Genomic DNA, 72,089 nt, shown 5'->3' on the forward strand with positions numbered 1-72,089 from the left:
TTATTGAATTCAATTCTACCATCTGCTGAGCTGATATTCGAACCCAGGACCCCAGGTCTCTGAATTAACAGTTAAGCAATCATAACACTGGACCATTGTTTTCCAAATAATCTAATCTGTAAATGTGACTTGAAGTTTCAAGTACATTAATGTAGGATAGTATATTAGTTTAATACTATTTAATGTTTTATAAACATTGAGATTTTTTGTTATAGTAAACATCCTAAAATATAAGGGGTAGCTCAGTGGTTAGCACTACTACCTCACAGCACCAAGGTCCCAGGTTCAATTCCAGCCTCAGGTGACTGTCTGTGTGGAGTTTGCACATTCTCCCTGTGTCTGTGTGGGTTTCCTCTGGGTGCTCCAGTTTCCACCCACAATCCAGAGATGTGTAGGTCAGGTAGATTGGCTATGCTAATTAGCCCATAGTGTTAGGTGCATAAGTTAGAGGGAACTGGGTCTAGGTGGGTTACTCTTCAGAGAGTTGGTGTGGACTTGTTGGGCTGAAGGGCCTGTTTCCACACTGTAGGTAATCTAATCTAGAAAACAATTGTGGTTGAATAAATTATTAGTATTCGCTGAATGGGAAACATCCAGGATGGATAAAGGGGAGCTGGTAGATTTCTTGCAATTGGATTGCCAAGAGGCACATGATTAGGTGCCACAAAAAAGGTTACTAAGTAAGTTAAGAACTTGTGATTTTGGGAGTGACACATTACCATGCATAGAGGATCAGCTGACTAATATGAAAGGAAGTCGCGATAAATGGGTAATTTTCAAGTTGGCAAACTATAACTAGAGGGGTGCTACAGAGATCTATGTTGAGCTCTCAATAATTTATAATTTCCCAGGAGAAACCAACTTTTCTGTTGTTCAGAAACAATCTGTGAGCAGGAGACAAAGGGAAAGTAAAGGGATTCGGAGAGGTGGAGTGAGTGGGGAAAAACTTATCAGGTGAAGTATAATGTGGGAAAACAAGGTTGTCCGCATTGAAAGGAAGAATAGAAAAGGAGAATATTACTCCCATGGAAAAAAAACAGCCAAATGCTGAAGAATAGAGGGGTCTGGATATGATTTTGCACTAATCACAAAGACAGCATATACACACAGAGAGAAGGCAGCTCACTCAGCTAATTCCTGGGACAAACGCCTGATGACGAGGGACAGTTGTGCTGATAATCATTGGACTTTCAAAGAATGAGAAGTGATCGTCTTGAAATACATAAGATTCTGAGAGGATCTGATGTGTGGACTTTGAGATATCATATCCTACAAGGCTGTGTAGTTGAAATCTAGAACTAGATCCAGTTTACAAATAAGCTGGCTCCTATTAATGATGGAGATAATTATTGCTATTAATTCATGGAATGAAAAGAATCTGCAGTTAAAATATATGTTGCTTTGGGCACTCAAGCTCATTGACCAAGTGGCACGAATATTTCTTACTGAATTTGAGCTGCTATCCCTCCTCAGTGCCATTATCCACCTCACCTTCTGCGCTTTGCATGGATGGTGTCTTGTGCCTGGCACAAACTTAACTGCCTTTCACATGTATAACATGAAGTCAAAGCAACATTCAACCATGAACATTGATTAGAATGACTCTGTTGGTTTATCATTAAAGATAGGTTTCTAAATGAATGGACATTTCAGCAGCATTAATGTTGAGAGAAATCTGCTTGTTCTGCTCCTCTTCTAACTTGTGCTCAATCTGGATTTGGTTCAGATTTTTGGAATAAATGATATCCTGACTGTAGACCATTTTCTCCATCTGGAATAGAGTCTTCAGCATCTGCTTGGCTTCCTGTTCCTGGATCTCACGAGTTTCATCAATCTTACTCTGCAGGCGAGATAAGCCAACATGTTGCTCAGTATGGAATTGGTCGGATGGTGTGCAATGGTCTTTTTCTTTCCTGGACACTGTTAACCATCCATAATCTTAAATGCAATATTTGTTTCCATTTGGAGACAGCCTAACCCGCCAAAAGTCAGTTGTTGCACAAACACAGGGGGATGGAGATGTGGAGCCTTTACTTGGAAGCATCCAAGGAACAGCAGAATCGACATTTCGGGCGTAAGCTCTTCATCAGGAATGCCTGAAATTCTCCTGCTCCTCGGATGCTGCCTCAGTGTCTGTGCTCTTTCAGCATCACACTCTTTGACTCTAATCTCCAGCATCTGCAGTCCTCACGTTCTCCTCATTGGTTATAGCCTTTTCCTGGGTTTTGAAATAAGTCCCATGGAGCCCAGTTTTGCCCATGTCTAAGCAGATGCCTACCCAATTGGTTTGACAGCCCATTAACTATCCCTGATGGTCACCTGAAACAAACACAACATTGTTAAAATATATTAATAAGAAACCTGTATTTACATCAGGACCCTCATGATGGGCAGAACCTGCAAACTCACTTGGACAGTCATTTTAGAATTTCATGATGGAAACAGTCATTGCTAGTGCATTTAAATGGAACTGACACCTTTATTAAAGAAAGTCTCTGGCTAACTGTCTCAGGCTTCTATGTTTGGGTTAATATTTTAGACTTTTCCAATAAATAACTGATGGGAAATAATCATCATCATTAAGTTGTCAAACAAAATGACCTTGAACTACAGGTTCGTAGCTCCTTGAAAGTGGAGTCACAAGTACACAGCTTAGTGAAGGAGGCGTTTAGTATGCTTTCCTTGATTGGTATATAGAAGTTGGGAGGTCATGTTGTGGCTGTACATGACAATAGTTTGGTCTCTTTTGGAATACTGCATTCAATTCTATTCTCCCTGCTATAGGAAAGATGCTGTAAAACTTAAAAAGATTCAGAAAAACTTTACAAGGATATTGCAAGGGTTGGAGGGTTAGAACTGCTGGGAGAGGCTGAATAGGCTGGGGCTATTTTTCCTGGAGTTTCAGAGGCTGTAGGGTGGCCTTATAGAAGTTTATTCAGTCATAAGTAGTACAGATCGGATGAATAGACAAAGTCTTTTCCCCAGACTATTGAAATCTAAAACTAAAGGGCATAGGTTTAAGGTGAGAGGTGAAAGATTTAAAAGGGACCGAAGAGGGAACATTTTCAAGCAGAGGGTGGTATGTATATGGAATATTTATGCCAGAGGAAGTCGTGGAGACTAGTACAATTACAATATTTAAAAGGCACCTGGATGGGTTTATGAATAGGAAGGGATCGGGGGGATATGGGCTAAGTGCTAGAAAATGGGACTGGTATGGTTAGGGGCATAGACACTATTCTCTTCGACCAGGATCAAGACTCCCAAAGGTTATGTTGCCTGCCAGCTGCTCAGGTTCTGGATATCTCACCTAGGTTGCAGAGGAACTTGGAGTGGGAGGGTAAAGATCCAGTGGTTGTGGTCCATGTAGGTACTGACGACATAAATAAAACTAGGGCAGAGGTTTTACTCAGGGAGTATGAACAGCTAGGAGCTAAATTAAAAATCAAAAGGCAGCATGGTGGGTCAGTGGTCATCACTGTTGCCTCACAGCGCCAGGGACCCAGGTCCGATTCCACCCTCAGGCGACTGTCTGTGTAGAGTTTACACATTCTCCCTGTGTCTGTGTGGGTTTCCTCTGGTGGTCCGGTTTCCTTCCACAATCCACAGAAATGCAGGTTAGGTGAATTGGCCAGGCTAAATTGCCCACAATGTTCAGTGATGTGTAGGTGAGGTGCATTAGTCTGGGATGAATGTAGGGGAATGGGCCTGGGTGAGTTACTCTACGGAGGGTCGGTGTGGACTTGTTGAATGTGAATCTAATCTAACTCAGTAACGGATTAAAATCTCCAACACAGGCACAAATAGGACAGTGTATGGAAAGGGATAACAAGCAAATTTCCAGTAGACTGGACAAACGAATGACAATGAGAAAAGCGACGGTTAATACAGGATTGAAGGTGTTACATATGAATGCATGCAGTATAAGGAATAAAGTAAATGAGCTTGTGGAGCAGATCGACATTGACAGGTATGATGTGGTGGGCATCATGGAGATGTGGCTGCATGAGGATCAGGATTGGGAGCTGAATGTTCAAGCATATATGTCCTATTGGAAAGATGGGCAGAAGTGGTGGGGTTGCCTTGGTAAGAAATGAAATTAAATCCATAATAAGAAACAAAGTAGGGTCAGATGGTGAAGAATCTTTGTGGGTCGAATTGAGAAAACACAAAGGTGAAAAAATCACCATAGTTGGAGTGAGGAGGTTTACCAGATTGCTGCCTGGACTGGAGGGCTTATCTTATGAGGAGAGGCTGACTGAGCTCGAACTTTTCTCTCTCGAGTGAAGGAAGAAGAGAGGTGACCTGATCGAGGTGTACAAGGCAATGAGAGGTATGGATAGAGTCATTAGTCAGAAACTTTTCCCCAGGGCAGGATTGACTAATACAAGGGGTTATAGTTTTAAGGTGTTAGGGGAAAGATATAGAGGCGACATCAAAGGTAGGTTCTTTACACAGAGAGTTGTGAACACATGGAATGCGTTGCCAGCGGTGGTGGTGGAAGCAGAGTCACTGGGGACATTTAAGTGACTGCTGGACATGCACATGGACAGCAGTGAATTGAGGGGTGGGCAGGTTAGATTATTTTATTTTAGATTAGGATTGATCCTCAGCACAACATCATGGGCCAAAGGGTCTGTTCTGTGCTGTACTTTTCTATTTTCTATGTTCTATGGCTTTTTGGAACAGCTTGTGGGTGGAGCCCACTAGGGAACAGGCAATATTGGGTTTAGTGTTGTACGATGAGGCAGACTTGATTAGGGAGCTGAAGGTAAAGAAACCCTGAGGAGACAGTGATCATGACATAGTTGAATTTACTCTGCAATTTGAGCCAGAGAATATAGTATCAGAGATAATGGTATTGCAGCTGAATAAAGTCAACCATAGAGGAATGAGGAAAGAGCTGGGTAGAATTGACAGGGAGAGGAGCGTAGCAGGAAAGACAATGGAATAGCAATAGCGGGAGTTTCTGGAAGTAATTAAGTTGGACACAATAGAGATTCATCTCAAGGAAAAAGTAACATGGTACAGGGAAGATGAAGGTAAAAACAATGACTGCAGATGCTGAAAACCAAATACTGGATTAGTGGTGCTGGAAGAGCACAGGGAGGATGAGGCAACCATGGCTGACTAGGGAAGTCGGGGATATCACAAAAATATTAGAGAAAGCTTATAAGGTAGCGAAGAACTGTGGGAAACCAGAGGATTGGGAAACTTACAAAGACCAACAGAGGGCAACAAAAAAAAACAAATAAGGAGGCAGAAGATTAAATATGAGTGTAAGCTAGCCAGTAATATAAAGGAAGACTGTAAGGTTTTCGTTAGATACGTAAAGGGCAAAGTGAGGCAAAAACGGCCATTAGAAAATGACGCTGAAGAAATAGCAATGGGGAACAAGGAAATGGCTGAGGAACTGATTAATTATTTTGTGTCAGTCTCCACAGTGGAACAGTCTAGATTAGAGATGCGCTGGAAAAGCACAGCAGGTCAGGCAGCATCTGAGGAGCAGGGAAATCGACGTTTAGGTCAAAAGCCCTTCATCAGGAATGAAGGCAGGGAGCCTCTGGGATGGAGAGATAAATGAGAGGGAGTTGAGGTTGGAGAGAAGGCAGCAAAGAGTACACTAGGTGGATGGGGGTGGGGATGAAGGTGATAGGTCAGAGAAGAGGGTGGAGTGAATAGGTGGGAAGGAAGATTGGCAGGTAGGACAGGTCTTGAGGATGGTGCTGAGCTGGAAGTTTGGAACTGGGGTAAGGTGGGGGAAGGAGAAATGAGGAAACTGATGAAATTCACATTAATGCCCTGGAGTTGAAGGGTTCCGAGGCGGAAGATGAGGCATTCTTCCTCCAGGCATCGGGTGGTGAGGGATCGGCTGTGGAGGAGGCCCAGGACTTGCATGTCCTCGGCAGAGTGGGAGGGGGAGTTGAAATGTTGGGCCACAGGGCGGTGTGGTTGATTGGTGTGGGTGTCCCGGAGATGTTCCCTAAAGTGCTCTGCGAGAAAGCGTCCTGTCCCCCTAATGTAGAGAAGACCGCATTGGGAGCAACGGATACAATAAATGACATTGGTGGATATGTAGGTGAAACTTTGATGGATGTGGAAGGCTCCTTTGGGGCCTTGGATGGAGGTGAGGGAGGAGGTGTGGGTGCAGGTTTTGCAATTCCTGCAGTGGCATGGGAAGGTGCCAGGAAGGGAGGGTGGGTTGTTGGAGGGCGTGGACCTGACCAGATAGTCACGGAGGGAAAGGTCTTTGCGGAAAGCGGAAAGGGGTGGAGAGGGAAATATATCCCTGGTGGTGGGGTCCGTTTGGAGGTGGCAGAAATGTCGGTGGATGATGCAGTTTGTGCAAAGGTTGGTAGGGTAGAAGGTGAGGACCAGGGGGGTTCTGTCCTTGTTATGGTTGGCGGGGTGGGGTTTGAGGGCGGAGGTGTGGGATGTGGATGAGATGCATTGGAGGGCATCTTTAACCTCGTGGGAAGGAAAATTGTGGTCTTTAAAGAAGGGAGCTATCTGGTGTGTTCTGTGGTGAAACTGGTCTTCCTGGGAGCAGATACAGTGGAGGTGGAGGAATTGGGAATACAGGATGGCATTTTTGCAGGAGGTAGGGTGGGAAGAGGTGTAATCCAGGTAGCTGTGGGAGTCGGTGGGTTTGTAGAAAATGTCAGTGTCAAGTCGGTCGTCATTAATGGAGGTGGAGGTCCAGGAAGGGGAGGAAGGTGTCAGAGATGATCCAGGTGAATTTAAAGTCAGGGTGGAATGTGTTGGTGAAGGTGATTAACTGCTCAACCTCCTCACGGGAGCACGAGGTGGCGCTGATGCAGTCATCAATGTAGTGGAAGAAGAGGTGGGGAGTAGTGCCAGTGTAACTGTGGAAGATGGACTGTTCTGCATAGCTGACAAAGAGACAGGCATAGCTGGGGTCCATACAGGTGCTTATGGCTACCCCTTTCATGGGAAGATTCAAAGGAGAAATTGTTAAAGGTGAGGATCAGTTCAGCCAAACGAATGAGAGTGTCGGTGGAAGGGTATTGTCGGGGAGGTGGAAGACGTGAGTAATTTCCCAAAGATTCTAGAGAGCTGAGTATGGTGGCCATCGCCAAGGAGAAGATATTAGAAAAACTGAACAGCCTGAAGTTGAGTAAATCACCTGGACCAGATGGACGACATTCCAGAATTTAGATTACTTACAGTGTGGAAACAGGCCCTTTCGCCAAACAAGTCCACACCGACCCACCGAAGCGCAACCCACCCAGATCCATTCCCCTACATTTACCCCTTCACCTAACACTATGGGTAATTTAGCATGGCCAATTCACCTAACCTGCACATTTTTGGACTGTGGGAGGATTCCAGAGCACCCAGAGGAAACCCACGCAGACACTGACTCCACACAGTCAGTCGCCTGAGGCGGGAATTGAACCCAGGTCTCTGGCGCTGTGAGGCAGCAGTGCTAACCACTGTGCCGCCCATACTAGATTAGATTAGTTCTAAGGGAGATAGCTAAAGAGATAGTGGAGGCATTAATAATCTTTCAGGAATCACGAGAATAAACAATGGTCCCAAAGGATTGGAAAATCGCTAACATGACACTCCTGTTTAAAAAAGGAGCAAGGCAGAAGATGTAAAATTATAGACCAATAAGCTTAACCTCGATTATGGGTAAGATCCTGGAATCCATCATGGAGGATGAAATTTCTGAATACTTGGATGTGTATGGTAAAATAGGACATAATCAACATGGTTTCATCAAGGGGAGGTCAGGCCTGATAAATCTGCGAGAGTTCTTTGAGGAACTAACGAGCAGGTTAGACCAAGAAGAACCAGTGGACATTATCTACCTGAACGTCAAGAAGGTCTGTGACAAGGTGCCACACAGGAGGCTACTGAGTAAGAAAAGGGCCCATGGTGTCAGAGGCAAGGTGCTAGCATGGATAGAAGCTTAGCTGTCTGACAGAAAGCAGAGAGTGGGGATAAAAGGGTCCTTCTCAGGATGGCAGCTGGTGACAAGTGGTGTTCCATAAGACTCAGTGTTGAGACCACAACTTCTCACTTTATACATTAATGATCTAGATGAAGGAACTGAGTGCATTCTGGCTAAGATTGCAGTTGATACAAAGTTAGGTAGCGGGACATGTAATATTGACGAGGAGAGGAGGCTGCAGAAGGATTTGGACAGGTTAGGAGAGTGGGCAAAGAAGTGGCAGATGGAGTACAACATGGGAAACTGTGAGCTCATGCACTTTGATAAGAAGAATAGAGGCATGGACTATTTTCTAAATGGGGAGAAAATTCAGAAGTCTGAAGTGCAAAGAGACTTGAGAGTTCTAGTCCAGGATTTTCTCAACTTAAACTTGCAGGTTGAGTCAGCAGTTCGGAAGGCAAATGCAATGATGGCATTTATTTTGACAGGACTTGAATATAAAAGCAGGGATATACTTCTGAGGCTCTATAGGGCTCTGGTCAGACCACATTTGGAGTATTGTGGGCAGTTTTGGGCCCCATTTCTCAAGAAGGATGTACTGGCCCTGCAGCATGTTCAGAGGAGATTCACAAGAATAGTCTCAGGAATGAAAAGATTAGCATATGAGGAACGTTTGAGGACTGTGAGTTTATACTCAATGGAGTTTTTGTATTTGGAAAGGCAAGGACTGATTCGGGCTTTGTGCATGGGAAATCATGTCTCAGAAACTTGATTGAGTTTTTTGAAGAAGTAACAAAGAAGATTGAGGGCAGAGCAGTAGATGTGATGTATATGGACTTCAGTAAGGCGTTCGACAACATTCCCCATGGAAGACTGATTAGCAAGGTTAGATCTCATGGAATACAGGGAGAACTAGCCATTTGGATACAGAACTGGCTCAAAGGTACAAGTCAGAGGGTGGTGGTGGAGGGTTGTTTTTCTGACTGGAGGCCTGGGACCAGTGGAGTGGCACAAGGATCGGTGTTGGGCCCTCTACTTTTTGTCATTTACATAAATGATTTGGATGCGAGCATAAGAGGTACAGTTAGTAAGTTTGCAGATGACACCAAAAGTGGAGATATAGTGGACAGCGAAGAGAGTTACCTCAGATTAAAAAAGGATCTGGACCAGATGAGCCAATGGGCTGAGAAGTGGCAGATGGAGTTTAATTCAGATAAATGTGAGAAGCTGCATTTTGGGAAAACAAATCTTAGTAGGACTTATATACTTAATGGTAAGGTCCTAAGGAGTGTTGCTGAACAAAGAGACCTTGGAGTGCAGGTTCATAGCTCCATGAAAGCGGAGTCGCAGGTAGATAGGATAGTGAAGAAGGTGTTTGGTATGTTTTCCTTTATTGGTTAGAGTATTGAGTACAGGAGTTGGGAGGTCATGTTGCGGCTTTACTGGACATTGGTTAGGCCACTGTTGGAATATTGCGTGCAATTCTGGTCTCCTTCCCATTGGAAAGATGTTGTGAAACCTGAAAGGGTTTAGAAAAGAGTTACAAGGATGTTGCCAGGGCTGGAGGATCTGAGCTACAGGGAGAGGCTGGGGCTGTTTTCCCTGGAGCGTCGGAGGCTGAGGGGTGATCTTATAGAGGTTTACAAAATTATGAAGGACATGGATAGGATAAATAGACAAAGTGTTTTCCATGCGGTCGGGGAGTCCAGAACTAGAGAGCATAGGTTAAGGGTGAGAGGGGAAAGATATAAAAGAGACCTAAGGGGCAACATTTGCATGCAGAGGGTGGCACGTGTATGGAATGAGCTGCCACAGGATGTGGTGGAGGCTGGTCCAATTGCAACATTTAAGTGACATTTGGATGGGTATATGAATAGGAATGTTTGGAGGGATGTGGGCCGGGTGCTGGCAGGTGGGACTAGGTTGGGCTGGGATATCTTGTCGGCATAGACAGGTTGGACCGAAGGGTCTGTTTCCATGCTGTACATCTCTATGACTATGGCTCTACGAGTTTAGATGGATATGGGAGAATCTAACTGGAACTTACAAAATACTGAATGGCCTGGACAGAGGAGATGTTGGGAACATGTTTTCATTGGTAGGAGAGAAAAGGACCTGAAGGCACAGCCTTCGAATAAAGGAAAGATCTTTTAGGTCAGAGATAAGGAGAAACATCTTCAGACCGAGAGTGTTGAATCTATGGAATTCACTGCCAAGGAAGGCTGTGGAGGCCAGGTCATTGAGTATATTTAAGACGGAGATAGATAGGTTCTTGTGTATCAAGGGTTATGGGAGAAAGCGGGTGATTAGATTAGATTACTTACAGTGTGGAAACAGGCTCTTCGGCCCAACATGTCCACACCGACCCGTCAAAGCTCAACCCACCCAGACCTTATTCCCCTATATTTACCCCTTCACCTAACACTACGGGCAATTTAGCATGGCCAATTCACCTAACCTGCACATTTTTGGACTGTGGGAGGAAACCCACGCAGACACGGGGAGAATGTGCAAACTCCACACAGTCAGTCGCCTGAGGTGGGAAATGAACTCGGGTCTCTGGCGCTGTGAGGCAACAGTGCTAACCACTGTGCCACCATGCTGCCCAATAGAGTTGGGTGAATGGAGTTGAGAAACTTATCGGCCATGTTCGAATGGTGGGGCAGACCCAATGGGCTGAATGGACTAATTTCTGCTCCTATGTCTTAGGGTTTCCATTTGTACACGCTCCTTGGTGATGCAGTCCTGATGAGTGAGTAATCAGGTGAAGTTAGCTGTAGAAAAGTATGAGCACGCTCAAAATCAGATACAAATGTCCAATCATGAACTGAGTGATCGAGAGGCCAGGTTTTATGGACTGAATGGCCTACTCCATTTCCATTTATGCCACGTCCCAAAATTGAGCCAAATAAAGTACACACCAACATAACAATTGTGGGGAGACTCAGCAGATCTGACAGCATCTGTGGGAAACAAATGTGTTTCTGGTTCAGAAGACTTCAGAATTGTTTGCCTAAACCTACAATGTGATCATGGTTTACAATTTAAAGTAGTTATTAACCCAGCTGATGTTATTCACAGACAAGTCAGATCTCAGACAGGAAGCTGGTTTTGAGAGATCATATTATGATTTGTTTTGTTTTTAACGAAGTTTCCTTTTCTGAAACGCAAGCATGAAATGCTACGGATTGAGTTTTAACAACAAAACAGAGGCTTATTACAAAATAAGTGACGATAAGTAGAATAAACCATTAATCATTTATTCATAATACAAATTCAAAGATTTTTAAACACACCATAAAAGTATAATTCCATTAATCCCACAACATTCCATCATAAAGTGAAAAGAAGCAAAATAGCTTTAACATACCACCCAAAAAAACACACCTTGGAAAGTACCCAAATATAGGTTGCTCCTACATTACACTAGAGTCCCTTGTATCTTAGACCTCAGTAGATTTAAGTCACTTGTGACTTCAATTCCTAAATTGAAACTGCATATAACTTCTTTCAGGAGCAGTCATGCATATGTTAAAATGTAATCATGTTTAAATAACCTCACCAAGGCTTTGTCCAAACACTCTATTCTCGGATGAACACTATGTCTCCCTCCAGGTTAATCGAATTCACAAAATACCCTTCCCTTCTCAGAAGTGCTGTTCTATACAGCCATCCTATTCCAAAGACTGCACAGTACCGCTCCAAACTGAATAAAAACGTTCTCTAAACTGCAAGTGTATCCCTTAAGCTTAAACAAGGCCTCTACTGACATTCTAAACTGGAGCTTGTTTATCTTATTCAGTTGTACTCTGTACCAATGTACATAAAACCACCACTAATTCTAAAGACAGAAATCACACGACATCAGGTTATGAACCAATAGGTTTATTTGAAATAGGCAAAAGTGAGGACTACAGATGCTGGAAACCAGAGTTTAGATTAGAGTGGTGCTGGAAAAGCACAGCAGGTCAGGCAGCATCCGAGCAGCAGGAAAATCAACGTTTTGGGCAAAAGCCCTTCATCAGGTTTATTTGAAATCACAAGCTTTCAAAATGCTGCTCCTTCATCAGGCAAAGTGACCCCCCCGACACTCAAAAGCTTGTGATTTCAAATAAGCCCGTTGGACTATAACCTGGTATCGTGTGACTTCTGACCTTGTCCACCCCAGTCCCTCCACATTATGGCTCCAAATTCTAAAGCTAGACCTCAAAAGCTGTTTTTAGACAAATCACCATGGCTAGAGATGCAGTCTGTTCTTCCATAATGTGGTAGCTGCGTTCTCATGCAACCTCACATTATAGAAAATTGCACAATAGAAATAATGGAGCTAACAGGAAAAACAGGGTTGGGATGGACCATCAGAAATATCAGTAAAAATCAAACATAAATAGCAGTTAGCCTAATACAGCTGATAGCATAGTAAATGTTTAAATCATAGATTTTAATGAAATAATACAAGAAATTCCAGTACTTGCTATTATTGGAGGTGACGGTGAGATTGAATTGGAAATTCTTGGAGTCTCAATGATAGATTGATAACACAACCACAGTGTTATAAAGGAGACCTGAACAAATGTATGTTATAACCCTGTTATCAGTGATGGGGAGAGAGCTGCATTGCAGCCTAGACCTCCCTGAGGAGCAGGACAGCTAGTTTTGTGAACGTTTGGATGTCTTGATGACCCATTTTGAAGCTTCTAGTAAATCCCCTTACAAGATCATAAAGCGTGAGGAGCAGAAATTAGGCCATTCAGCCCATCAAGTCTGCTCTGCCATTCAATCATGGCTAATAAGTTTCTCAACCTAATTCTCCCCCTTTCTCTCCATAACCCTCGATCCCTTTGATACTCTAAAACCTATCTATCTCTGTCTTAAATATACTCAATGGCCTGGCCTCCACAGCTTTCTGTGGCAATAGGTTCCATAGATTTGTCACTCTCTGGCTGAAGAAGGTCTCCTTACCACTGTTCTAAAAAACCTTTCCTTTACTCTAAGGTTATGCCCTTGGATCCTCATCTCTCTAACCAATGGAAACATCTTCCCAACATCTACTCTGTCCAGGCCATTCAGTATTCTGCAAGTTTCAATTTAGATTCCTTCTAAACTCTGTCGAGTATGGACTCAGAGTCCTCAAACATTCCTCATATGTTAAGCTTTTCATTCCTGGGACCATATTTATGAACCTCCTCTGAACATGCTCCAGGGCCAGTACATCATTCCTGAGATATGGGACCGATAATTCCGCACATACTTCAAATGTGATCTGACCAGAAGCTGATAGAACCTAAGAAGTACATTCCTGCTTTTATATTCAAATCCTTTCAAAATAAATGCCATCATTGCATTTGCCTTCCTAATCACTGACTCAACTTGCAAGTTTACCTTGAGAGAATCCTGGACTAGAAATCCCAGGTCTCTTTACACATCAGATTTCTGAATTTTCTCCCCATTTAGAAAATATGACTGCAATATGTTTAACATAACATCAGTAAGAGAAGATGAAAGAATGGTTTGTGACAGCACTATGATGTCTCAATGAATTGTGTTGGGTGACTGAATTATGACCTTATCAGATAAAGATTTTTCTTGTGATCAAGAGATCCTGAGAGCATATTTGCCAAGAAGTGCAGAAGTTGTGAAGTTGCTCATCATCTTCTGAAGAGCATTGATGGGAGAACTGACCAGATGTTGCATCATGTTTAAAGGCAGGAACTGACCAGGTTTTGAATGATGTGATGATGAAACGAGTCCAGTCTTCATTGCAGCGTGCCACCAAGTGCTGGGATGGAGTCACGTAATAACCAATGGGAGTTCACATTTTAAAAAAGTTGATCCCCTATTCATCAATTGCAATACAGCCAAATCGGATTGCTGAAACGCGCGTTATAGGAGACCGGCCTGTATTCATATAAGTTAATTATTAGCAACTGTGTTTCTCACAAACACAGAATCCAAAGTTGTAACATATGATATTAAAACTTATGTAAAAAGCACATGACCTGAGCTAAATGTCTACTGAAACTAACAAACGTTTGCTACCAATTTAGTACATTATGTACACAATCTGTTAAGGTTTTGGATGTTCTGAACAATTTACTCATTCTTTATTACTGTGACTGCACAAAAAGCAATTGATCTCCATCATGAAAATTTCAACGTCGATAACTGTTTTGTGTTGGATGAAGCAGAAGGGTGTGTTCAAGATTTCAAATAATCCTTGCTCGAAAATAAGCATGCTTCTTGGGTCATTTTTATTCATGTCTCAGTAGGAGGTGCTCTCATTTGAGTCAGCAGGTTGTGAGCTCGAAATCTCACTCTGGAGTCTTGAGCAAATAGTCGCCTGAGGTCAGTACCGTGACAGCGCTGCAGCAGAGGTGCAGCTGGGATGGCAAAGGAAGTCTCCAAGGAACACAAAAAGCAAAGTGACGTTGACATAGTGTGACTCTTTCATAACAGACGTATGACTGGTGGTGGTTTAACCTGAGGGGCACTGTGCCTCAGATGAGGATAAAGGTTGAGAAAGAGAATCCTTCATGGTGATCTCAGCTGGTGTGGAAATTGGACCCACATTGTTGGCATCACCATGCACCATAAACTACCTGCCCAGCCGGCTGAGTTAACTGACCCCCAAGAACATAAAATATGTTACTGGACCATTTAAACAGGATTTGATGACCTCTACTGTCCTGCTCAATATGTATCTCTTAATATTGTAATAACACATGTCCCTATGATATTGTTACTGTTTGTGGGATCTTGCTGTGTGCAGTTGAATGCCATGTGTCCTACATTATAATAGCAACTACAACATTTCAACAAGGTATCTACGATTGTGAAATGCTTTAGGGTGTCCCAGAGTTGTAAACTGCACAATATAAATGCAAATCCTTCTCTACAACATGCAGAATCGTTCTTCTGCTGTACGGATCATACACATTGCCTGCTATCACTTTCAGCATGGGGAGACAGGGAGGCTCCCACATCATGATCTGCTTCTTAGCCAATGACTCAAAGGTTTTGTAATTGGTGAATCCGGGCAATTCTCTCCTACGGGATTCCTCAATGCACTCTGTCACTTGATTGCTTATTATTTGTTTGACTGTAAACAAAAATAAAACAATGATGTTATTGGGCCTCAGGCAATTATTCTTCAGTGCCGTTGAACTCTCTTTTATTTAAGACGAACATTGATCTATCTGCCATTTCATCTAATCTGACCTTTGCGCCAGAGAAAGCGAGTGTCCCATGTGTTATGAAGGTGTCAGGAGTATTGTACATTTAAGAGAGTTAAAAGCTAGCAGAACTACCTGGCAGTACCAAGTGTTCTGAATTAAGATATAATGTAAATGTTTGGTCCAGCAGTTAGTGTAGCTGGTTGCCTGGAGACAAAAAATAAAATTAAAATTAGACCAGTCAGTATAAATTATACCCCCAAAAAAACTAAACACCAATCAAGTTTGAATTGAGTACATTGACAATACGAAAAGCCAATGACACAATCCAATGCTTTGGGGGTATAAGATCGGGAAAAATTGAAGAGTTGAGGGAGAACTACCAAGCCTCCAACATCTGCAGACTGCCCAAAAAAAAGCTCTCTTAAAGGTACCTTTATCGATTAGTAGCCTGTGAAACAGAAATCCCGAAGAAAAGAAGGCAGAGGAAGACAGAAAGACAAGATTTGACAGCTGGCTGGTCTTGAAATTTGGTAAATCTTAATCAGGGGTTTTATCGGACTAGTATTATAGAAGGGAAAGTTAAAGATAGGTTAGAGGAAGAAGTTGGAAATAGTTGTTAATTATTCTCTGTTAAACTTTATGAAATAAAGTTGTTAATTTTTACTTTAAGTAGTTCTTGGCCTCTTGAGTTTTCATAGATTACCTCACAGGGTAAATCATTTCTATTTTGCTGGCGTTAAAGTAGCAGGGGTGTTTTACCCCATATTTTAGCAGCTGAAATAAAAACCACGGATATTGAAAAACAAACAGCAGCTGTTGGAAAAGCTCAACATGTCTGGTGGCATCAGTGAAGAGAAATCAAAGTTAGCTTTTTGGTTTGGTGAGTCTCCCTTAGAAATGATGGTAGTTAGGAAAATATTGGTTTATACGCAGAAGATAGGATGGGGGTAGGCTGGAGACAAAAAATAAAATTAAAATTAGACCAATCAGTATAAATTATACCCCCAAAAAAACTAAACACCAATCAAGTTTGAATTGAGTACATTGACAATACGAAAAGCCAATGACACAATCCAATGCTTTGGGGGTATAAGATCGGGAAAAATTGAAGAGTTGAGGGAGAACTACCAAGCCTCCAACATCTGCAGAATGGTGGGTGTGGGGGGAGGGTGATAGAGCCCAAAGAGAGCGAAGAACAGTTGGACAGACAAAGGAATGCATAATGATCTGGCTAGGACGGTGAATAGCTGTACATGGAAATGTTAGTGGCTGACAATGGATAGTGTATAATGGGTAGAATATGAGGTAACAAGGCCTGGTGTGTGGAATTTGGATGGTAGAACACAGGAGAGTTCAGGCCCTAAAATTATTGAACTCAACATTAAGTCTGGAGGGCTGCAGGGTCCCCAAGCAGAAAATGAGATGCCATTCTTCCAGCTTGTAGTGAGTTTTGCTGGAGCATTGTAGCAAGCCTGAGACACAGATGCTGGCCAGGGAACTTAGTGATGTTTTAAAGTGGAAGAGAACTGGAAACTCAGCAGTCATACTTTGTATTGATGGGAATTCACAGTGCACAAACTGACTGCTGTTTTTCTGACAAGCCAACATTGACAGTATCTTGGGTTGTGCACATTTTGGTAGTTCCTGAACCCCATCTTTCATGAAAAAGATTTATACACATCATCAAAGCACAATCACAATGCTAATGAAGTTTTCTCCATGACAGATTAATCACTTACACTTTTTCCGATGTTCATCAAGAAGGGTATGCCATTCCCCAAAACTCTTTCGCATCAGCATGTATATATTCACATTAGTGTCAGATTCCTTTGCATATTCTCCAATTGCTATGCTAGAAAGGTTGTCATTATAGGCTTTTATTTTCTGCAGTTCATTGAAAAGTTAGTGTTGCAGTTAGTCATGGATTCATACAACATAGAAATAGACCCTCCAGTCCAACTAGTCCACACCAACCATATTCCCAAACCAAACTAGTCCCTCCTGACTGCGGTTGGCCCAAATCCCTCCAAATCTTTCCTATTCTCGTACTTATCCACATGTCCTTTAGATGTTGTAACTATACCTGCATCCATCACTTCCTCTGTGTGTTCATTCCACATACAAACCACTGTCTGTGTAAAACATTTGCCCCTCATGTCCTTTTTAAATCTTTCTCCTCTTACCTTAAAAAAATGCTCTGTAGTTTTCAACTCCTCCGCCCAGGGAAAAGACTTTGCCATTCATCTTCTCTGGGCCCCTTATGATTTTATAAACTGCTATAAGGTCACCTTACAACCTCTTATGTTCCAGTGAAAATAGTCCCAGCCGACCCAACCTATATTTATAACTCAAACCCTCCATTCCTTGCAACATCCTGCTAAATCTCTTCTGAACCCTTTCTAACTTAATAATATCCATCCTATAAGAGGGCGACCAGAACTGGACACAGAATTTCAGAAGAGGCCTAATCAATGTTCTGTACTACCTCACCATGACGTCCCAACTCTTATACTCAAGGTATGAGCAATGAAAGAAAGTGTGCTAAATGCCTTCTTAACCAGCTTGTCTACATGTGACACAAATTTCAAAGAAGTACGCACTCTAGGTCTCTCTGTTCTACAACATGAGCCAGGACCCTATCATTAACTGTATAAGTCCTACCCTTGTTTATTTTACCAAAATGCAATACCTCGCATTTATAAAAATTAAACTCCATCTGCCACTCATTGGTCCATTGACCAAGTGATCAAGATCTCTTTGGAACCTTAAATAACCTTCTTCATTTTCCACTTTACCACAAATTTTGGTGTCATCGCAAGCTTACTAACCACTTCTCCTAAATTCTTATCCAAATCATTTGTATAAATGACAAACAAAAGTGGATCCAGTACTCATCCCTGTGTAACAATGCTGGTCACAGGCCTCCAGTTCAAAAACAAACCCTCCACCACTACCCTCTGTCTCCTACCTTTGAGCCAAATTTTTATCCAATTGGCAAGCTCTCCCTGAATCCTATTTGATCTAACATCACTAATTAGTCCAAGGCACTTAAAACCCAGAACATCAGGATGCCAATCCTGTCCTTCCCTCAGTCAAGTTTCTGTAATAACTATGATGTCCCACTCCCATATTCCCATGCATGCCCTTATTTCAAAGACCCCTTGCATTGAAGAAAATGCAGTTTAATTCTTCTGAGTTACCTTGTTCTCTGACTTGCTCTTGTCTGTCTTTTCTAATTAACCTGTTATAGAATCATAGAATCACAGAGACATACAGAGTGGAAAAAGACCCTTCCATCTAACTGGTCCATGCCAACCAGATGTCCGAAATTAAGCTAGTTCCATTTGCCAGCATTTGGCCCATATCTCTCTAAACCCGTCCTATTCATGTACACATTCAGATGCCTTTTAAATGTTGTAATTGTACCAGCCTCCACCACTTCCTCTGGCAGCTCATTCTATACATGCACCACCCTCTGCATGAAAAAGTTGCCCGTTTGATCCCTCTTATATCTTTCTCCTCTCACTTTAAACCCATGCCTCTAGTTTTGGACTCCCCAACACTGAGGAAAAGACTTTTCCTATTTACCCTATCCATGCCCCTCATGATTTTATAATCCTCTATTAGGTCAACCCTCAACCCTCCAAGGCTCCAGAGAAAATACTCCCAGCCTATTCAGCCTCTCCCCACTGCTCAAACCCTCCAACTGTGGCAGCATCCTTCTAAATCTTTTCTGAACCTTTTCTTGTTTCACAACATCCTTCCTGTAGGAGGGAGACCAGAAGTGCATGCAATATTCCAAAAATGACCTAACCAATGTCCTATACAGCTGCAAATGACCTCCCAACTCCTATACTTAATGCACTGATCAATAAAAGCAAGCATACCAAATGCCTCCTTCACTTTCCTGTCTATCTGCAGCTCCACTTTCAAGGAAATATGAACCTGCCCTCCAAGGTCACTTTGTTCAGCAACACTCCTCAGGATGTTTCCATTAAGTGTATAATTCCTGCCCTGATTTGCCTTTCCAAAATGCAGCACCTCATATTTATCGAATTTAAATTCCATCTGCCAATCCTTGGCCCATCTGATCAAGATCCCATTGTATTCTGAGATAACCTTCTTCGCTGTCCACGACACCTCCAATTTGGTGTCATCTGCAAACATACGAACCATACCTCCCATGTTTGCATCATCATTTACATAAATGACAAATGATCCTGCACTGATCCTTGTGACACTCCACTGGTCACAGGCCTCCATTCTGAAAAGCAACCCTCCACCACCACCTTTTACCTTTTTACCTTTGAGCCAGTTTTGTATGCAAATAGCTAATTCTCCCTGTATTCCATGAGATCTAAACTTGATAACCAGTCTACCATGAAGAACCTTGTCAAACACCTTACTGAAGTCCATATAGATCACATACACTGTTCTTCCCTCATCAAACCTCCATTACTTTATCAAAAAACTAAATCAAATTAGTGAGACATGATTTCACAATCACAAAGCCATGCTGACTATCCGTAACAGTCCTTGCCTTTCCAAATATATGTAAATCCTGTACCTCCAGATTGCCCCCAACAATTTGCCCACCACTGATGTCAGGCTCACCAGTCTATAGTTCTCTGGCTTTTCCTTATCACTTTCCATAAATAGCGGCACAATGTTAGTCAACCTCCAGTCTTCTGGCACCTCAGCTGTGACAATCGATGATACAAATATCTCAACAAGGGGCCCAGCAATCACTTCTCTAGCTTCCCACAGATTTTGAGGTTACACCTGATCAGGTCCCAGTGATTTATCCACGCTAATGCATTTTAAGCCATTCAGCACCAGCTCCTCCTCAGTAATATGGACATTTTTGAAAATGTCATTATTTATTTCCCCACGTTCTCTATTTTCCATATCCTTCTCCATATTAAACACTGATACAAAGTACTTGTTTAGTATCTCCCCCATCTCTTGCGGTTCCACACATAGGTGACCTTGGTGATCTATCAGGGGCCCTATTCTCTCCCTAGTTACCTCTTTGTCCTTAATGTATTTGTAGAATTCCTTTGGATTCTCCCTATACCTATTTGCCAAAACTATCTCCTGTCCCCTTTTTCCCTTAGGATTTCCCTCCTACTGCCTTTATGGTCTTCTAGGGATTCATTTCATCCCTGCTTTCTATACCTGACATATGCTTTCTTCAGTTTCTTGACCAAAGCCTCTAGTCATCCTCTTTTTGATTCAGAATGGTCCTCATCTGCCTTTCTACTTTCAGTGCGACTTAAAAACACCTGCCCCCCTCAATCACCTACTAATTTAAAGGATCCCAAAACAGAACTTGCAAATCTCCCCACAAGGACATTGACCCCTTTGCAGTTCAGATGAAACCCACACCTTTTGAACAGGTCTTTTCTGCCCCAAAAGAGATCCCAAAGGTCAAAAAATCTGAATCCTTATGCAATGCATCACCTAATCAGCCATTGATTTATCTGTCCTACCTTTGAATTTCTAAAATGTGGCACCAGGAATAAATCAGAGATTGCTACCTTTGAGGTTCTGCTTATAAATCTTATACCTAACCTCATATAGTCACTTTGGAAAGCCTTAACTCTTTCCCTAACTATGTTGCTCTTACCAATGTGTACAACAACCACCTGCTTCTTAATCTCCCCTTTGACATTATGTTTCAACCATTTTGAGATGTCCTTAACCCTGGAACCGAGAAGGCTACATAGATTCATGGTCTCTGCTGCAGAATCTCCAGCCTCTTTCCCTGATAGAAGAGTCCCCTATAACAATTATTCTTTTTTAATTTTGACAAACCCCATTTAACATAAGATTCGTTCTTTGTGACCAAGGTCTGACTGCCACTTCTATTTTCCTCCTTCAACAGTTCCCAGAACGGTAAATCTGTTGAAGAAAGGAAGAACCACAGGAGACTTCTGAATTACCTTCTTAGCATTCCTGACAGTTATCCATCTATCTGACCGACCCTGCTGCGAAACCACCTCTCAACTAACCATCACTGAGTTTCTCCTGTACGCCCTCAGTGACATTAAACCTAAAAAGAATCTATTAAGAAAACCTTAGACATTAGAAAAAAAAACAATAAAAATGGCAAGAATTGTGGACACTAGAACTCAGAAACAAAAACAGAAATGGCTGGAAAAGCTCAGTATCTGTGGAGAGAAATCGGAGTTAAGGTTTCAGGTCAGGTGATCATTCCTCAGGACCTTCCTTTTAATTGTGGGCAGGGACTGGACCAGGGGAGAAAAGACTGAGTCAAGATATGATTTGGAGATGCCAGTGTTGGATTGGGGTGTATCAAGTTAAAAATCACACAACACCTGGTTATAGTCCAACAGGTTTAATTGAAAACACACTAGCTTTTGGAGTGCTGCTCCTTTGACCACCTGGTGAAGGAGCAGTGCTCCAAAAGCTAGTGCTACGAAATAAACCTGTTGGACTATAACCTGGTGTTGTGTGACTTTTAACTTTGAGTCAAGATAGGAAGAGATGCGTTCTGTGGGGCAGGAGCAGGTAGAAACAATGGATCCGGCTTGTGGATTTTGGGAAGGAGGGAGAAGTGAGCTGTCTGGGGTTGGGGAGGCTATCAGCTTGGAGACAGTGGGTAGTGGGGGGAGCTAGGTGAGATCACCAGATGAAATGAGGTTTATGACCGTACTTGACACAATGGCCTGACGTTCCATGATGGAGTCATGGTCTGGGGGGAGATAGGAGGAGGTATCTGAGGAAGGGTCACTCGACCCAAAATGTTAACTCTGATTTCTCTCCACAGATGCCGCCAGACTTGCTGAACGTTTCCACAATTTCAGTTTTTGTCCAACAAAACTACCCTTCCTTACCCATAGATTTTAATCTAAAGCATTCAAAAGAGAAAAAGCAATAATTAAACACTTAAAACGTTAAAAACGAAATCAAGCACTTTGCTAAGACTCCCAACAACCAACAAAAGGTCTCCACTTCAAATCCTCTAATCAGTCAGCTTTCAAATCTGAGTCTCAGAAAAGAAATGATCCCTGTCATTACTTAAACATCTACAGCAAACTAGTTGAAAAGGAAAATCTTCAGAGTTCCCTCTGCACAAACAGGGGAAAAAAAATCTCTCTCCAGAGCGTCCGACGCTCGATAGACACATGGATAGGCCTCTCCCACAAACTCCACGTGAGAAGCTATCCCGCTTTATTTGCGTATTCTTTCCTTCACTTTTTTTGGACCATAACAGTTGCAAACAAAAGAAAAATCTCCTTCTAAAGCCAGTCTTTAACTGTGACCTGAGCACCAAACCTATTAAAGCATCTTTCACTTTCCCTTCAGCATTTTCATGGTTCATTAGAAACCAAATCCCGATATCTCTTTATTTGGCGTAATGGAGATTCCTGACTGTGGGGAAAATAACACTTTCTAAGTGCAGGTACCCAGGTATCAACAGGTTCAACAAGTTCAAATTCCTGCTTTTGAGAATTGAATTGGACTTAGATCAGGAAAAAATAAGCCGGTGATAGGAAGTGCCATTATGCTGTTGCTAGATTGTTGTAAATACCCATTGCCCTTCTATTAGATTAGATTCCCTACCGTATGGCCCTTTGGCCCAACAAGTCCATACCGACCCGAGTAGCCAACCCAGACCCATTACTTATATTTACTTCTGACTAATGTACCTAACACGATGGGCAATTTAGCATGACCAATTCAACTGGCCTGCACATCTTTGGAATGTGGGAGGAAACCCAAGCAGACACAGGGAAAATGTGCAAACTCCACACAGACAGTCCTCGAGGTGGGAATTGAACCCGGGTCCCTGGCACTGTGAGGCAGCAGTGCTAACCACTGAGCCTCCCTGCTGCTAAATTACTTTAGATTCTGAACCTCTTATATCAGGTTCTGAAGAAGAGACACACCAGACACAAAATGTTAACTGTTTCTCTCTCCGCAGATGCTGCCAGACTTGCTAAGTGTCACTAGCATTTTCTGTGCTTCTATCACACTAACACGATATCCTGTTAGACTTTACCAATTTTGGTCAATCACAACTTTGCTAATAAAGTTATCGACATCTCCCTTCCAAAGCCAAAGAAAATGTCAGCTATAATCCTCAATAATACAGTATAAATTATTTCTATTGAAAATCCTGTGCATACAGTAGCTCAACGCTTGTCAAACTCCATCTTACAAACAGTTATTAATATTTGCTCACTCATACCACAGTCAAACTGATATGTGTCAATCCAAGATTTTCCTCAACCTATTGTGAACAAGCCCAAGCTCTTCTACCCTCAATAAAAAGAAAACTCCTGTGCTTTTACATCAATGATGAATAGAGAATTAGTTTCATTGTCCTCGGGTACACCTGATCCCACCGTCTTGACTTCCTTCCACGTCCCAGCAATTTTGCATTGTATCTCGTCCGCAATGGTTGGCAGAGTTTTCTTTAATGAGAAAAATATTTGAAACCATGTTGCCTCAGACAAACAAAGAGACAAAGCTATATTTACCGATCCCTCAACCCTACACCTACAGTCTTCACCCGCCCGACTCCGCTGAGCCCCACTCCCGCCCAATTTTTAAACTGCTCCTCTTACCTCAGACTTTTTAAAAAAACATGTTTTTCAGCATATTGAACAACCAACGTTTGTATTCCACTTTAATTTCGGAAAGATATGTTGCCAATGTCCTGAACCTCATCAATCTTTAGGATCACTGACATAGGAATGAGTAATTAATTTGGAATAACTGGAATCATTTTTGTGCTTTGCCTTCACCATTATGTCTAAAGCTCACGTTTGTTTCCTTCTTCCCAGCTTCTCCAACAAACATTAACATTCTTCACAATGTTTGTCATGGGATGGGGGCATTGCTTTATTGTCCATCCCCTATAGCCCTGGAGAAGGTGTTGGTGAGTTGTCATCTTCAAATGCTGCAGACCTTGAGGTGCAGATACATCCACTGTGCTGTTGGGAAGGGACTCTCAGGAGTTTGACCCAGCAACAGTGAAGGAATGGCGTCATATTTCCAAGTCAAGATGGTGTATGACTTGGAGAGGCGTTTTCAAGTGGTAGTTTTCTCATGTATTTCTTGTCCTCCATGAGGTGATAGAGGTAATGGGTTTGCTTTTGGAGGAGCCGAGATGAGTTTCTGCAGTGCTCATACCTTTTGGCTTATACGCAACTCAACTTTCCATCAAGTTAATTTTGTATGTGAACTATTTAGAGCAACAATCTGAGATCAACAGAAATGACCTTCCTTATCATTCACATTCATGCTGCAAAGTCAGAAAACCTGGGTAACTTTCTTACTCTTCCTTGATTATGTTGATGGAATCTTTAGTATCCAACTGAGCCTGGCCTTGGTTTGTTACCTTATGTGACACAGTACACCACAGGCGCCCCTGAAGTACTGCACTGACTTGTCAATCAATATGCCCAAGACCTGAATTGGATCTTGAAACCACATCCCTATATCTGGGAGGTGAGATAGCTATCAACATGGCCAGACTGAAGATTAGGGAAAGTTAAAAAAAAGGAGAAATGTCCTCGCCTAAAATGATTGGGGCCTACCACTGAATAGCCTGAGACCAGTTCTTCCACAAAGGAGAGACTGAGACATAGCCTGATGGATGTCTGTAAAATTAAAAAAGACAGTGGGCACTAATGATGCTTCAACTTATAGGGTGTGACTGGGAAATGCAAAGCTAAGGCCATTGATTGTCACAAAGAAATCCAGCAGAGAATTTAGAACAGACTTTACACAAAGAGTGGTGAGAATATGGACCTTACCATAACTGGGTGCACTTGAGGTAAACAGCACAGATACATTTAAGGGAAAATCTGGAAATGTGGATGAGTACATGGTGGAGAAGGGAATACAGGGGCATTTACACGAGGCAAAATGAAACAAGGAATGAGGAGGTTCACGTGGGGTATAAACACCAGCACAGACCAGTTGGGTTGAATGATCCATTTCTATGTAAAATAATGTAGAGGACTTTACTTCACCTGGTGTCTATGGCATCATAAATAAATATAGACAAGTAGAGAACGTTACTAACCCGGATCTGATTGTCAAGTTCTGTGGTCAGTCTGGCAGCCACACACCGAATCATTGTCACCTTTTCTTCCAAAAGGGTACTTCATGACAAGAAAGGAAAACAACAATAAACAAAGACATTGATTATTTGGAGGCAACAGGACAAGCATCTCCCCATCGCAGTATGGTTGCTCAGTGGTTAGCAATGCTGCCTCACAGAGACAGGAACCTGGATTCGATTCCAGCCTCAGGCAACTGTCAGTGTGGAGTTTGCACATTCTCCCTGTGTCAGCATGGGTTTCCTCCAGGAGCTCTGGCTTCCTCCCACAGTCACAAAGATGTGTGGGTTAGGTGGATTGGCAATGGGGGATGCAAGGATAGGATGGGGGGGATGCCTTTTAGAGGGGGAGTGTGGGCTTACTGGGTTGGTGCCCTGCTTCCACACAGTATGGATTCTATGATTCTCCAGGACATTGCCCATAAACCAGGACACAGATATCCCCCTGTTTGCCATATTCAGGACAAATTGCAGGGCACCTCTGAACTCACAGCACCTGTCCAGGTGGACATGGCCAAACAAAGGATTGTGTAGGTGTAATGGAGGCTGGACTTTCAGCAGATACCTGCTGAGCGCTGATGTTTTCCACGAACAGGCCGTGTTCAGATGGGCTGGAAATTGAGCATGAGAGACACCATGGGGCATGATCAATAAGTAACAAGGGAGACACTTGCTTGGTGTCAAAGGCTAAAACCTGTCAGAAAGCTCAGTGCAATTCAGACTTTGCCATAAACCCCAACAAGATTCACCCTGATACTTCACATTTAAAAGGACCCCCTCTCTTCCTATGCCCGTCCACTCAAAAAAATAAGTTAACATTAAGACTCTCGAGAATCACAAGTGCGTGAGATTTCCCCATTTTTCAAATTGTCTACCTCACCTGGATTCCAGCTGGCCAGGTTTCAGTTTGGTTGGCCATTGTCTTTTATTTTTGCACATGGCTACAATATATTTTCAAACATGTTTACATAGAGGAAATTTCTTTCATTAAGCGAATCAACCGTTATGAGGATAAGGCAGTAAAGTGGAGTCAAGGATTATCAGATCAGGCATTGATCTCATTGAATGGAGACGTGGACTCGATGGGCTGAAAGGTCTACTTCTGCTCCTACATCTTTATGATCTTACAATGTCAAAGTATCCACTTTTGTTTCATTTCTCAAGTAACCTTACTTGAAAATCACACTTTCTTTGAAAAAAGCTTTCTCCCTCTCCAATGCCTTAACCAAGGTCAGTTGTTTATTTATATCGTTTTGTCCATGGCATTTGACAACCATGTAACCTTTGTTCAAAGCAACAACTTCATTCTGATTATTTTAAGGATGTTTTCTTCTGGACCCCTGTCAACCAGATCTGGCTTTATTAATGTTACTGGAAATACAAATAACAATGATAAAGTGGCAGTGACAGACAGTGGAGATGACAGTATAACAGTGCAGATATAGACCAATTAGCCCATCAGGTCTCCGCAAGTGTGTCAGCTACATGGGAACCAGCTAGCTACTTGGGGAGGCATACAGTCATAGAGATGTACAGCACGGAAACAGACCCTTCAGTCCAACCCATCCATGCTGATCAGATATCCCAACCCAATCTAGTCCCACCTGCCAGCACCCGGCCCATATCCCTCCAAACCCTTCCTGTTTATATACCCATCCAAATGCCTCTTAAATGTTGTGATTGTACCAGCCTCCACCACTTCCTCTGGCAGCTCATTCCATACATGTACCACCCTCTGCATGAAATAGTTGCCCCTTAGGTCTCTTTTATATCTTTCCCCTCTCACCCTAAACCTATGCCCTCTAGTTCTGGACTCCCCGACCCCAGGGAAAAGACTTTGTCTATTTATTCTATCCATGACCCTCATAGTTTTGTAAACCTCTATAAGGTCACTCCTCAGCATCCGACGCTCCAGGGAAAACAGCACCAGCCTGTTCAGCCTCTCCCTGTAGCTCCAATCCCCCAACCCTTGTACATTTTTTCTGAACCCTTTCAAGTATCACAACATCTTTCCGATAGGAAGGAGACCAGAATTGCACATAAAATTCCAACAGTGGCCTAACGAATGTCCTGTACAGCTGCAACATGACCTTCCAACTCCTGTACTCACTACTCTGACCGATAAAGGAAAGCATACCAAACGCTTTCTTCACTATCCTATCTACCTGCGACTCCACTTTCAAGGAGCTATGAAACTGCACTCCAAAGGTCTCTTTGTTCAGCAACACTCCCTAGGACCTTACCATTAAGTGTATAAGTCCTGCTAAGATTTGTTTTCCCAAAATACAGCACCTCGCATTTATCTGAATTAAACTCCATCTGCCACTTCTCAGCTCATTGGCCCATCTGGTCCAGATCCTGTTGTAATCTGAGGTAACCCTCTTCACTGTCCACTACACCGACTGCTCTGCCCTCATCAATCTTCTTTGTTACTTCTTCAAAAAACTCAATCAAGTTTGTGAGACATGATTTCCCACAAAGCCATGTTGACTATCCCGAATCAGTCCTTGCCTTTCCAAATACATGTACATCCTGTCCCTCAGGATTCCCTCCAACAACTTGCCCACCACTGAGGTCAGGCTCACCGGTCTATAGTTCTCTGGCTTGTTTTTACCGCCCTTCTTAAACTGTGGCACCACGTTTGCCAACCTCCAGTCTTCCGGCATTTCACCTGTGACTATCGATGATACAAATATTTCAGCAAGAGGCCCAGCAATCACTTCTCTAGCTTCCCACAGAGTTCTTGGGTACACCTGATCAGGTCCTGGGGATTTATCCACCTTTAACCATTTCAAGACATCCAGCACTTCCTCCTCTGTAATCTGGACATTTTGCAAGGTGTCACCATCTATTTCCCTACAGTCTATATCTTCCATATCCTTTTCCACAGTAAATACTGATGCAAAATATTCATTTTGTATCTCCCCCATTTTCTGTGGCTCCACACAAAGGCCGCCTTGCTGATCTTTGAGGGGTCCTATTCTCTCTCGAGTTACCCTTTTGTCCTTAATATATTGGTAAAAACCTTTTGGATTCTCCTTAATTCTTTTTGCCAAAGCTATCTCATGTCCCCGTTTTGCCCTCCTGATTTCCCTCTTAAGTATGCTCCTACTTCCTTTATACTTTTCTAAGGATTCACTCGATCTATCCTGTCTATACCTGACCATATGTTTCCTTCTTTTTCTTAACCAGACCCTCAATTTCTTCAGTCATCCAGCATTCCTTACACCTACCAGCCTTCCCTTTCACCCTGACAGGAATATACTTCAACTTTTAAATCTGGTCTATCCTTTTCCATCACTATTTTAAAATGAATAGAATTATGGTCGCTGGCCCCGAGGTAAAAGAAGGGCTTATGCCCGAAACTTCAATTCTCCTGCTCCTTTGATGCTGCCTGACCTGCTGCGCTTTTCCAGCAACACATTTTTCAGTGCTAATCTGGTAACCCCAAGCTAAAGTCCATGGGTTCAAATTCCAATATGACAGATAGTGAAATTCAAATTCAATAAAAACTGGAACTAAAATCTATTCGTTCCTGATCAACATTCGCTTCCAGTCTGAAATTCTTAAAAATTCTTCTATTTGTTTACAAATCACTCCATTAGAAGGCCTTGGTAGTCTCTGTAACCTCCACCAGCCCTAAAAACCTTCAAGATAGCTGTGCTATTCTAATTCAGAAATCTCTAAGCCTTAACTGAGTTCATCAATGGTTATCCAGTGGTTGCCATGGCTCCAAACTCTGGCATTTCCTTCCTAAATCCTTCTGTCTCTCATTCTTTCTTTCAGACGCTCCTTAAAAATCTACCTTTGACCAGGCACTTAGCCGTCTTTCCTAACATTGTCATATGCAGCTGACTTTATTTCAATACTCACTTGTGAAATGCCTTTGGATTTTAAAGTCCGTTAAAGGCACAGTGGAGTTGTTCTATAAATAGAACTAAGTACGTTCCCCCTTGTACATTTTTGCTACAATGAACATCTCGCAAAAAAGGAGTTTGTCTCTTACCCAAAGTTCTCCCTCCTGAGGGATCAGCCTCTTGGGCCATTTTCAAGGCCTCTGTGGTTGCTATGTCAAAATTACACGGGGTGACAACAAGGTTAATGGTCTTATCGCCACTGATAGGATTTGATCAGCTTCTTGATCTGAAGGATTGTTGATTCATTAAAGAGAGAAGAAAATAAGACACAGATTTTTAGATTAGATTCCCTACAGTCTGGAAACAGCCCCTTCAGCCCAACAAGTTTCCATCAACCCTCTGATGAGTAACCCACGCAGCCTCATTTCCCTCTGACTAAGGCACCTACCACTGTGGTGTAATTCAGCATGGCCAACTTTGGACAGTGGGAGGAAACCCACACAAACACAGGGAGAATGCACAAACTTCACATAGACAGTCACCCAAGGTTGGAATCGAACCAGGCCCCCGAGTGCTGTGAGGCAGCAGTACTAACCACTGGGCCACCGTGCCACCCATTCATTTGTAAGTGACTTTTCATGACCTCAGGATATTCCAAACACTTCACATCCAATGAAGTAATTGTGAAATGTTTAAATATTGTGGCCAATTTATGCACACTAACTAACCTTTAAAAGGTTAACGGAATGCTTGATTTATACATATTTGTTAATCAACCCACTTAGATAGGTTAAAGCATACCTTAGCTGCACCTGAACCTGGGGCTTCTGTGCCAGAGACAGTGTCACGACAGTTACACCATTAAAAAAACCACAAAGATTTTTTAAAAAGCAAGCAAATAAAGAAAGATATGAATGGAACAAAGAGTGAGATGAACAGATTAAACTGAAGACAGAGAGAAGCAGCAGGGATGAGAAAATAAGATAAATGAGGCATAATCTGTCGATTTAAATGAAGGTTAAAAAAAACACAGGAAATCATAAACCACTTGATTTACATCAATCAATTGGTCACTAAAGCTAGCACATAGAAAAAGCATTACTTAATCTGGAAGAGTTAACATGGTTTTCAGCAAGGGGAATCATGTTTAATTTTTTAGACAGACTGAGCTGTGGTGAAATGGAAGCCTGTAAACATGTTTGGATTTCCAGAAGGCATTTGATAAAATGTCACATGAAATGAACAAATAAAGGCTTGATGTGGAGGTGCCAGTGTTGGATTGGGGTGGACAAAGTCAGAAGTCAGGCTACACCAAGTTAAAGTCCAACAGGATTATTTGAAATTACAAACTTTTGGGGTGCTGCTCCTTCGTCAGGTGAAGTGCAAATAAAGGCTGAGAATGTAGGAGGTAAAATATGAACTTGGAGAGAAGATTGGCTGGCAGAAAACTGCATGGGTGTAAATTAGTCTTTGATGGATTGGCAGGATGTGACAAGGGGTATAGCTCAGGATCCTGTGCTAGGGCCTCAGCCCTTTACAATTAATTTCAATGTCTTAGCTGAAGTGCATTAAAGCACAGGAGTTAAATTTGTAGATGACACAAACAGAGGTAGGGAATTATGTTGTGATCAAAACATGAAGAGTTTGCGGGCGAATGTAGACAGGTTGCAGAAACCAGTAAAAATCCCATAGACGGTATAATGTGGTTCACCTTAGTAGTAAGATTCAAATACTAGAATATTAAAATAATTTGGCAGAGGGTGGGATACAGAGGTATAGTAGGAGGTGATGCACAAAAAAGTGTGGAAGACCAAGTCAGCCTGGAAGGCAAAGTGAATGTAGCCAAGTTAAGGTACAAGGGAACATGACATAGTTGGATAGCATTCAGTTTAATGCAAGGAGTGTTGCAAGCAAGAGAGATGGGTTGAGGGCGCATGGGAATACGACATCATTGCTATCATAAAGACATGGTTTAGGGAGGGGGCAGGCTGGCAGTTCAATACTCTGAGAGCCTGGAATCTTCACGTGTGATAGGAGAGACTGTGAAAGAGGGGATGATCTCACCATATTGATCAGGGAGTCAATTACTGCAGGAAGGAGGCATGCTGTCCTAGAAGGTTCTTCAAATGAGGGCATATGGTTCAAACTTAAAAACAAAAAGGGGGCAATCGCTTTGCCCTGGGTGTACTATGGGCCTCCAAACAGTCAGGGAGAGACAGAAAGACAGGAATGTAGGCAAACCTCAGGGAAATGTAAAAATAACAGGGTGATGACAGAAGATTTCATCATCCCCAACAGTAACTGGGATAGACAAGGTGTAAAAGGCTTAGAGGGGGTGGATTTCTCACAATGTATCCGAGAACTTAACCAGCATGTAAGAAATCCTACAAGAGAGGGGTGTGGTGCTCGACCTACTTTTACTAAACAAAACCAGGCATGTGTTAAATGTGACAGTGAAGGAGCATTTTGGTGATAGTGACCGTAATTAAATAATATTTAAGGTCATCATGGATAAGGGCAAAGATGGTACAGAAATAAAGATTCTGAAGTGGGGGAAGGTCAATTTTAATCAAGTAAGGCCAGGATCTGGCCAAAGTGGACTGGGAGCAGTTACTTGCAGGAAAGTTCACATTAGAGTAGTGGGAGGCATTCTAAAGGGTAACAGTGAGAGTGTAGGGTCAGCATGTTCCATAAAGAGGAAAGATGGAACAAACACTGCAGACAGACCTGGGCATCATGGGATCTATAGGATTGAATATAGAAAAGACACGAATGGTGAATCCAGAGGCTCAAGATAGCAGATGCCCTCAAGGAGTATTGGATGTGTTGCTTAAAATTGCTTAAAAAAGAAACCAGGAGAGTGATGATTGGGCATGATAAACCACAAGAGGGAATAATAAAAGGGTTTGGTAACTATACTAGATTCAGGAAATAATCTGGGAAAGAGTAGGGCCCATTAGGGAGCAAAGTGACAATCTGTGTTTGGAGATAGAAGATGTGGCAGAGAATATAAATTAGAACTTTGCATCTGAATTCAGATTTGTAGAGAAGTGGAGCCTAAGTACAGGAATCAGGGAGGAGTATTATGACATGCTTGAATGAATTAGCATTGAGAGGAAATATTACCAGTTATAACAGGCGTGAAAGTGGATAAATACCCAAGGCCGGACTGGATGTACACCAGGTGACTGTGGGAGGCAAAGGAGGGGGCTGCAGAGGTTTTGACATGAATTTTCAAAATCTCTCTAGCCAAAGGAGGAACCTCAGAAAATGGGAAGACATTTATGGGTACTATTATTTAAGAAGGATGGTAGGGATAAACCTGGAAAGTACAGGCTAGTTTGTCTAACGCCTGTGGTGGGGAAACTATGGGAAAATGTTCTGAGGACAGGGATTAATTAAGGATAGTCAGCATGACTTTAAAAGGTGATAACTAAGTGTGTAGATGAGGGCATGCATTAGATTTAGTCAACATGGACCTTTAGTAAAGCTTTGGACAAGGTGTCACATGGCAGAATGGTTACAAGACTGATGACATGGAAATTGGTGCTGTGGTAAATGCTGAGGAGGAAAGCCTTAGACTATAAGACAGTATAGGCATGTCCAGCCTACATGTGACTCCAGACCCACAGCAGTGTGGTTGATTCTCAATTGCCCTCTGAAGTGGCCTCACAAGCCATTCAGTGGTAACAATCACTGCACAGTCTCAAAGAAATAAAATCAGACGGATCATTTGGCATTGACCGAGGCACCGGAAAAAACAACAGCAGAGAGAGCCCTGTCAACCCTGCAAAATCCTCCTCACTAACATCTGGGGCTAGTCTCACAAATTGGGAGAGTTGTCTCACAAACTAGTCAAGCAACAACCTGACATAGTCACACTCATTGAATTATACCTTACAGACAATGTCCCAGACACCACCATCACCATCCCTCGATATGTCCTGTCCCACTGGCAGGACAGAGCCAGCAGAGGTGGCGGCACAGTGGTATACAGTCAGGAGGGAGTTTCCCTGGGAGTCCTCAACATTGATTCCGGACCCCAGGAAGTCTTGTGACGTCAGGTTAAACATGGGCAAGGAAATCTCCTGCTGATTACCACGTACCAACGTCCCCCAGCTGATGAATCAGTACTCCTCCATGGTGAACAACACTTAGAGGAAGAATGAACAATGGCAAGGACACAAAATGCTCTCTGGGGGTGGGGGATCTCAAGGTCCACCACCAAGAGTGGCTCAGCAGCAGCATGACTGATTGAGCTGGTCGGGTTCAAAAGGACATAGCTGCTATACTAGGTCTGCAAGAGGTGGTGAGGGAACTAACTAGAGGGAAAACATCCTAACCAATCTGCCAGCTGCAGACGGATCTGTCCATGACAGTATCAGTAAGAGCGACCACTGCATAGTCCTTATGGAGATGTCGCCCTGCCTTCACATTGACAATAAGCTCTATTGTGTTGTGTGACACTATCACCGTGCCAAATGGGACAGACTTTGGATAATCGAGCAGCTCAAGGCTGGACATAGCTGAGACACTGTGGGCCATCAACAGTTACAGAACTGTACTCCAGTGCAATCTGTAACCTCGTGGCCCAGCATATCCTCCACTCAACCATTACCATCAAGTCAAGGGATCAACTCGGGTTCAATGGAGAGTACAGGAGGGCATGCCAGGAGCAGCATCAGGCATACCTGAGGATGAGATGTCAACCTGATCAAGTCACCGAGCAGGACTACGTGTGTGCTAAACAGCATAAGCAGCAAGTGATGGACAGAGCTAAGTGATCCCTTAACCAACGGATCAGATCCAAGCTCTGAAGTCTTGCCACATCCAGTCATGAATGGTGGTGGACAATTAAATAATTAAACACTGGAAGAGGTAGCTCCACAAATAACCCCATCCTCAATGACAGAATAGCTAAGCACATCAGTGCAAAAGCTAAGGCTGAAACTTTTGCAGCAATCTTCAGCCAGAAGTGCCAAGTGGATGATCCATCTCGGCCTCCTCCAGTGGTCCCCAGTGTCAGATAGCAGTCTTCAGCTAATTCAATTCAAGAAATGGTTAGAGACACTGTTTACTGCACAGGCTACTGGCCCTCACAGCATTCTAGCAATAGCGCTGAAGGCTTTTGCTCCAGAATTTGCCACTCCCCTAGCCAAGGTCTTCCAGTAGAGTTACAATACTGGCATCTTCCTGACAATGTGGAACATTGCTCAGGTATGTCATGTACATAAAATGCAGGATAAATCTAACCTGGCCAATTAACACCCCATCAGTCCATTCTCGATCATCAGTAAAGTGACGAAAGGTATCCTCAACAGTGCTATCAAGCAACGCCTGTTCAGCAATGACCTGCTTCGTGATGCTCAGCATGGGTTCTGCCAGGGCCACTCAGCTCCTCATCTCATTACAGCCTTGATTCAAACATGGACAAAAGAGCTGAAATCCAGAGGTGAGGTGAGAGTTGAAAGCCCTTGACATCAATGCTGCATTCAATTGAGTATGACGTCAAAGAGTCCTCGCAAAACTGGAATCAATGGGTATCAGGGGGCAAACTCTTCAGTGTTTGAAGTCATTTTTAGTACATAGGAAGATGGTCAGGATTGTTGGAGGCCAGCCATATCAGCTCCAAGACACCTCTGTAGGAGTTCCTCAGGGTAGAGTCCTAGGCCCAACCATCTCCAGCTTCTTCATCAATGACCTTCCCTCCACCATAAGGTCAGAAGTGGGGATGTTTGCTGATGATTACACCATGTTCAGTACCATCCTCAGATACTTAAGCAGTCCATGTTCAAATGCAACAGGATTTGGACAACATGCAGGCTTGGGCTGACAACAGGTAACTAACATTCACGCCAGACAAATGTCAGGCTATGACCATTACCAATAACAGACAATCTAACCACTGCCTGTTGACATTCAATAATGTTACCATCATGGAATCCCCCACAAAGCAACATCCTGGGGGTTACCATTGACCAGAAACTCAACTGGACTCACCACACAAATGCAGCCGCTCCAAGAGCTGGTCAGAAACTAAGAATAAGCAGAGAGTAACCCATCTTTTGCCTCCCCAAAGCCTGTCCACCATTTACAAGGCACAGGAGTGTGATGGATATTCCCACTTGCCTGGGCGGGTGCAGCTCCAACAACACTCAAAAAGCTCGACACCATCCAGGACAAAGCAGTCCACCTGATTGGCATCCCATCCACAAGATTCCACTCCCTCCACCACTGACACTCAGTAGTAGCAGTGTTTACTATCTAGAAGATGCATTGCAGAAATTCACCAAAGATCCTCAGAGAACACCTTTCAAGCCCATGGCCACTTCCATCCAGAACAATAAACAGATACATGGGAACATCACCACCTCCAAGTTCCCCTCCAAACCACTCACAATCCTGACTTGGAAATACATTATCATTCCTTCACTGTCGCTGGGTCAAAATCCTGAAATTCCCTCCCTTAGGGCATAGCGGGTCAATCCACAGCAGGTGGACTGTAGCAGTTCATGAAGGCAACTCCCACCACCTTGTCAAGGGCAAGTAGGGACGGGCAATAAATGCTGGCCAGCCAGCGATGTCAACATCCCACATATAAATTTTAAAAAGATAGCTGGTCAGATGTGTTGAACAGCGACAAATGGAATTTAATCTTGAAAAGCATGAAGTGTTGCATTTGCGGACGACTAATAAAATAAGGGAGTACAAATAAAATGGTAAGACCTGAGGAAGTACAGAGGATGTGCAAATCTATTGACCCTTGAAAACAGCAGGAAAGGTAGGTTAGTTGGTTAAGAAGGCATATGGGATACTTGCCTTTATTAGTCAAGATGTTGAAGACAAGAGGAAAGATGTCATGATAGAGCTGTATATAATGTTAGTTAGGCCATAGTTGGCCGTAGTTCTGTTCATCATACTATAGGAAGGATGTGTTTGTATGAGAAAGAGTGCAGAAGAGATTCACCAGGATGTTGCCTGGGCTGGAGCGATACAGCTATAAACAGGGACGAGAGACGATGGGGTTGTTTCCGGAGAGCAGAGAAGGCTGAAGGATTTGAGGAAAAGTTTTATTACCCACAGAATTGTGAGTATCAGGAACTTGCTGCCTAAAAGGGTGCTAGAGGTTGGAACTGACAAGACTTTTTAAGAACTGTTCAGATGAAAATTTGAAACATCAAAGCAGATAAGGTCAAGTGCAGAAAATGGGATTCAAAGAGATGGACAGTAATGATTGGCACAGAAATGATGGGCTGAAGGGCCTTTGTCTGCACTTTAAAAATTCAATGACTCTATTTAAACTCCAAAATATCAAGGTGCAGAGGGATCTAATACTCAAGTCAAAATATAAGGTAGCACATTGTCAAGAACATTAATGCGATTCTGTCCTTTAGTTTTCAAGTTTTGACTTTCGAAGAGCGAGGGGTAATTTAGTTGTAGTGTGGAAGGTCCCGAATGATCTTGCCAAGATGGATATGGAAAAGATATGCTTCCTCTTGTGGGTGGGTCCAGAACTAGGCAGCACTGTTTCAAAATGAGGGCTGTCCCTTTAGGACAGAGATTAGGAGAAATGTTTCTCTTAGGGTTCTGCAACATTGGAGCTTTCCACCTCAGAAAGCACCAGAATATGATTATGTTATATCTTTGAAACAGAGGGGGGGATTGATTTTTGTCAGGCAATGAAAATAAATCAAATGTTATCAGGGTAGATTCGGAAATTGAATGTGAAACACCATCAGACTAGCCAGGACCTTTCCATGTGACAGAGTCGGCTCAAGAGGCTGAACATGCACTGCTGTTCCTCATTCATTTATTGGTATATACAGAGAGAAAGACACGTATGCAAACTCTTTCAGTGGTTGGTTAACACATAACTAAATGTTTTCAAGTAGCCAGCAGAGCACTCAATACATTCCCTTGTGACAGTGAGTGCACTGGTTGGTTTTCTGCTGTGCAACGTTACCTGGTCTCCGATGTCCTGTGGCTGGCTCCCAACTGCCACTCTTGCAATTCCCGGCAGATCGATCAATGTCAGATCAAGGATGTTGCTGGACTCCACTTCCACACTGATCAGCTCAGAGCTGATTCCTTGGTCATTTCCAGCCATGATGTTCTGAGCTGTAAATCGAACCAAACCCTGCATCAACCACAGTTTCCTGACACAAACTCATAAATTTAAAAAAATTGTTTCTTTTCCTACTCTTTGTCAGATCAGTCGCTATCGTTTATCCTTCTCACCTGAGTCGATAAGTAAATGTCACCCAAGACTCCCAAGAGTGGCTGAGTCATAGAACATAGAACAGTCTAGCCCAGGAACAGGCCCTTTAGCCCTTGATGTTGCGCCAAACACGATGCCCAATTAAACTAATCCCTACTGCCTACTCCCGGTCCATTTTCCTCCATTCCTTGCTTATTCGTGTACTTATCTGAAAGTCCCTTAAACACCCCCATCATATCTGCCTCTCCCACTACGTCTGGCAGTGTATTCCAGTCACCTACCACTCTCTGCATGGAAAACCTAGCTCTCACATCTCCTTTGAACGTTCAACCTCTAAATGTAAGTCCTCTTGTATTAGACATTTCAACTCCGGGAAAAAGATTCTGACTGCTAACCCTGTTGTCTCTCAAAATTTTATAAACTCCTGTCAGGCCTCCAACACCCCAGAGAAAGCAACTCGAGTTTGTCTAGCCTCTCCTGAAAGCTCATACCCTCTAATCCAGGCAGCATCCCAGTAAATCTCTTCTGCACCCTTTCCAAAGCCTCCACATCTTTCCTGTAACATGGCAATGTGGAAATATTTACCAGATCCCCTTTTCAATTCCCTTTGCACTAGTTGTAGTTGTTCAAGAATCTGGAAAGGTCTAAGAGAGTTAAAAAATTGGTAATGTAACACCGTTACTCAAAAAGGGTAAGAGTCAAAATGATAACTGTGGGCCAATTAGCTTAGTATTTGTTACTGTGAAAATGCTAGAGTCTGCTATAGAGAATGTAAAAACATAGCATTTGAAAATACACCATCTAATTAGGTTGAGTCAAAATGGCCGCATGAAGGGAAAAATCATATCTGACAAATTTATTAGAATTTTTTTAGAAAGTAACAAGCAGGACAAATAAAGAGGAAACAATAGATGCAATATATGTGGACTTTCAAAAGGCATTCAATAAAGTAACGTGCATAAGACTATTAGTAAGATATTAGCATTGATAGAGAATTGGCTATGTATAGAATTGGGATAAGGCGGACATTTTCAGGATGACAATCTGTAACAGGTGGAATGTCATAGGCTCAGTGCTGGGACCACAATTATTTACAGTATATGTTCATGGCCTGAAATGGACTAGATTAATTTAGGATATCTAGTCAGCATGGACAAGTTGGACCGAAGAGTTTATTTCCATGCTGTACATCTCTCTGACTCTATGAACAAGGGAAATCCATGCACTATTGGAAAAGTGTGAATGACACAAAAATAAGTGTGTTGGCAAGTGATAAGGATGGCACAGGGTCTGGAGGTGGATGTTTTATTTTTGTCACCATGGTCCTTCCAGACCATAGCGTAACTGTCTCAGGGAGAGACAACTGATAGTGGTTTAACGTGAGGGGTACAATGCCTCAGGTGAGAGAAGAGGTTGAGAAGGACAATTCTTCATGGTAAACTCAGATGGTGCTAGGAATTGAACCCATGCTGTTGATGTAACGTTGCATTCAAACCAGCCATCCAGCCAACTGAGCTAACTTACCATAGGAATTTATATATATAGGTTAAATGAGCGGGCAAAACCTTGGCAGATGAGATATGACATAGGAAAACGTTAGTGTGTGCACTTTGGCAGGATGAGTAGAGGAGCTTAATATGATTTCAATGGAGGAAGACTGCAAAATGGTACAGCACAGAGGGATTTGGGAGTCCTCATATATTAGTTACAAGATCTATGTGATCTCTAACATAACGTTCATACCTTGCAGATTTGTGCACAGGAAGTCATGTCTGACAAATCTTTTAGAGTTTTTCAAAGATGTAACCAAGAGGATAGATGAGGGCAGGGTAGTGTATGTTACTTATGTGGACTTTGGTAAGGACTTTGACAAGGTCCCACATGGCAGGCCAGTGTGAAGGTAAGTCACATGGGATCCAGAGAGAGCTAGCTAATTGGATTCAAAATTGGCTCAATGGTAAGAAGCAGAGGATGATGGTTGAAGATGGTTTCTCAGACTGGAGGTCATTGACTAGTGGTGTGCCACAGGGGTTGGTACAGGGACCTTTGTTATTTTTTACTTACATATATGATCTGAATGTGAATGTACAAGGCCTGATTAGAAAGTCTGTGGGTGATACAAAATTAGGAGGTGTCGCTGATAGTGAGGAAGGTTATCGAAAATTACTGAAGGGTTTTGATCAGATGGGGAAGTGGACTGCGGATTGGCAAGTGCAATTCAATACAGACAAGTGAGAGGTGTTGCACGTTGGTAAGTCAAACCAAGGTAGGACCTATACAGCAAATGGTAAGGTCCCAAAGAGTGTATGGAACAGAGGGGAACAGAGGGCATAACGAGTACAAATACGGAGTTGATCCAAAGCCGTTTCAGAAATAGACAGGGTGGTGAAGAAGGCATTTAGCATGTTGACCTTCATCGACCAAGGCATAGAGTATAGCAGTTGGGACATTATGTTACTGTTGTGTAAGTCACTGGTAAGGTTGTACTTGGTCACCCTGTTATAGGAAAGACGTTGTTAAACTGCAAAGAGTGCAGAGAAGATTTACGAGGATGTTGCCAGGACTAGTAGACCTGAGTTATGGGGAGAGGAAGGCCTGGATAGGACTTTTTCCCTTGTAGGAGAATGTAGGAGAATGAGGGGTGACCTTATTGAGGTGTGTAAAATCATGACGGAATGAATGCATATAGTCTTTTTCCCAGAGATGGGCAATTGAAAACTAGAGGGCATAGCTGAAGATGAGAGGGGGAAAATTTAGGAAGGACCTGAGGGGCAACTTCTTCATGCAGAAACTGGTTCGTATATGGAATGGGCTGCCAGGGAAAGTGGTTGAGGCAGGTACAATGTAGTGGGGAGGAAGGGGACAAACTGGATGTTTAAGAAGGAAATTGAAGGGAAAGTTAGAACAAGGGAAGTCAATGAAGCAGAAAACTCAGAAAGGGATCATGCTGTAAGGTTGAGTGAAATAGGAGTTGATGGGAAGGGTGAGGGCAGAAACAAATTAAAAATTCTATATATGACTGCACGAAGCATTAGAAATAAGATGGATGAGCTTGAGGGTCTTTTGGAAATTGGCAAAAATGATATTGTGGGGATAACTGAGACGTGGCTTCAAGTGGACAGGGCCTGGGAAATGAATATTCAAGGCTACACGTGCTATCGTAAGGACAGACTGACGGGCAGAGGGGGTGGGGTGGCCATGTTGGTAAGAGATGATATTCAGTCCCTTGTGCGGGGGGACCTAGAATCAGGGGATGTAGAGTCAGTATGGATAGAGCTGAGAAATTCTAAGGGTAAAAAGACCCTCTTGGGAGTTATCTACAGGCCCCCAAACAGTAGTCTAAATGTCGGATGTAAGTTGAATCAGGAGCTGAAATTGGCCTGTCGCAAAGATGTTACTACAGTTGTTATGGGGGATTTCAACATGCAGGAAGACTGGGAGAATCAGGATGGTATTGGACCTCAAGAAAGAGACTTTGTGGAGTGCCTCCGAGGTGGATTCTTAGAACAGCTGGTGCTGGAGCCGACCAGGGAGAAGGCAATTCCGGATCTGGTATTGTGCAACGAACCAGAATTGATCAGGGACCTCGAAGTGAAGGAGCCATTGGGAAGTAGTGACCATAATACAATAAGCTTCAATCTGCAATTTGAGAGGGAGACGGTACTATCGGAAATGACAATATTTCTGTTGAATAAAGGGAATTATGGAGCTATGAGGGAGAAGCTGGCCAAAGTTCAATGATGCAATACCTTAGCAGGGATGACAGTGGAGGAACAATGGCAGATATTTCTGTGTACAATGCAGAAGATGCAGGATCAGTTCATTCCAAAAAGGAAGAAAGATCCTAGGAGGAGACATGGGCGGCCGTGGCTGATGAGGGAAGAAACATATAAAGTTAAAAGAGAAAAAGTATAATATAGCAAAGATAAGTGGGAAAACGGGGGACTGGGAAGATTTAAAGAACAACAGAGGATTATTTAGAAGGAAATACGCAGAGAAAAAATGAGGTACGAAGGTAAACTGGCCAAAAATATAAAGGAGGATAGTAAAAGCTTTTTTAGATATGTGCAAAGGAAAAAAATAGTTAAGACTAAAATTTGGCCCTTGAAGATAGAAACAGGGGAATATATTACGGGGAACAAAGAAATGGCAGAAGAATTGAATTGGCACTTCAGATCTGTGTTCACTGAGGAAGACACAAGCAATCTCCCTGAGGTAACTGTGGCTGAAGGACCTGAACTTAAGGGAATTTATATTTGCCAGGAATTGGTGTTGGAGAGACTGTTAGGTCTGAAGGTTGATAAGTCCTCAGGGCCTGATGGTCTACATCCCAGGGTACTGAAGGAGGTGGCTCGAAAAATCGTGGATGCGTTGGTGATTATTTTCCAGAGTTCGATAGATTCGGGATCAGTTCCTGTGGATAGGAGGGTGGCCTATGTTGTACCACTTTTTAAGAAAGGTGGGAGAGAGAAAACAGGAAATTATAGACCAGTTAGTCTGACCTCAGTGGTGGGAAAGATGCTGGAGTCTATTATAAAGGATGAAATTATGACATATCTGGATAGTAGTAACAGGATAGGACAGAGTCAGCATGGATTTATGAAGGGGAAATCATGCTTGACTAATCTTCTGGAATTTTTTGAGGATGTAACTCTGAAGATGGACGAGGGAGATCCAGTAGATATAGTGTACCTGGACTTTCAGAAAGCTTTTGATAAAGTTCCACATAGGAGGTTAGTGAGCAAAATTAAGGCGCATGGTATTGGGGGCAAAATACTAACTTGGATTGAAAGTTGGTTGGCTGACAGGAAACAAAGGGTAGTGATAAACGGCTCCATTTTGGAATGGCAGGCAGTGACCAGTGGGGTACCGCAGGGATCAGTGCTGGGACCGCAGCTTTTTACAATATATATTAATGATATAGAAGATGGCATTAGTAATAACATTAGCAAATTTGCTGATGATACAAAGCTGGGTGGCAGGGTGAAATGTGAGGAGGATGTTAAGAGATTACAGGGTGACCTGGACAGGATAGGTGAGTGGTCAGATGCATGGCAGATGCAGTTTAATGTGGATAAATGTATGGTTATCCACTTTGGTGGCGAGAACAGGAAGGCAGATTACCACCTAAATAGAATCAATTTAGGTAAAGGGGCAGTATAGAGAGATCTGGGTGTTCTTGTACACCAGTCAATGAAGGTAAGCATGCAGGTACAGCAGGTAGTGAAGAAGGCTAATAGCATGCTGGCCTTCATAACAAGAGGGATTGAGTATAGAAGCAAAGAGGTTCTTCTGTAGCTGTACAGGGCCCTGGTGAGACCAAACCTGGAGTATTGTGTGCAGTTCTGGTCTCCAAATTTGAGGAAAGACATTCTGGTTATTGAGGGAGTGCGGCGTAGGTTCACGAGGTCAATTCCTGGAATGGCGGTACTACCTTACGCTGAAAGACTGGAGCGACTGGGCTTGTATACCCTTGAGTTTAGAAGATTGAGAGGGGATCTGATTGAGACATATAAGATTATTAAAGGATTGGACACTCTGGAGGCAGGAAACATGTTTCCGCTGATGGGTGAGTGCCGAACCAGAAGACACAGCTTAAAAATACGAGGTAGGCCATTTAGGACAGAGATGAGGAGAAACCTCTTCACCCAGAGAGTGGTGGCTGTGTGGAATGCTCTGCCTCAGAGGGCAGTGGAGGCCTAGTCTCTGGATTCATTTAAGAAAGAGTTGGATAGAGCTCTCAAAAATAGGGGAATCAAGGGTTATAGAGATAAGGCAGGAACAGGATACTGATTAAGATTGATCAGCCATGAGCATATTTAATGGTGGTGCAGGCTCGAAGGGCAGAATGGCCTACTCCTACACCTACTGTCTATTGTCTAACATGTGGGCGGCATGGTGGCATAGTGGTTAGCACTGCTGCCTCGCAGCGCCAGAGACCCAGGTTCAATTCTCGCTTCAGGCGACTCTCTGTGTGGAGTTTGCACATTCTCCCCGTGTCTGCGTGGGTTTCCTCCGGGTGCTCCGGTTTCCTCCCACAATCCAAAAATGTGCAGGTCAGGTGAATTGGCCACACTAAATTGCCCGTAGTGTTAGGTGAAGGGGTAAATGTAGGAGAATGTGTCTGGGTGGGTTACGCTTCGGCAGTTCGGTGTGGACTTGCTGGGCCGAAGGGCCTGTGTCCACACTGTAGGGAATCTAATCGAATGTAAAAAACATTTGGAAAGGTAAAGGATGGGAAGGGTTAAATGGGATGTGCACCAAATGCGGAGAATTGTAACGAGCTGAGTGGGCACCATGGTCATCATGGACCAGTTTGGGCTGAAGGATCTGTTTCCATACTATATTAGAATATGAATCTAAGTGCAGCAGGTTAAAGGCAAGGCAACTAGAATGTTGACCTTTATTTCAATGTATTAAAAATGGGAAGCTTTGCTAAAAATATACAAGGCACTATTCAGGCCACTCCTGGAATACAGTGAACAGTTTTGGACCCCTATGTAGAGGCAGATACATTGGCATTGGAGGCAGTCCAGAGAAAGTTCACTTGGTTGATTCTGGGTAAAGAGGAACAATATTATGAGGTGAGGTTGAGTAGTTTATGGTTTGGAGACTGAACTCATTGGAGTTTAAAAGAATGAGAGGCAACATTATTGAAATATATAATATCCTGAGGAACTTGACAACATAGATGCAGAGAGAAAAACAAGAACAGAAATTTCTGGAGAAACTTAGTAGGTCTGGCAGCATCTGTGGAGAGAGAAACAGGGTTAACATTTTCAGTCCAGTGACCCAGCTTCAGAACCATTTTATTTCCGATGCAGAGAAATTGTTTCTCCTGATGGTAGAGATTAAAATTAAAATGTATAATCTCACTGTAAGAGGACGCCCACTTAAGACAGAGATGAGGAAGAATTTCTTCTTTCAAAGAGGACTGATTCTATGGCTTTTTTTTACTGCAGAGAGTTGTCAAGGCTGGGTTGGTAAGGATACTCAGGGCTGAGATAGGCAGATATACTTAAGGAGGAAGGGAATGAAAGATTATGGGAAAAAGCAGGAATGCGCAGAAATATCAGCTCAGCCAAAATCTTATTCAATGGTGGAGTTATATAAATGGGCCAAATGGCTGAAATTTCCGAGAGACACTGACCTCACTTTGAGTCATTTGGGACTTGAGCATGTTATGGGCACATTTGTATAGGAGGATGGCTAGAAAAAGTCCCACCCCAAAGAAATAATTAAGCCCTTGTGTCTTTCAAACCTTTTCAAATAACCCACAACAACAATCTCTCTCCCAAGGTTGAGAGGACTAATGATAGGTCAGCTGAAAGTCAAACTGGAAACCTCGGAACCTAAAGAAACAGTCTCAGAGTAGTTAGCACAGGGCAAGGGCTTTGGCAGTCCATGAGTGTGTTGCTGGAAAAACACAGCAGGTCAGGCAGCATCCAAGGAGCAGGAGAAGCAACATTTCAGGACGGAGCCCTTCATCAGGAAATAATGATGAAGAGCTCCTGCCCAAAATGTCGATTCTCCTGCTCCTTGGATGCTGTCTGACCTGCTGTGCTTTTCCAGCAACACACTCACGATTCTGATCTCCAACATGTGCTATCATCAACACCAAAATATGGCAATGAGGCATCGCCAGGCTGTGAGAAGTGGGACCATCACCTTTCAAAATTTCACTTTCTACTTCAGACGGGTTTGACAGTTCTTTCGAGTAATCCTTGTAACGTATCTGTCCCTTCCATTTATTTCCGCCTTTGGCTTTTTTCAGCTTTAGTTCAAGAGGGCAAATAGGGAGAAGTGATGTCAGTTAATCTTTTAATAATCAAAAAAATGTGTTCTGCACAGAGGATAATTGAAGAATTTTAATAAGGGGAAGGAAGTTAGAAATCAGTCGAGTAAAATGCAAAAAACCTCACTGAAGTGAAGTTTATGATGTCTATCTACAAGTTTGAACATTATGTTAGAGATCACGTGATTACAGAGACAAGGACACACATTTGTTCATGATTGAATTGTAATCCAAACAATGAACTTTTGATTTAAAAAATGGGTAAAAAAGGCATGCATTATCATGCACATTATTAGATCCCCAAATTCCCAATTACTTACCTTTACCGTTCTCATACCTTAGCTGTTTCTTATTTCCATCAGTCTCAGCATATCCGTCACATATATAGACCTTAAACCATGCTGGTCTTGAAATGGTATGTGTGCATGTTGTCATTGGCTGTTCACCTAGGGGATTATTTACTGGGGAGTGTCAAATCCTTTGTCATTTATGGTTGCTGTAATAGTCATTATTGTTCCATTATTGCTCTGAGCTTGCTGTGGACCTCTGCCTCTGACTGTTGATATGAGTTCTATGTCAATAGAGCATTTACCTCTTCCTGATTATCAACCTATAGTTGAGCATCAGCTTCTACAGTTGGGCACATATCCTCCAAGATCCATGATGGCAGCGACTAAAGAAACTGGGAATGAACGTGCTGATTACATGTGCAGACTCTTGGAGCCAGTAACTGCACTTCCGACTGTTTAATCCAATTGTTCATTTCCAACGTGATCAAAGGGATGATGATTTCATGTTACCTCTTGAGCTGCCTACCACTGTGACCATTGAATTCTTGTACGCTGAGTGGCTCTCTCATACCCAACACTGTTAATGGCTTAGCAGTATTGACAAAATATAATTGGACTTTCTGTCAGTTCACCTTGACTTTTTCACTCACATCTGTACTCTTCCAGCTTCAATAAGTTTCTTTGCTACTGGGACAGTCTGTGGTCAGCATGAAGTTGGTCTCCATCCTGATTTCCATGCTTTCAGTGCATGTTTCTCCACTAATGGATATCTGTGCAGGATTGGCTTCATTACTTTGGAGATTTTCACTGCCACCTGGGCCTTTTCATTTGACTGGGGATAATGTGGAGTTGATGAGGCTCTCCCCTCAAGGATTGCCTTGTATATATACATGCAGGATTTGTTCAATTTTGTTACGATTCCTTTGGTGACTTTCACTGCTACCTTGGCCTTTCCAATTGACTGGAGATAGAATAAAGTATGCTGCTGAATATCGCATTCTCTCACAAAACTGCTGAATTCTTCATTCATGAACTGAAGGCCATTGTCAATGGCCACAACAATATTGGGAATGCCATAGTTGCTGAAATGTGCTTTTAGGCATTTGACAGTCTCATTGACAGTTACTGGAGTCCACTGATCCACCTACCAGTATTAGAACAATAGTTTATGATGACAAGACAATCAGTCCCTGTGAGTGTGGACAGATTTACTCCCAACTTCATCCATGGTCTGGGTGTCATATGTCATCAGTGATTCTCCTTTTTGCTTACTTTGGTGCTTATTTCAAGTACTGTACTACACTGGCTGATTGCTCCTTGACTGTCTTTGTCATGTTTGTCCTGTGAAACATATTCTCAGACTGGATTCAATTCCTTGGTAGCTTTCATAATTGTTCTATATATCTCTTCTTTCAACTCCTTTAGAATAATTACTTTTTTCCTTTGTACAATATGCCACCTCAGGATATTGATACATTTTTGTATGTCCAATATGTACTTACAGCAAGAGATGCATCCTTGATGCTCTCTGGCCATCCTTTTATCACAGCTGCTTGTCAATAGTTCGAGATTTGCATCTTGTTGGATAATTGGTTGATCTGATCAAGGCATGAGTCTGATAATTTCAGTGTTTCTGCTAAGTGATACCTTCCAGAACATGACAAGCCACTGTTTCATGTGGAATCTGGAAGATTTAACACTCCATTTACCTTCTTCATTAAGAGGACTGCTCCCAGCAGTAAGTCTGCAATATGCTTATGTTCCTGTCATTTTATATCACCATTTTAAAATTCGTTCATTTGGTGGGCATGGCTAGCTGGGGCAGCATTCAGATGATGTCTCTGTATCTTATATCTCTGTGTCTTCACATGCTTGGGCAATGCTTTGGAGAAGCTTGAGGAAAATGGTAGGAAGCAGCTGTGGTTGAATTTGATTGTCACTTTGTCTCTTCCATGTAGGTATTGATAAAAAATGTTCACAAACAAAGACAATCGCCTGGCACACTTTCACATTCTGGGCGTACTGACTTGTTGTTTTCTTGACAGACACCTTGGACGTGATTGTAACCAGTTCATGTTGTAGCATTTGGGGTGTTAATAATCCTATCCCACTGGCATCACATTGCAGGGTAACTTCATCATTTATGTCATTAGCTCAGTTGGCTGGATGGCTGGTTTATGATGCAAACTGCATGGGTTCAATCCCTACACTGACTGAAGTTACCATACAGGACTGCCCTTCTTAACCCCTCTCCTCACCTGAGACATGCTTATCGTCAGACTGTCTTTCTCAGAAAGGACCACAATGGCTTTACCTTTAGTATTTCAGCACTGATATTGGTGTCTGTTGGTTCCTGCATTGTTATTACAGCTCCCAACGTTTTGGAATCCAGGTGAAGACCTTTTGCTGTAAGTGACCTATTAACTGACCTTTGAAGATAATTATCTGTAAATTTTTCTTGTTCAGTTTTAGATTCATCTGCTGAGTTCTGACAAGCAGTTGCATTAGATTTTGAACATGGTCAGCAATGTCTTCTTCCATTGTGACTCTGCATCCATAACGTAGCAGTTCATCCACTGTAACTACCACTCTGGGAAGATCACAAACTATCTCATGTTGGCTGTGTTGATATTCTTCTGGAGCAGTGGAAATGCCAAACGACATACGCTACCATCTATATTTCCAAAAGGGCATTAGATTAGATTACTTACAGTGCAGAAACAGGCCCTTTGGCCCAACAAGTCCACACCGACCCGCCACCCACCCATTCCCCTACTTTTATCCCTTTTACCTAACACTACGGGCAATTTAGCATGGCCAATTCACCTGACCTGCACATCTTTGGACTGTGGGAGGAAACCAGAGCACCCAGAGGAAACCCACGCAGACCCAGGGAGAATGTGCAAACTCCACATAGTCAGTCGCGTGAGTCAGGAATTGAACCCGGGTCTCTGGTGCTGTGAGGTAGCAGTGCTAACCACTGTGCCACTGTGTCGCCTAATACATCTGGGATGCATTTAAAAATCTACTGCTTTCATCAACTTCACTTGGCAGTAACCATCGTTCACATATTTTTCTTATTCTGCAAAAGATTGTCAAAAGTCCCTATATCCACATTTTTTTCTCCTTTCCTTTCCTAGTTAGGATGCTAAGGTGATACAAGATTACAAAATGATGACAGGCATAGATAAGGTGAATAGCAAAGGTCTTTCCCCAGGGTAGGGTAATCCAAAACTAGAGGGAATAGGTTTAAGGTGAAAGGGAAAAGACTTAAAAGATACCTAAGGGGCTTTCTTTCACACAGAGGGTGTTGCACATATGGAATGGACTGCCAGAGGAATTAGGTAGGAGAGGAATTAGTAGATGCAGGTACAGTCACAACATTCAAAATACATTTGGACAGGTGCATGAATAGGAAAGGTTGAGAGGGATGTGGTCCAAATGCAAATGGGACTCACTGAGTTTGGGAAACATGGTCAGCATGGCCAAGTTGGACCTAAGGTTCTGTTTCCATTCTGTATGACTCGATCTTGGGGAATGAGCATTTTTGCTTTCATAGGCTGTGGTAAAATTCTTTTAACGGTCATCATGGGGTCATGGGACCTCTTTGGGACTTTATTTACATTTTTTGTGTCAAAACTACAGTTTTTCAGTTTGCCAGGTTGGTTTGTGCTCCCATATTGCTAATCCATTCTGTAAGAGTTCTCTCTTTAATTGCTTCTTTGTTTTCCAGCTCTTCTCTCTTGTCTTTCAGTCTTGTCTTGAGGTACTTCTCTTGCCAGATGCTGATGATCTTTCATCCTCATCTACCTTGAGACGATAAACTCCTGGAAGACTAACCCTGTGAAGACATCTTTGTATTCATCTGGATATGTTCTGCTATCAGTGATTTAGCATGCCATCACACATTACAAATATCTTTTAGCACATTGAGGGACACCAGTCCATATCTGATACCTGCTCTGGCTGAGATGAATGGCATTTGCTTGTTGTCAATGATCTGGAACTCTTGGTCCTCATTCAGCTTCCTGCAGTGGGCCCGCAGAGTAATCTGTCGTTTTCACACATACTTTAACCTTCCTTCCGTTTTTGGATTGCCTTGTTGAGCCACTTGGCACAGGTCTGAGAGATCATGACTTTGCATGATACGTCAGTGTCTGATTTACAGTTTACACTGACCCGACATGTACCTTCTGTAGTCCTCATTCTTACAGCCATATGTCTTATTTTGACTGAACCAACCTGTTGTCTGGTGTATAGTGATTCATCAGAAACTTCAGCCACTAACTCTCCAGCGACTATTTGTCCTTGCTTGCTGTACTTTTTTTATTTAAATACTATATATATGTTAATACTTCAGCTTCTTGCAGTAAGAATGCTGTTTTTCCCATGCTGGACATGCTTTCTATTCTTTAATATGATGTCTTCTGCAATATTTGTATACTGCCTTTTGACTCTAATTGTTCTGTTTTCTGTGTCTGGAGTATCTGTCAACATGATGCAAGAACAGAGACAGAAATTGCTGGAAAAACTCAGCGGATCTGACAGCATCTGTGGAGAGAAAGCAGAGTTAACTTTCCAGATCCAGTAACCCTTCTTCAGAACATAATGCAAGACCTGCTCTGTTGTGCTATGAATGAGCCCCAGCTGTTGATACACAGCCTTGATTCTTCTGCACTGATCAATTGCTCTCCTGGGTGCGCTGTTAACTTTTCTCAGGTTTGCTTTCACTGTTGGATCTTGTATTCCTAACACAATCATGCCCCAAATTAGCTGTTCCCTTAACTGCATAAATTCACAGGTTTCTGCAAGCTGAATTAATGATGTATAACGGTCAATGGACTCTTTAGTTACTTTGTACTGAACTAAGTATTAAACACATATTATTCATATGTATGCTCACATGATGCTGAAAATATACCAAAAAAAAGTAATAGAAAGTTTTTGCTGAGTGATTTTTTTTTCTGTGAGATATAGAGTGAAACATATTTTGAAACAGAGGTAAAAATAGAAATTGCTGGAAAAACTCCACAGGTCTGGCAGCATCTATGGAGAGGAATTAGAGTTAACATTTCAGGTCAAATGACCCTCCCTCAGAAGGGTCTAAGGAAGGGTCACTTGACCCGAAACATTATATCTGATTTCTCTCCACAGACGCTGCTAGACCTGCAGAGTTTTTCCAGCAAATTCTATTTTTTTTTCTGATTTACAGCATTTGCTATTCTTTCGGTTTTTATGTTTTGAAACAGTCTCGTCACAACAGTGATGAAAGTGTAGCAATTTGAGCTGGTCCTAGTTTGCTCAAAAACAATCTGCATCGAGAGTGTGGCGCTGGAAACGCACAGCAGGTTAGGCAGCATCCAAGGAGCAGGAAAATCGATGTTTCGGGCATAAGCCATTTGTCAGGCATGAATATTTTTGATTCATTCATTCCTGGTGAAGGGCTTATGCCCGAAACGTCGATTCTCCTGCTCCTCGGATGCTGCCTGACCTGCTGTGCTTTTCCAGCACCACTCTTGCCTCTGATCTCCAGCACCTGCAGTCCTCACTTTCTCCACAGCTATTTCATTTTTCTGCCTTATTAATGGATCTGTAGTCCAGATGAAAGGTCCTGAGTTTAAATGTCGACTCTTCTGCTCCTCTGATGCTGCTTGACCTGCTGTGCTTTTTCCAGCTCCACACTTTATTGACCCAGACTAAATAGAACTGTGCAGCAGTGGCTAAATGGCCAGGTCCGAGGTTCTGCCTCAAATCTGCAGTAATTTGAACAGGACCGGGAAGGGGGAAAGCTGCAGCTGATTTCTCTGATGAGTGAAATTTTCATTCTGGTTTTCTTTTTCATTTCTAGTGCAGTTCCCAATTCTGCAGATGTGTTCTTTATTTCAGCGCTGGACACCGAACTCAGTACTTTTCTCTGACAGCAGTATGATAAACATGAGAATTTTATGACAGAAAAGCTTAAGATGTCTGCCAATAGATGTGATTCATAAAGTCCTTATAGTGTAGAAGCAAGCCATTCAGCCCAGAGTCTGTATCGACCCTCCAAAGAGCAGCTCCTCTTCACCCTGACCCACCCCCCCCCACCCTATCCCTGTGAATTTCTCAGGTAGTCATGGAGGGAATGGTCTTTGCGGAAAGTGGAAATGGGTTGGGAGGGAAATATATTCCCCGGTGGTGGGGTCCGTTTGGAGGTGGTAGAAATGTCATCGGATGATGTGGTTTATGCGAAGGTTGGTAGGGTGGAACGTGAGGACCAGGGGGGGTTCCTTAAATTCTCCTTAAATTCACCTGGACCATCTCTGACACCTCCCTCCCTTTCCTGGACCTCTCCATCTCCATTAATGACGACCAACTTGACACTGATATTTTTTACAAACCCACCGAGTCCCACAGCTACCTGGATTAAACCTCTTCCCACACTACCTCCTGCAACAATGCCATCCCGTATTCCCAATTCCTCCGCCTCCATCGTATCTGCTCCCAGGAGGACTAGTTCCACCACGGGACCAGTTCCACCACAGAACACACCAGCGGCCTCCTTCTTTAGATACTGCAATTTCCCTTCCCATGTGGTTAAAGATGCCCTCCAAAGCATCTCATCCACATCCCACCTCTCCGCCCTCAAACCACACCCCTCCAACCATAACAAAGACAGAACCCCCCTGGTCCTCACCTTCCACCCTACCAACCTTCGCATAAACCACATCATCCGATGACATTTCTACCACCTCCAAACGGACCCCACCACCAGGGAATATATTTCCCTCCCAACCCATTTCCACTTTCCGCAAAGACCATTCCCTCCATGACTACCTGGTCAGGTCCACGCCCCCCAACAACGCGCCCTCCCTTCCTGGAACCCTCCCCTGCCACCGCAGAAATTGCAAAACCTGCCCCCACACCTCCTCACTCACCTCCATCCAGGGCCCCAAAGGAGTCTTCCACATCCATCAAAGTTTTACCTGCACATCCACCAATATCATTTATTGTATCCGTTGCTCCTGATGTGATCTCCTCTACATTGGGGAGACTGGACGCCTCCTCGCAGAGCGCTTTAGGGAATATCTCCAGGACACCTGCACCAATCAAACCCACTGCCCCGTGGCCCAACATTTCAACTCTCTCTCCCACTCTGCCGAGGACATGCAGGTCCTGCGCCTTCTCAACCGCCGCTCCCTCACCACCTGATGCCTGGAGGAAGAACGCCGCATCTTCCGCCTGGGAACACTTCAACATGGCATCAATGTAGATTTCACCAGTTTCCTCATTTCCCCTTCCCCCACCTCACCCCAGCTCCAACCTTCCAGCTAAGCACTGCCCTCATGACCTGTCCTACCTGCCTATCTTCCTTTCCACCTATCCATTCCACCCTCCTCTCTGACCTATCATCTTCATCGCCACCCCCATCCACCCATTGTACTCTTTGCTACTTTCCCCCACCCTCCTCTCTGATCTATCACCTCCATCCCCATTCACCTATTGTACTCTATGCTACTTTCTGCCCACCCCCACCCCCCTCTCATTTATCTCTCCACTCTGCAGGCACCCTGCCTCTATTCCTGATGAAAGGCTTTTGCCCGAAATGTTGATTTTCCTGCTCCTCGGATGCTGCCTGACCTGCTGTGCTTTTCCAGCACCATTCCACTCTAGACTTTGGCTTCCAGCATCTGCAGTCCTTGTTTTCACCCAGTCGAACGGCTGTCCCTCTTTGTCTGCATGCATGGATACCAGTGATAGTTGGTCATGTTTTCTTGATGGCTAGTTGGTGCTCATGTATCCTGTTGGCTAGTTTCCTGCCCCTCTGTGCAACGTAATGTTAGTTGCAGTCCTTGCAGGGTATTTTGTATAGGACATTCGTTCTCCTGGCTGTTGTCACAGGATCCTTTAAATTCATCAGGAGCTGTTTCAGTGTGGTGGTAGGATTGTGGGCTACCATGATGTCAAGGGGCCAGAGTAGTTCGGTCATCATTTCTGAAATGTGTTTGATGCACGGTAGGTTGGCTACAGTCCCTGGGTGTGTTGTGTTTTCCTAGTTTGTGAAATTTGTAGCTCGGGTGCTCATTGTTGTGGTTCTGTTCGCCGAGCTGGGAATTTGTGTTGCAAACGTTTCGTCCCCTGTCTAGGTGACATCCTCGGTGCTTGGGAACCTCCTGTGAAGCGCTTCTGTGATCTTTCCTACGGCATTTGTAGTGGTTTGAATCTGCCGCTTCCGGTTGTCACTTCCAGCTGTCCGTTGCAGTGGCCGGTATGTTGTCCCAGTCGAACACATTAATTCATGACAACACTACTATTGTAGGACAAGCCAAACAGAGAACAGCCAGGGAATTCCTAGAGGCATTGCACCCATCCACAGATTCAATCAATAAGCACATCGACCTGGACCCAATATACCGGCCACTGCAACAGACAGCTGGAAGTGACAACCGGAAGCGGCAGATTCAAACCACTATAAATGCCGGAGGAAAGATCACAGAAGCGCTTCACAGGAGGCTCCCAAGCACTGAGGATGTCACCTAGACAGGGGACGAAACGTCTGCAACACACATTCCCAGTTGTGTTTTCCTGTTTAGTTCTGTTGTGCAGGAATGCTGCTACAAACTTTGTGAAACATTTTTTATAAAGGATGCTGTGAAATTTGAAAGGGTTCAGAAAAGATTTACAAGCATGTTGCCGGCGTTGGAGGGTTTGAGCTATAGGGAGAGGCTGAATAGGCTGGGGCTGTTTTCCCTGGAGCGTCAAAGGCTGAGGTTTATAAGGTTTATAAAATTACGTTTATGGGGTTATAGAGGTTTATCAAATCATGAGGGGCATGGATCGGGTAAATTGACAAGGTCTTTTCCCTGGGATGGGGGGAGTTCAGAGCTACAGGGCATAGGTTCAGGGTGAGAGGGGAAAAATTTTAAATGGGACCAAAGGGGCAACTTTTTCACACAGAGGGTGGCACAAGTATGGAATGAGCTGCCAGAGGTAGTGGTGGAGGCTGGTACAATTGCAACATTAAACAGGTACCCAGATGGATATATGAATAGGAAGGGTTTGGAGAATATGGGTCGGGTGCTGGCAAATGGGACTAGATTAGGTTGGGAGATCAGGTCGGCGTGGATGAGTTGGATCAAAGGATGTGTTTTGATGCTGTCAAACTCTGACTCTAATTACAGCATTAGAAAGAGGAGATTGCTGCACAGAGAACTCAATCCCACCTGAAATAGGCTGACTATTAAAACCGAGCTTCTATTCACTGTGACCTCACGATTCGAGTTGTACTCACAGGCAAAATAAAATGGAGTGGTGGTTTGCTCCTATTTCCCGATGGTTTTATGGAGAATCTGAAGTCATAGCAACAGGGAGAGAATTCCATTTTCCTGGCGGCTGCTGAGATACTTTGCAGGTACTGTGATGCTCCACCTGAAAACCTCAGATTCTCAAAACAAAATAACCAGAAGCAAGGTTTTTCAGAGGAACGGTGAGAAATCACAAGAGTAACTTATTGAATTTACCTTTCGTAAGTGGAACCGGAGACCAATTGCGAAACAGACACCGATTTCATCAGCCCTCCTTTCTCTTTCTGTCTCCAGTTTCGTTTTACTAGCAATCACAGATTCTTTAGTACAGTTTCGTTCCGCTAAATGCCTTGACTTCCGGAAGTCAGTAAAGTCAAATGATCTGAGCTGGAAGTTTGGAACTAGGGTGAGGTGGGGGAAGGGGAAATGAGGAAACTGTTGAACTCCACATTGATGCCCTGGGGTTGAAGTGTTCCGAGGCGGAAGATGAGGCGTTCTTCCTCCAGGCGTCTGGTGGTGAGGGAGCGGTGTTGAAGGAGGCCCAGGACCTCCATGTCCTCGGAAGAGTGGGAGGGGGAGTTGAAATGTTGGGCCACGGGGCGGTGTGGTTGATTGGTGCGGGTGTCTCGGAGATGTTCCCTAAAGCGCTCTGCTAGGAGGCGCCCAGTCTCCCCAATGTAGAGGAGACCACATTGGGAGCAATGGATACAATAAATGATATTAGTGGATGTGCAAGTAAAACTTTGATGGATGTGGAAGGCTCCTTTAGGGCCTCGGATAGAGGTGAGGGAGGAGGTGTGGGCGCAGGTTATACAGTTCCTGCGGTGGCAGGGGAAAGTGCCAGGATTGGAGGGTGGGTTGTTTGGGGGTGTGGACCTGACCAGGTAGTCGCGGAGGGAACGCTCTTTACGGAAGGCGAAAAGGGGTGGGGAGGGAAATATATCCCTGGTAGTGGGGTTTGCCCGAAACGTCGATTTCGAAGCTACTTGGATGCTGCCTGAACTGCTGTGCTCTTCCAGCACCACTAATCCAGAATCTGGTTTCCAGCATCTGCAGTCATTGTTTTTACCAAAGTCAAATGATCGCCACTCCCAGCATGAGATTGACGGTGGGTGAGATTGGCTGGAGGGCATCACGACTGTCCCCCGTGATCAATACGGAACTCATACTAGAGCAGCAAATTGCAATGAACAGGAATGCAGGAAATAAATCCAAGTGGTTCCAACCTTTAGGAACAAATTACTGCAGATGCTGGAGATCACAGAGGGTCAGACAAGTATTAACGGCGAGAGAGCAAGCTAATGTTTCTGATGAAGAGTCAACTGGACTCCAGACGTTAGCTAGAATCTATCTTCACGGATTCTGTCTGACCCCCAGTGATCTCCAGCATTTATTGCATTCAGGACGGTTCCAAGCTTTAACCTTTTTAAAGCCATATTCTAGATCAGCAAGTGAGGTGGAGCAAGTTAGGTGTGGGGCCTCCACTGCGTGAAACAAAGGCCAAATGATTAAAGGCTGATGACTATTGGACATTAGATTCAAAAGGAAAACGAGTGTATCCTGTCCAAGTTCTGCCTGTAGGAGGTAAAATTAGATGAGGTAAGTATTGCACTACACACACACACACACCGACACAGGTACACACAGACGCGCACACAGACACCCACACACACCCTTATAGATACACACACTCCCACACTCACACATGCACCCCCTCACAGACTTAAGACACTCTGCACTCACTACACACACACACACATACACACACACTTTCTCACACTCATAACCCCCCACCCCAGACAGACACACACACAGACAAAGACCCACATGCACACATATATTTTGTGTGGTGAATTTGTACTTGCAGAGTTACATTGCACTTTGCTCAAAAACTGCATACATTCATGTAGAACTCTGAGCTCAAAAACTGCATGAATTTATGTAAAACTCTGTTATCTCACTTTTTAGATTAGAATCAATCTAAACATCAGGTCATAGACAGAGAACTCCAGGGGGCTAACACCTTCAACATATTGTCTAGCTATCACCATTGTTAACAGCTAACCCGAGAATGCAACTTTAAAAAAAGGTTTTGTGCTTTACACATGAAAGAAGTGAAACTATCACTGTATTCTAACAGATGAAAGGCTTACCACACAATCAATTTTTCAATGTATAATTTCAGTTACATCACACTGTAAATTTTTGCTATAAATTCTGTGTTACGATCGAGCCCTCCACTATCACCTGATGAAGAAGCGTTGCTCCGAAAGCTAGTGTGCTTCCAATTAAACCTGTTGGATTATGAAGGGCTTTTGCCCGAAATGTCGATTTCGCTGCTCGTTGGATGCTGCCTGAACTGCTGTGCTCTTCCAGCACCACTAATCCTGTTGGACTATAACCTGGTGTTGTGTGATTTTTAACTTTGTACACCCCAGTCCAACTCAAAATCATGAGGTAAATATGACAGCGTTGTTAAAGGAAGTAACTGGAGAAACTCAGCAGGTCTAACTGTAGACTCTGACTTCCAGCATCTGCAGCCTTTACTGTCTCAAACTCAGCAGATCTGGCAGCATCTGTGGACAGAAAGCAGTTTCAGATCCAATTACCCTTCTTCAGAATTAAATCATTGGATTTTACAGTACAGAAGGAGGCTGTTTGGTCCATTGTGTCTGTACAGGCTTCCAAAATAATTATCTCGCTAGTTCCATTCTCCAGCCCCATTTCTGCAGCCGTCTAAATTCATCACTTTTAAATATTCCGTAAATTATATCTATCTGCAAAATCACAAGTTGCAAATTCACCTATCCGCACTAAAAAATAAGTAACAACAAAGATCAACATCCATAGGCAAACTATCCACGATATTTTAAAGCTACTTTTAAACGAGCTTTTCAAACTCTCAAATTTCATCATTCAAATGGATTCTCAGCAACAGAAGCCTCACAGGCACAGAGGAATAACTGTACTGTCTCTTTTTTGAATCCTCTTATAGATCCACCTTCACTAGTCTCCAGACAGCACATTCCAAAGCCCCAACAACTCTCTAAGTGAAGAATCTTGATTTGTGTGGAGATGTTTGTCTGTTACACTCAGTGTCTCTGTCTGCTGGACTGACGACTTCCAGAGCCTTATCAACATTGATGCTACACTCTGTTGTAGCATCCTTTATCTTCTTCACTGGGAGTACTGCCCTTGACAGCATGTTTCCCTTGCTTGTATATCACACAGATTGGTTCTCTGGAACTGCAGTCATATTCTTTGCAGACACTTTAGAACAGACAGTAGGGGCTGGGGTATATGCATTGAAGCATTTTGTCATTGAACCCACTATCGTATTGTGCCTTTCAAGTAGGCATTATGAAAATATTCAAAGTCAACAGCCAGGCATCCTTTCTCAATCTGACCGCTAGCATTGTTCCTTTTGGTTAACAACATGGTTAAGATAATTCAAAGGGTAGTGAAGAGTCAGTTGCATATCCGCAGATCTGGAGTCACGTGTAGGTCACACCAAGTAAGAATAGCAGATTTCTTTCTGTATTGGTGAATTAGATGGTTATTTTTGAATGACAATATGATGATACTTGTCATAGTCACTATGACTGCCTTTCAATTTCAAATTTATTAATTGCATTCAAATAACACCAACCAATATTGTGGAATAAGAAACTCATGTCCTATTGTCCTGAGACTCTGGGTTTGGTTAGTTCAGTTGGCTGAATGGCTGGCTTGTGATGTAGAGTCAATGCTAACAGTATAGATTCAATTCCCACACTTACTGAGGTTACCATGAAGGGGTCACCTTCTTTTGAGGGTGGTTTAACCTGCAGGTTAAACCACCACCAGTCACCTCTCTTGAATGAGAGAGGAGGACAATGATGACTTTACCCTTTGAGCTGACAGCCAATCACCAGCTCCTGTCAAGTTTCTCGAGCAGCTGGATCAAGGAAGTTAGAGAATAGAATAGAATATCCTTTATTGATGCATGTACTCCAGTACAAAAGTACTGTGAAAAGCTTTTACAATGGCTGCCTTTAATGACGCCATCTCAGGTACAAATCTTATAATAAAAAAAAGTGTTGTTACAGATTTTTAAAAAAGATTAGCATGAAACCGTGAAAAAGTCCAGAATGGTAATAAGTGACCACCAGTACGTCAGTTCCAGTCTGTGCCTGCATTCCCCAGAGCACGAGGCCATGGGGTTCCACATGCCAGCCTCCATCCAGGACTCACTCCGCCACTGCTTGGCCCACGAACTCCACTCCTCAACTCCACTCTCCAGGTGAGGGCAGCCAGGTGGGGGGGGGGTGAGGTGGGGGGGAGGAGCGTGGAGAACAGAAAAGCTCCAAAGAGAAGACAAAATAGGGAAAGGGACTGGTGAGTAGAGGAGCCCTGACTGGAGCATCCTACTCTGCCGCCATCTTGGATCTGGTACCGTTAAATGTTTCAGCTGAAACAACATTGTGTCGGTTCAGTGATTGAACAGGAATTGTATGTGGATGTCATTATTTGGATGGAAGACTCTGTGGATTTGGGAACTGGGTTCCTCAAATTACAGACTCTTTCTTTCGTTGTGCTTAGTTCTTGCCAACACTTCCCAGCCCTTGTGATGACAAAATAGGTATTTCACCAGGAAGGGTAAAACTCAACCCCAATTTCAAACATGGCTCCTGAGCCACTGAAGGCCCAGGGGGCAGTGGGACATTGGCAATCTTGTTGCTGCTGCCTCTTTATTGGTCACCACTAGATTTAATTGAGTAGCCCTCCTGAGATGGCTCCCCCATTTATCACCAGCTCTCCCCTCTTCCTAGCTATCGCACCTTATGTTTAATAAAATCCCAATCCCACCCAAATTCAATAAGAACAGAGTTTTGGAGGAATGAAAAGTCCATGCCTTTGTCTGAAACAAAGTTAAAAATCACACAACACCTGGTTATAGTCCAACAGGTTTATTTGGATGCACTAGCTTTCGGAGCGCTGCTCCTTCATTAGGTGATTGTGAAGAATAAGATTGTAAGACACAGAATTTATAGTAAAAGATTGCAGTGTGATATAACTGAAATTATATATTGAAAAAGACCTGGATTTTTGTTAAGTCTCGCATTTTTTAGAATGACAGTTCTTTCATAAGTAAATCGCACAACTTTTTTTAAAAGTTACATTCCCAAGTGCACTTTAACAATTGTTGTCATGTCAGCCCAGATAAGGTATTGAAGGTGTTAACTCACTGTGAGGCTGTCTGTGCCACAATGGTCTCATCTAAAATCTAGATTCTAACCTAAAAAAACAGATTTACATAATCTTACCTGGATTCATGCAGTTTTTGCGCAAAGTAAAATGTTATTCTGCAAGTACAAATTCACCCCACAAATCTTTATGTATGTATGCATGTGGGTTTGTGTGTGTGTGTGTTGGGGGGGGTGTTGTAGGTTATGAGTGTCTGTGAGAGGGTGTGTGTATGTGTGTGAGTGTGAGTATAAAGGGGTTTAAGTCTGTGAGAGGGAGTGTATGTGTGAGTGTATGAGAGAGGGTCTGTGTGTGTGTGTAGGTGTGTGCGTGTGTCTGTGTGTGCATCCGTCTGTCTGTGTGTGTGTATAGTGCAATGGGGTCATTTGTAGTGTGACATGAACTCAAGGTTTAGTCTGAAACCTGATTGTGTACATCTGAAACTTCCATCCAAGAGCTTTTGGTATCCAAATAAAACACAAACAAACATTCATTAGTACGATCAAGTCTACCATACCCCCATATTGAGCCAATGCTTCAGTTCCAAGCGTTCCCCTTCCTCTCTTACCATCCGTACCAATAAAAAGCATCGACAACACGACATGTAAATCACCTGGTTTGACCTGAGGAGCCTCAAAACCACACTGTGAGGTCTGTCAAAAGCAAAAAATGTATCTGATTATTGTTAGGTATGAAAATATCAGTACGAATGATGATTACTTCCATATCTGTAAAAATGAACGTCATCTATTGTTAACCCCAATTAAGAACAGGTTGTCCGTCAGTGAGAAACCACACTACAGATAGTCAAGGAACTACGTGTATGGTGACTCTTTCCATTGTCCACATGCTGATTATACGGTCAATGCTGATATTACTACAGACACTTTTCTTTTCTCCTTATATACCAGTAACTTTGGCACTTTCTCATGTGTGCAGAACTTTAATTTCTAAGAAGGAGGCTCTGCACAAATGATTAAGACGAAAACAAGATATCTCACGCACAACAGTGTGGGTTTTTCACATTTTGACTGGATCTTGACTCTCTCTGTGTAATACAAGCTTGCAATATCATTGAAACTCTGGCTTTCTACTGCATCATCCTTCCGCCTCTACTTATAAATGATACTCCATGTATAAAGATAGGCCTTAACATTTTATCCTTTTAATATAAACAATAGTGAAGATGAACAAGAAAGCAGAATGATCTCGGTCAACTGAACAGGGTGCAATTTGGAATGCTTCTCAATTTTCGATAAAACTCAATAAAACTTGGACAGGTGATCATGAGCTTGTGCCAGCCGCTGCTGTCTACTTCTGAGGGTCTTCCTTTTGTCAGCCACATCTATCTCTTCATGCAGATATTCATCAATTTGATCCTTCTGTATCAGTTGAAGCATCTCAATCTGCAGCTTGGCGGCAAACTCTTGGAGGATGTAATAACTTATTATCAGAGGGATCTGGTTAGCCAATCGTTCAGTTGCAATCTGAGGAAGAAGAACAGAAGTAAAACATGAATTTCCTTCCAAGTTAATGCCTGACAATGTTCCAGCTTCATATGGACTGGCACGCTATGTACACTGCCTTGCAGAGTTGCTGAGTATATAGGTGTCATATACTGCTGTCACTGTGTATCAACAGTGACTTGAGAGAAAGTTGTTTGGGCTTAGGACACCAGCCTGATGGAGCACTGGTGGCATTGTACTAGGACTTAGATGAAATGACTCCCAATTTGTACAATTGTGTTAGTCGAAAAGTGTGGCGGTAGAAAAACACAGCAAGTCATGCAGCATCCAAGAAGCAGGAGAATCGATGTTTCGGGCATAAGCCGTTCATAAGGAATGTGGGAGCGGGAGGAAGAGATAAATAGGAAGCTGGGGATGGGGGTAAGGTACTGGGAAGGTGATAGATAAATGGAGGTGGGGGGTGATGGTGATAGGTCAGAGGGGAGGGTGGAGCAGATAGGTGGGAAGGAAGATGGACAGGTAGGTCAAGTCAAGAGAGCGGTGCTGAGTTGGAGGGTTGGATCTGGGATAAGGTGACGGGGAGGGAAGATGAGGAAACTGGTGAAGTTGACATTGATCCAGTGTGGTTGGAGGGTCCCAAAGTGGAAGATGAGGTGTTCTTCCTCCAGGCATCAGGTGGCTTAGATTTGGAGGTGGGGGTGGCCCAGAACTTGCATGTCCTTGGTGGAGTGGGAGGGGGAGTTGAAGTGGTCAGCCACAGGGCGGTAGGTTGTATGGTGTGTGCATCCCAGAGATGTTCCCTGAAATGTTTTGCGAGTTGGCGTCCTGTCTCCCCAATGTAGAAGAGACCACATCAAGATCAACAGATACAGTCAATGAGGTGTTTGGATGTGCAGGAAAATCTCTGCCAGATGTGGATGGATCCTTTGGGGCCTTGGATGGAGGTGGGGTGTAGATCCTTGGGGCCTTGTGTCAGGTATGATTCCAACTTTCTGCTGATTGTATTACTTAACCTGACTTCCCTTAGTGTCAAAGAGTCATACAGCACAGAAACAGACCCTTCAGTCCAATCAGTGCAGGCTGAACATAATTCCAAACTAGTCCCACGTGTCTGCACGTGGCCCATATCCCTCTAAGCATTTCTTATTCATGGACTTTTCTGAATGTCATTTTAACATTGTAACTTTACCCACATCCACTACTTCCTCTGGAAGCTCATTTTGCGCAGGAACCACTCTCATGTCTTTTATAAACCTTTCTCCTCTCAACTTAAAAAATACGCACCCAAGTCTTGAAATCCCCCACCCTCGGGAAAAGACACCTGCCATTCACCTTATCTATACCCTTCATTATTTTATAAACTTCAATAAGGTCATCCTGCTCTCAACCTCCTACATTCCAGTGAGAAATGCAAACTTCAAAGAATTGTGTACCTGTCTCTGTGTTCTAAGATCCTAGTGAATTATCTAAATTACTTCTCCACTCTGTATCCTCACTATGTTGATTGCAAGACTTGTTTCACTGCCTCTGACTGTCTCTCATTACTACCCAGGACTACAAAGATGTTGAACTCATTACTTTCCTTCATCCTTTCTTCCAATAACTGATTAGCCTCTTGCCTCTAAAATCTAGTATCCATCAACCAGTTATTACTGACTTGCCACAATTGATCCAATCTTGGAAGCATCCGGTGCTCACGGGTCTTCAGAATGTCAACTCAGTTCTCAATTGTTACACTATTCCCAAGAAACATCATGCTGAGCTTAAGAACACTGAAATTTGACGTACAAACATTACCAATGATTTATTAATTACTGTATTGGAACATTCTTGAGATATTCAACATGTAAGAGAAGGAAGAATCTTTTCACAAAAGAAAAGCTGCCATCACAGATTGTGATGTGCTGTTACATAGCTTGCAATCTAATATTCTTCTTCCAAGGCTGTTTCTAATAAAATCTATTTCATTGGCCACTCAGCAAATTGGTGTCGACATTGTTCTGCTTTGCATGAAACAGCTTCAACACATCAGTTACCTCTACTAATCGCATATCAATTAGGAGTTAAATGGACACAATCTCTCCATTCTTCCTGTTTTAATTTTCTACAATCTACACAAATATCTATTTAAACCCATTCAGAAGGGGATCTGAACCTACCGCGTAGTATATTTTCAGATGAGTTGTCATTTCATGAATTGTTGCACCGTTGTTAGGCAGAGATGGATTGACAAAATCAAAGTTCTTTGCACTTGAACGTTTGTCATCCCTGTGTGAACCTTCTTCAGATTTAGACTTCACTTTCGTGAGCTTCTGACCATAGATACTGTCTTGGGAATACACCACATTTTCAATTTTGAATTGAATTTGCAGCTGTGTTTCAGCCAGGCTCTCTTGTTGCTTCTTTAGGTCTTCAATCCTTATCTAGTGACAAAATATGAACACCGTGATTCTTCGTTCCAGATTTAATATATTCATTCATCTCAATTTTGTCTCTAATTGGTCAGGATAATGTGTCTGCTCAACAGAATAGTACTGAGGATGAAGTAATTAAATTATGAGGCAAGAATGAATTGACTAACATTTTATAACTTTGAGTGCAGAAATAATAGAGCAATGGTAATTGGGGTGATTATGATAACTAACTGTTTTGTAGGGAGAGACCAATGGTTGTAGTGAGGAAATCCTAAGTAAAAAGGCATCATTTTAATGGTAAATGCTGTTAACAGACAAATCAGCCACATTCTAATTGGACGGGAGTACAGACTCTAAGGGCTGAATTAACTATTCCTGTTGCTATGGGCAGAATTTCATGAAGCCCCACCAATGGATTTATAGATTGGGAGAACATCCTTGATGGATGTTGAATTCCAGTCCAAGTTCTGATTCTCAATGGTTGAAGTGTTTCAACATTAACTGTTTAAACTAAGCCAATGTCTAATTGAGCTGACCTGGGTTAAATTCAAAAGCGTCATAGTGTAGAGGATGTGGCTGTAATTGCGAACTCTTGGTTAAGGGGTCATGGGTTGCATTCAGTAGTTTGTAGTGTCAGGAGCTGGGATGATTAAGCCTCTTTGTAATGTCATTGAATTCATCACAGGGAAAAAACCTCAGCAAATGTTAGTCCAGGGAAGTGTACACTTGGGGTATGCTGTAAATTCAATCCTAACAGTGAAATAGCATGAAGGTTCATTCATTAAAAGGAGAAGAACGTATATGGAATCATCTCTCATCAAGATTGACATGAGGACAAATTGGTTTGCTCAGTAACATAATCCGAATGCAACAGTTAATTGTGTGTTGGAGGCAGTTTCAACAGTAAATCTCAAATGGAGATTTGAAACAGATTTTCAAAAAGTCCCTTGTGGAAACAGCAAGGAGGTGGGACTCAATGGATAGCTCAATCCAAGAGTTAGCACATACTTTGTTGAATGAATGCACTCCTTATAAGTTGCTCAGCTGCTTTGGTGTATTTCAGCATAATTCGAGTCACGACATCATGTGACTCATAGAATCCCAACAGTGTGGAAGCAGACCATTTGAACCATCAAGTCCAAGCCAATCCTCCAAAGAGCATCCCACCCACAGCCACCCCCTACCCTATCCCTGTAACCCTGCATTTTCCCATGGCTAATCTACTTAACCTGCACATCTCTTGTCACTATTGACAATTTAACATGGCCAATCCACATCTTTGCACAATGGGAGGAGACCGGTGCACCCAGAGGAAACCTACGCAGACACAGGGACAACCTGCAAACTCCACACAGATGGTCACCCAAGGGTGGAAGTCTAGATTAGAGTGGCGCTGGAAAAGCCCAGCAGGTCAGGCAGCATCCGAGGAGAAGGCAAATCGATGTTTCGGGCAAAAGCCCTTCATCAGGAATGAGATGAAAGGTTTTTGCCCGAAATATCGATTTTCTTGCTCCTCAGATGCTGCCTGACCTGCTGTGCTTTTCCAGCACCACTCTAATCTAGACTCTGATGTCCAGCATCTGCAGTCCTCACTTTCACCCAAGGGTGGAATCAAACAGGGTCCATGGTCATCGTGAGACAGCAGTGCTACTGACTGAAACACTGTGCCACCCATCTAAGGAAATGAAAAAACATATTTACTCAATATCTTTCAATAAACGTTCCATCCTACAAATGGGCATCCTGCTAATATTAGATTTGCTGTTCTAGATGGTGCTAAATGTCAACGTATCCATAAGCATCCATAATTGTCAACAACAGCATGAAAAGCTGCCTTATGCTCTTCCTGCAAGTGATAACTGATGAAAATGTGTCGATAACATAGATGCCTGAAAATAGTGATGATATTAACATGTGAAGACTTGACTGATTCAGATGCCACTGTTATGTATGTTTCCTATACCAAGATATGAAACAATTTATTTTAAATAATAAATTCTACAATCGACTTCCTCAACCCAAATTCTCTGATGCTTCCTGAGGTAACATGTACTCTTATAGTCTTGTAAAATAGTTTTGCAGGTGAACAGCAATAACTTTTAACCTATGAACTAATATCTACATTGTACCTTGGCAGCTCTCATTAGATTAGGGAGTCCCTTGAAATTGTAGAAAGCGACATCTGTAAAAGCCTCGCGCACAATTTCTATAAGTGAAAGTGGGAAAGAAAGTCAGGAACATAATTACAACAGTAATCAAAAATGCTTAAGATTGACGTGAATGCACAGGATTAACAATGAGGTAGAAAGATCAGTCATAACCTGACTGTCCACAACTGACCATCGAGGATCATCATCAGTGATCTACCCTCTATCAGAGGCCAAGAACAGTGATGTTCTCTCAGCTTTCATCCTTGTCTCCTCAAGTACAGAAGCAGAATGTGTCAAAATACTGCAAAATCTGGACGACATTCATTCTTGGTGTAAACACGGATGCCCTAGCATAACTGAAGTCAACAGGATTCAGGGGGAAAATCTCCTCTAGTTTCAGTCATACCTCACAAAAGATGACAGTTGTAGTCATTGATTGTCAATCATCTCAGTTTCACTGCAGAGGTTCCTCAGGGTAGTGTTGTAGCTGAAGAACTCAAGTCAAATTTCTGAGGAGGTTGAGTTTTGAGTAAGGGTCATTCGACCGGAAACGCTAACTCTGATTTCTCCCCCACAGATGATTGCAGACCTGCTGCACTGTTCCAGCATTTTCAGAAACTTAAGAAGTGACTTCAGAAATCACCGGTGCTGCTATTTGCTGGGTTTAAGTAGATAGGGCAGGGGTGGTGCCTGGAAGTCATTGGCTGAAAGTGGAAGGAAGGATGACCACAAACATAAGACCATAGACATTGGAGCAGAAATTAGGCCATTTGACCCAACGAGTCTGCTCCACCATTCAATCATGGCTGAAAGGTTTGTCCAATCTCATTTTCTCGCTTTCTCCCCGTACCCTTTGATCCCCTCAGCAATCAAGACCGTATCCGTCTCTGTTTTATTTATACTCAATGACCATCAAGCAGTATTTGCTTGATGCAGCTGAGAGGTACTGGAGTTTACAAACAGTTAGTGCCATCCTAGGGAAGCTAACCATCTTCAAAAGAAATGGAAACTTATCTGTACAGCCTCAGGATTCTAATGGAGGGAGATTTCAGGAGAAGCGAGTGAACGCCCAGTCGATGATGGAATGGCTTGTGAATGCTAGGTCTTTAAAAGTGTGGACTTGTAAACTTGGTTGTTTTATTTTTCTAATGTTGTACGGTAAGTTTTATTTATTTATTCAAAACAGTGGAGAACTGTAACTTTATTGTCTAAGGAAGCAAATGTCCTCAGTGACATTTCAACATAAATGCAACAATCTCATCTGAGATCGAAAGGGAAAATAAACAGGACAGGCAATAGGAAGGACTGATAAGCAGCCTAGGTTTACTCTAAAAACAAGTATGTTTTAACAGTGAGAGCTGTGGACGTGTAATGGTGTAACTGATTGGATAATGTAGCCATGTATGTTATTTTGCACTCAATTGGATAATAGAGTCATTTGTACTAATCTGGAATCTGAACTTTCCAAATCCCCCTGGGTCAAGATAGGAGTAAGTGAAGTGTAACATTTTTATTAGAAATTATTTGCCAAAATAGTCAATTGGAAGGTTGTTATCTGTAAAACTGGTATCAAAACCTTTGTTCTTATGATAGAGATTTGAGTTGTCTGCCATTTTTGGAGATGTACAACTCCCAAGCATATATGAATAAATAATTAAAGAAAGAAATTTGAGTGTCATCTGGTCTAAGAGGAAATAAAGGGTTTATACTCACCCTTACGGTGATCATAAAACAGAATCAAACTAAGTCAGATTCTCAGCCCTCATGGCTCAAACAGAGTGCTCGTTGATACTAGTCTTCCCAGGGTATCAGCCTTCTCAATAGCAAATAGTACCTTTAACCTGTGTCATACATGACCCGGTATTGCTTCAACATATATTCCTGCTCTGACATTGCAACATCGCTAGTGATGTCATAGAAAACTGAAATGCCCTTTACACAAGGACTGAAAGAAACTCTGAGGAAATTATGAAATTACTCAAGGAAAGAGATTCACCAGAATGATATCTCTCCTCCCTTATGGCCAAATTAGTGGAACCATTAATCAAGGCCAGGGAGCATATGAGCAGTTTACACCCTTTGATTAGTGACTGGAGTGGAGAAGGACCTAAAGGACATAAGATAAATTTAAGGTAAGAATAGGATAACAAAGAGAAAAGGGAATAAGTCATTCTGGTGAAGACGAAAGATTCAATACGTAGCGAAGAATGATTTGGATTTCATTCTTTGATGAATAATGTTTCAGTTGACTCACCGGTAACGTTCTTTAATGTCTGAATGGCAGGTTGTCGCAGTTTAACAATCTGCTGCTTCACTATTGACTCAAACGTTTTGTAATTGATGAACCCAGGCAACTCCCGTCCACGGTAGGCCTTCTCATATTCCATCACCTTATCACACATCACCTCATAGACTGTTATTGAAAATAAATAAATTGGAAATTGCCACATTTTTAATAGACATTTAATATTTCAATGTGTGATACTCTAGCAGCAATATACTTTGCTCTGGACAGAGGCAAGAGACTAATAATTGTGGTCACATCACAGATCATCAATCAGAAAGAAAGACATTCTTATCCTAGAGTGGATTTTATGACTTTAGACATAGAAATAGACATAGAACCAGAAGAGGCCCTTTGGCCCACGATGTTGTGCCGAGGTTTAATCCTAATGTAAAATAAAATAACTTAACCTATGCACCCCTCAGCTCACTGCCCTCCATGTGCATGTCCAGCAGTTGCGTATATGTCCCTAATGACTCGGCTTCCACTACCACAGCTGGCAACGCATTCCATGCATTCACAATTCCTCTAATGTCCCCTCTATACCTTTCTCCAAATATTTTAAATCTATGACCTCTCGTGCCAGTCAATCCTGCCTTGGAGAAAAGTCTTTGGCTATTGACTCGATCCGTGCCTCTCATTACCTTGTACACCTCGATCAGGTCTCCTCTCTTCCTCCTTCTCTCCAGAAAGAAAAGTCTGAGCTTAGTCAACCTCTCTTCATAAGGCAAGCCCTCCAGCCCAGGCAGTATCCTGGTAAACCTTCTTTGCACCCTCTCTAAAGCCTCTGTATCTTTCCTATAGTAGGGTGACTAGAACTGGACACAATATTCCAAGTGTGGTCTCACCAGGGACTTTTAGACATGTAGCAAAACCTCGCGGCTCTTAAACTCGATCCCCCTGTTAATTGAAAGCCAAAATACCATATGCTTTCTTAACAACCCTATCCAGTTGAGTGGCAACTTTGAGGGATCTATGCACTTGAACACCTAGATCTCTCTGTTCCACCACACTGCCAAGAATCCTGTCTATAATCCTATATTCAGCATTAGAGTTCAACCTTCGAAAATGCATCACTTCACATTTCTCAAGGTTGAACCCCATTTGCCATTTCTCAGCCCAGCTCTGCATCCTGTCTATGTCGCGCTGCAGCCTGCAGTAGTCCTCAATACTATTGACAGCATCTCCAACCTTTGTGTCATCGGCAAATTTACTAACCCACCCCTCAACCTCCTCATCCAAGTCATTTATAAAAACTACAAAGAGCAGAAGCCCAAGAACACAGCCCTGCGGGACCCCACTCAACACTGACCTCCAGACAGAATACTTTCCATCTACAACCACTCTGTCTTCTGTCAGCCAACTAATTCTGAATACAGACAGCCAAATCTCCCTGCATCCCATAATTCCTGACTTTATGAATGAGCCTATCATGGGGAACCTTATCAAATGTCTTGCTGAAGTCCACATACACCACATCCACTGCTTGACTTTCGTCAACCTATCTCGTCACCGCCTCAAAAAAACTCAATATGATTTGTGAGGCATGACCTGACCCACACAAAGCCATGCAGACTGCCTTTAATCACACTATGCTTTGCCAAATAGTCATAAATCCTATCCCTCAGAATTCTTTCCAAAACCTTGCTGACCACAGACGTAAGACCGAGTGGTCTGTAATTGCCAGGATTTCCCTATTACCCTTCTTGAAAAGAGGAACAACATTTGCCTCCTTCCAATCCTCCAGTAGGACTCCTGTGGAGAGTAAGGAGGCAAAGATCTTTGTCAATGGCTTAGCAACCTCCATTTTCACTTCCCAGAGCAGCCTAGAATAAATCTGGTCTGGCCCTGGGGACTTATCAATCTTAATGTTTGCCAAAATTTCCAGCACATCAACTTCATCAATCTTGATCTGTTCAAGCCTGTTTCCCAGCTCCTCAAAGTTCTCATTCACAAAAACTTCCCTTTCCTTTGTGAAAACTGAAGCAAAAAAACTCATTTAGGGCTTCCCCTATCTGCTCAGACTCTGCGCACAAGTTCCCTCCACTATCCCTGATCGGCCCTACCTTCTCCCTGAGCATTCTCTTATTCCTCACGTATGAGTAAAATGCCTTTGGGTTCTCCCTAGTCCTTCTTGCCAAGTCTTTTTCATGCCCCCTCCTGGCTCTCCTCAGTCCATTTCTGAGCTCCTTTCTAGCAAGCCTGTAATCCTTTAAAGCTGTGCTAGATCCTTGCTTCCTCCACCTTACGTAAGCTGCCTTCTTCCTTTTGACGAGAAGCTCCTGTGTTCTCGTCATCCAAGGTTCCTTAATCTTACCCCTTCTTACCTGTCTCAGAGGAACAACTCACAACAACTGCTCCTTAAACAGTCTCCACATGTCTGCTGTGCCCTTTCTATGGAACAATTGCTCCCAGTCTGTACTTCCCAACTCCTGTCTGATAGCGTCATAATTTCCTTTTCCCTAATTAAATATCTTCCCTCGGTAACTGCTCCTTTCACTCTCCAAGGCTATGCTAAATGTGAGGCAGTTGTGATCACTTTCACCAAAGTGTTCTCCCACCACGAGATCTGACATGTGTCCTGGCTCATTGCCGAGCTCCAAATCCAAAATGGCCTCTCCCCTTGTTGGCCTGTCAACATACTGAGTAAGGAAACCCTCCTGAACACACCTGTCAAAAACAGCTCCATCCAAACCATCTGCACTTAGGAGGTTCCAATCGATATTGGGAAAGTTGAAATCACTCATAACAACCACTCTGCTACATCTGCATTTTTCTAAAATCTGCCCACCTATGAGTTCTTCAATCTCTCTATTGCTATTAGGGGGCCTGCAGAAAACCCCCAATGTGGTGGCTGCTCCCTTGCTGTTCCTAACTTCCACCCATACTGACTTAGTTCAAACCTTCCTCAACAACCTTCATTTCTGTAGCTGTGCTGCACTCTCTGATTAGTAATGCTACACCCCCTCCCCTTTTGCCACCCTCCCTGTTCTTTTTAAATGTTCTAAGAACATCAAGCAACCATTTCTGCCCCCGTGAAATCCACGTCTCCGTTATAGCCACAACATCATAGTTCCAAGCACTGGTCCATGCTCTAAGTTCATCATTCTTATTTCTGACACTCCTTGCGTTAAAGCAGACATACTTTAACTAATCCCTTTGTTTCATCATGTGAGAAACCTTCCCGACAGATTCACTACATCCTGTCTCTCAGATATTTGGCTCTGATTCCCACACCCCCCTGCCAAACTAGGTTAACCCTTCCGAACTACACGAGCAAATCTCCCACCCAGGTCAATTGAGCCCCTCCAGTTCAGGTGCAACCCGTCCTTCATGTACAGGTCCCACCTTCCCCAGAAGCTATCCCAATGATCCCAAAGTGCTTCACGGGCAATTAAGAATTTTCCAAACTGAAATGGAGGGGTTGTTTCTGCTGGTTAGGGAATTGACAGCATGAGAACACAGTATCGGGGAAGGGTCCCATTATTTAGTACTATGTTGAGGAGACACTGTGAATCTAAGGAATTCTATGGAATCTTTTCATTCAAATATTGAGTGGAACCTGAACCTGCAAACATCTGGCTCAACGGCCTGAGATAAACCAAAAGGATATTCATACCACATATGTTACATTCCTGACACACCAGTAGAAATTGCAAAGGACCACAAGAATTAGGAATAGGACATCAAATCTTAGCAGGACTTATATACTTAATCATAAGGTCCTGGGTTGTATTGCTGAACAAGGAGACCTTGGAGTGCTGGTTCATAGCTCCTTGAAAGTGGAGTCGCAGATAGATAGGATAGTGAAGGTGGTGTTTGGTATGCTTTCCTTTATTGGTCAGAGTATTGAGTACAGGAGTTGGGAGGTCATGTTGTGGCTGTACAGGACATTGGTTAGGCCACTTTCGGA

The 72,089-nt window shown here is 43.0% G+C and overlaps 2 protein-coding genes across 2 annotated transcripts in view; both read right to left on the reverse strand.

The window, feature by feature from the left end:
• Positions 1–1,618: 1,618 nt before the first annotated feature.
• Positions 1,619–48,019, reverse strand: LOC140485868 (interferon-induced GTP-binding protein Mx3-like). Its single transcript, XM_072584320.1, is given in 14 exon segments — positions 1,619–1,840; positions 14,818–15,020; positions 16,836–16,980; positions 23,418–23,540; positions 25,160–25,238; positions 26,369–26,507; positions 26,510–26,566; positions 29,202–29,314; positions 29,316–29,338; positions 37,016–37,170; positions 44,939–45,056; positions 46,272–46,499; positions 47,614–47,669; positions 47,785–48,019. Coding segments are annotated over 14 exon segments (1,896 nt in total).
• Positions 48,020–59,569: 11,550 nt separating this feature from the next.
• The window catches only part of LOC140486480 (interferon-induced GTP-binding protein Mx1-like), a 58,615-nt gene continuing 46,095 nt past the window's right edge, over positions 59,570–72,089 (reverse strand). The window contains exons 11-14 of the mRNA XM_072585700.1: positions 68,147–68,305; positions 65,872–65,948; positions 63,488–63,751; positions 59,570–61,349 (exon numbers count right to left, since the gene is read on the reverse strand). Of these exons, the coding sequence (XP_072441801.1) occupies positions 61,125–61,349; positions 63,488–63,751; positions 65,872–65,948; positions 68,147–68,305 (725 nt within the window). The 3' untranslated portion in view covers positions 59,570–61,124. The remainder of the gene's footprint in view (positions 61,350–63,487; positions 63,752–65,871; positions 65,949–68,146; positions 68,306–72,089) is intronic.

This window comes from Chiloscyllium punctatum, chromosome 15 (assembly GCF_047496795.1).
Source record: "Chiloscyllium punctatum isolate Juve2018m chromosome 15, sChiPun1.3, whole genome shotgun sequence".
Classification (NCBI taxonomy): domain Eukaryota; kingdom Metazoa; phylum Chordata; class Chondrichthyes; order Orectolobiformes; family Hemiscylliidae; genus Chiloscyllium; species Chiloscyllium punctatum.